This window comes from Polypterus senegalus, chromosome 13 (genome assembly GCF_016835505.1).
Source record: "Polypterus senegalus isolate Bchr_013 chromosome 13, ASM1683550v1, whole genome shotgun sequence".
Taxonomy (NCBI): Eukaryota; Metazoa; Chordata; class Cladistia; order Polypteriformes; family Polypteridae; genus Polypterus; species Polypterus senegalus.
The window spans coordinates 66,814,628-66,886,716 of NC_053166.1; positions in this window are offsets into that span (position 1 = coordinate 66,814,628).

Consider the following 72,089-nt stretch of genomic DNA (forward strand, 5'->3'; position numbering starts at 1 on the left):
ATTTAAGTGTGAGATGAAAAATGGTAAGATTCATTCACAGTCTGATTATGTTAATCTAGGCAGAATTTGGCAGTGAATTGTGCCACTGTGTCGATTGTTTGTATAGGAAGGGGAACAACATTTTTTAACATTTCAATCGGGTTTTTCTGCCTTTTAGATAGTGCAGGTGGGATCAGCATTTCTGACAGGACATTTACCCCTTTTGATCTTATGATTGGATGCTCTGCTCCTTAATTGTTGTGACCGCAAAGCATTTATCCTTCTCATTAAACTCGCTTTTTTTCAGGTTAGTTTCAGAGCAATGGTTGCTCCCATAACTAAGCTGGATTTCGTCAAATCTTTCTTCTGGAACAGACAATGCTTGAGTCCTTTCCAGAAAGCTGGCTTAGCGAAGTATTCGCATCTTTGGCCTTATAGATCATGTAATTCTGCCTTAATCTGTTCCAGAAACACAGGTTTGCTTCAATCTGGGTTTTCTGGAACGGAAGTATCCCAATTTCTGTGAATCCTGATTTACTTTAACCAGATTTCAGACTAATCTTGTTTTCTGGAAGAGACCACTGCTCATCTGTTGGTTCACATTGCATCTTATTATTGCTTAGCTGCATATAAAGGGAACAAATAAATAATTAAATTGTCTGATTATTAAAAAGCAAGTCAATTAAAATAAATGCTAACAAAGTATTGGCCTTAATTGGTAACCAACAAACAAACTGGCTGGAGGGATTCCTTACAGCAGTGTAGCTCTCATGATCAGAGTTTGACACCCATTTTATAAGAATTCCATATCACAGCAAAAAAAAGTGCATGTGTTCTGACTTTAATATTTTCAGTAACAGCCAAATGCAACATGGCTAACTTTATTTAGGCTTTGGCATACTAATATAATTTAGGTTTTCTAAGACATATAATTAATCTGTCATTACATAAATATCAGCTTGTCAAAAATGAATTCTGAAATTTCAATGCCTGTTGTGTTACTAAATTTGGAATAATAATTTTATATTAGAATACAGTATTTGACAATTTTCTTACTCAAGTCTCTAAAGCTACATAGTGTATCAGTTATGGTGGCACAGTGGCTAGTGGTGCATATGTGGGTTCAAATCCTGTTTTTAGTTTTGTACAAACAAAATGTGCTTGTACTCCCAGTGTCAGTTTTGGTTTTTATGGAGGTACTCCAGTTTTTTTGCCACACCTTCAAACATATGGAGATTTGTGGGGAAAACCCTATATGTACAGTATGTAGTGACATGAGTGATTTACCATTGCTGGGCCTACTCCTGCAATCACCTGCACTAGAACCAGTTCCTGTCCAAAGTTATAGTCAATGCCCAATGTTTTTATGAAGGATCAAACTTCCTGGGTTCAAACCTCATGTTAGTCATTATTAAGGTGTACCTTGCATGTTCTCCACCATGTCTGCTTAGGTTTTCCTCTGCAAGCTGCAGTTTTCCTTGCTAATCCCTAAACATAGGGATGTTAGTGTGACTGGTGTTCTCACATTTTCCCCAAGTTAGTTCAAGTGTGGATGTATGCTTGAGTGGGCACTGTGATGGCCTATTACACTGTCTAGGGCTGTTTTTTGCTTTTCATGCAGTGGAGCCAGGATAGGATCTAGCCCCTTAAAACCCTGAATTGCACTAAATTGGTTTGAAAATGTAATGTAATGTTATGTTTTCAACAGGGTGAAATCAACATTCCGGAAACCACCTTTGAGCTTACAAAGCTAAAACTTCCTGATTTCCTTTCCGATGGAACTTACAAGATCACCATCAAGTCAACGAGTGGAGACCAGCATATTGCCTGCTTCACAACGACAGTTACTTTGCAAACAGAGAGCAGTTCCTCAGGCTGGCTTCTGGGAAAGCAATAATAAGTAAAGCTAGTAATGTATTGTTCTAAATAAAATATTTCAATGTACAGATGGCATTTTCTGCTAAATAAAAGATTTTACGCATTCATCAAAATGTCCATCTGTAAGTATTTTTCAATCATATCTGTACTATTTTTATAATTGGAGGAGATCATACCAACATCTTGCCTCCACTCGTGCTTAAATAAGGTATATAACCTTTGCTTGCTTTTCATTCCATCCATCAATCTGTCCATTTCCAAATTCAGATATCCTTGTTCAGGTTCTCAGGGAGCTAGAACTCATCTCAAAAGCCACAGGCAAAAACCAAGAATCATCTTAAATTCATCCCTAAATAAGGCCCCAGTCTATCACAAGGCACAATTGTTCATACCCACACAGCTATTAAAAAATCAACCTAGAAATATTTCTTTATGTTCTGAATCACCACAGCAAATAAATGAGAATATACATATAATATGACACAAAGAAAGCACATAGAGGCCAGCCAGGAACCAAAGCACTTTGATGTGTAAAGCTGTGCTAACACTGAACACCTATTGCAGTTCAATCAAATGTGTCAAATAACAAGCCAAAAAGAGACTGACAGGAGCAGAAATACCACTTAGGACAAACTTCAAGTCCCACAGTAAACCAGTAGACCATACTTGCAGCAAGAGAGCAAGTTAGGGCCGTGCTGGGTTGCTAGTACACATTATGACTGTCAGAAGTAGGACCTCTCTGTTTTTTTGAAGAGTGAACTGGCATAAGACTAGTTATGAACTTTCAACCCACAGTTTCAGAATGGAAGGAAAACAACTCTCTGGTTTCTATAAGCTGCCTGAAAGATCCTGTCCTTCAAAGACAACTGTAGGCTCATGTATTTATTGATGTCAAAAGGGGCTAATCTGATTATCAGCTCGGTGTCCTTACAGCAAAAGTAGAGCAGCTCATGATCTAGGAATGGCTAGATGCTGTTGCAGCAGGATCAGAGCTGGTAATGTTGAGTCTATAGACAGGAGGTAAGTTTGTGCAAAGGCTCAAATGGAAGAAGAAAAAGGCCGGAGTGAGAGACAATACAAGAGTAAGAGAGTCCTATGATGTACTTATGTATTGTGCAATAGTGCAAATCACTCAAGCATTTAGACTGAGGGTCAAGAAGCATTGTAGTTGGCAAATTTTATTTATTTTTCTCATTACATTGTTTGTTTCAGTTATCTATTTGTTTTTCCCTCCCTTGTGTGGTTTATCAGTACACTAAACAATTTTTGTGTACAAATGACACTCTTGGTGTTTTTCTGGATGCTTGAGGTTAACATATGGGACCCACCTATTAAACAGAAATATGTATAAATATATAGTAATTTAAATATCAAACTTTATCCCAATGCACTTTACACAGAATAAAATATATTACATCATCAATGTAAGAAATTCACACAGTTTAGTACTACTACTTAAAAAATGCAATGAGAAAGAGAAGGACAGTGAAAAATAGCATAAAACACAAACATTTGATAAACAAAGATATTTAAATTAAATTAGGATCATGCAAACATGTTTGATCTGAGTTTTTGCAGTATAAGATAAAGATCATTAAGATTACTAATATCAATCCATTTATCTGTTCTTTGAATCTGTATTTTTAATCACATGTTGTGTAGATCCAGAGTATTTGCCATGTGAGATACCCCTGCCTTACATTCAAGTGGAATGGCAGAATCAGAGTATGATATAAACTTTATGAAATCAAGAAAGGTACACACAAATAAACTTTGACTTTATCTCTTTGTGTTTCAAAGTGGGCAATAAACTATTCAACAAATAACACACTCCCTGTAATAAAAAATATACAGTTTGGTCATAACATAAGAACGATATAAGATGGTCAAAACTATGCAGGCTGCCATGTTTTATGTATACAGTGCTTTACATCCGGTGCAACCAACTGAGACCACCAGACTGGCAAACCTGTGTGACAGAGGTAAAGAATAAAAGCTCAAAGAGGTGGTGCAGTGACATCATCAGCATAAGGATAAAAATATTTAACAAGCCTAAAAAATAATACTGACATTTTACAATTTAAAAAAAAAATCTTAGCAAAATAAAACAAGTAATCATGATAATTACATTCAATTCAGGCAACACAAATAACCAGAAATACACAAACTAATATGTTTTGATCTGCTTGATTTACCTGACTATGAAGTTTCAGGCTATATTAACCAAACAAGCAAAAATATAAAGCAGTGATACTCAAGTGTATATGGTACTTATTCTCTACAGGGATGGAGATGTTGCTTTCTTCTCCTTGCTCTACTCTTCAGGCACCATGAAGAAACACTCACTGGCACAAGTGGAAGGACAAATTGCTGAGTGTGCTTTGTATTTTTCTTGGTCCTTCTCCCTTTGCTTTTCACACATTGAGGTTTCACACAGTGCTCCTCTTCTGGTAGCATAAGATATGTATGCTAAAAGTGTGTGATCAGTCAAAGTTTTGTATTTATGTACAGCCTCATCTGTTTCTGCACCACACTTTGCTTTAGTGAGGCTAGACTTAAAAGTGCCATTCATCTAACTTCACTGTGAACTTGCATCTGATATTATGATCCAGCACTAGATTACACCTTGGAGTTGAAAGGCCATTCAAGCCACATATTGTAGGCCCTACCCAGTGGCGTAGCTCGAGTTCGTGCCGCTCAGGGGCGGGGCAAGGCTTCTATTTGCCACCCTCGAACATATCTGAATATGTTAAACTATTTAAATAGAAAATTAAAATGATGTATAGAGAAAAATTAAGATACATTTTGCATAGATTTATTCATATATAAAGAAACAGAAATAATTTTTTATATACATTTATAAGCATCAAATGGACAAGAATATAGTATAGACGCACTGATAAGCTGTGTTCTAATTATTAGTTTAACTAGCAAAATACCCGCGCTTCGCAGCGGAGAAGTAGTGTGTTAAAGAAGTAATAAAAAAGAAAAGGAAACATTTTGAAAATAATGTAACATGATTGTCAATGTAATTGTTTTGTCACTGTTGTGAGTGAAGAGTGTTGCTGTCCTATATATATATATATATATATATATATATACACACACATATAAACATATATACAGTATATACATATCCATACATATATACTGTACATATACACATACACACACATATATACATATATATATATATATACACATACATACATATATATATATATATATACACACACACACACATATATATCTATACTAATAAAAGGCAAAGCCCTCACTGACTGACTGATTCACTCACTGGCTCACTGACTCATCACTAATTCTCCAAGTTCCCGTGTAGGTAGAAGACTGAAATTTGGCAGGCTTATTCCTTACAGATTACTTACAAAAGTTGGGCAGGTTTCATTTTGAAATTCTACGCGTAATGGTCATAACTGGAAGCTATTTTTCTCCATATACTGTAATGGAGTTGAGCTGGATGGCCGTGGGGGCAGAGTTTCGTGTGACGTCATCACGCCTCCCACGTAATCACGTGAACTGACTATCAATGCAGTACGTAGAAAACCAGGAAGAGCTCAAAAAAGCGCTGAAGAAAACATGCATTATATAATTGAGAAATCAGCGAAACAATAAGAAGCGAGGGACTGACATATACAACCATATTCATGAGTGCTGCTACTTCGGAAACAAAGCACGGTGTAAACCTAACGTTTAAATTAAGTTCATAGACAGGCTGCCGCTGGTGTTTGTAATTTAGTGCCTGCCCATATAAGGCCGTCTGTCAGCGGCAATCCAATAGAAACACTGCCTCTAAATATTCACGGGTGAAGGACTGTGCTTATGCAGAGGAAGATGAGATGGTCAAGGTGGTGTTTGGCACAAACTCAGCGAAACTGCGAGAGAAACTTTTAAATGCTGGGTCTTAGCTGACATTACATACAGCCGTAGACATCACACAAGATGGCACCAGCACAGCTGGGAACCTTCAATGCATGAACACCAAGCGGCTCACGTGAACTGACGCAGTGCACAGACAAAAAGCAACAGTTCCAAAGAGTGCTGAACAAAAAACGAGTTACACAATTGAGAAGGCAGCAAAAAATATGAAACTTATGATACATACAAGCATATTCATAAGTGCAGCTTCTGCGGAAACAAAGCACATGGTGGAAAAAGTGAATGCCCCACTAAAGGAAGACAGTGTAAAAAAAAAAACCTGTGCATGCAGTGTGTCACATCTCAGATAAAGAGGAAGACGAGCTGTTTATTGATGCAGTAAGAAACAAATTGATGAATTAAACCTCTTATCTTTACAACGATTGACAAACACGGAATGTAACTTGAGCACAACACATCATACAAATACGACCCTGATTGAAAGAAATAATGATAAACAAATCCTTGATGACAGCAACACTCAGTAACACTCACAAAACAAATACTGTATATTGACAATCATGTTACGTTATTTTTAAAATGTTCCCTTTTCTTTTTCATAACTTCTTTAACACACTACTTCTCAGCTGCGAATATATATATATACCCCAATCTACATACTCTCAAATAGACAAGCCACACGCCATGGAGCAATTGTAGAGGCCTTGCCTCTAGCGCCGAGGTTCGACTCCCGAGAGGGGATGTACTGAGTATGTACGCTTCCTGATTCATTTCAACCTCGCGTCTCCTTGGTTTGGGACGTATGAAAAAATATGCGTTTAACGCAGAATCGTGTTACGTTATTTTTAAAATCTTTCCTTTTCTTACCACAAGCACAGCTGAGAAGCTTCGATGCATGTACTCCATAACAAAAAATAACGCATTTAATCACACTTTCAATTCCAAGCAAAGGGAAACTTTTGTCAATGCATGATTTCCTGGTACATCGATTACACTGATGCACGCATCACAGCTACAAAAATGTTAGAGTCGGAATGTAGCGCGTTCCTACGACTGATCGGAGAAAAATTTCATTTCAAAAAACTTCCCGAGCGAAGCCTTGATAAAAGCATGGTTTTGTGCACACTGAAAAGCAAGCAAAATTAGATGCATTACAGAAAGCGGACTTTGTGGCTCTTACTGGGGATCATTGGACTTCCGTGACCGTTAGTAATTCTAATTACATCGAATTACAAAATGTTCAATGATCACACTGTTTTAGCCTGATGTACAAAATAATTTTGGCTAAGGTTACTCAGAGTTTAAACATTAAGTTGGTTAAATTACCTTTTATGTTTCTGACTTATTTTTTTAAGAAAAACTGCACTTTATGTTGAAATTTTGGTTATTATTATTTAAAGACAATACCATTCTGAAAATGTACTTAAACTACTTAAACTACCACTTTATTTTTAAGTCTGCCCAATTTTAACCAGGGATGATATTTTTGTTTCTGTTTTGAATTCAAATGCAGTTTAAAAGCATTTTTTTCAGAAATTAAAAGAGCTTGAGTTTACAATATTCATGTCCATGTCTATTATTTGATTCTGTCGCCCACTAAAACCCTTTTAAATTTAAAAAAAACATTTGCGATTTGGGGCAAATTTACGTGTGCGATTACATACGATTAATCAAGATTAATTATTACACAGCCTCTAATTAACTGGATTAATTTTTTTTATCGAGTCCCACCCCTAATATATATATATAGATATATATGTAGATTTGTATATATATGTGTATATACAGTATATATGTAGATATGTATATGTGTATATATATGTATATATATTTATATGTATACTAGGCATTAAGCCCGTTACAATAACGGGCGCTAGAACAGTAGTGCATAAACATTTGTATGAACAGTCTATAATAAATGGCAAGGGACCTTGTATGTGGCTGTAATATGTGTCACTGTATTGTGTGCCTTTAATTTTGGTTTTAACCCGATTTGGTCATGAACCGAAGTAATTTTCCCCATAGGATTGTATGTAAATACAATTAATCCGTTCCAGACTGTATGAACTGTATGTAAATATATTTTTTTTTAAGTTTTTAAGCACAAATATAGTTAACTATACCATAGAAAGCACAGCGTAATAGTAAACTAAATGTAAAAACATTGAATAACACTAAGAAAACCTTGAACAACAAAGAAAACTACCACTGCAAGAATTTGCGCTATAGCCTTATGACCCGCTTGCTAAAAACTCTTTTTTTAATGAGTTTTAAGCACAGGGGAAAAAATGAACATTTGAAAAATCTGTAATTTAATAAACAACCAAGAAAAGTAACATTGCAACAATGCAAGCACGCATGCGTGTGTGTGCGTGTCTCTCTCTCGCGGTCCTGCGTGTGTGTGTCTCTCGCGTCTCTGAAGCGCGCGCCTCTGTGACTATGTGTGTGTCTGTCTGTCTCTCGCCTGTGTGTCTGTGTCTGTCGCACGTGCCTATGTGTGTGTGTGTCTGTCTGTCTGTCGCGCATGCGTGCCTGTCTGTCTGCCTGTCGCGCGTGCCTGTGTGTGTGTGTCTCGCGTGCCTGTGTGTGTGTACATGTCTTGCGTGTGTGTGTGTGTGACTCGCGCGCGCCTGTATGTGTGTCTGTCTCTCTCTCTGCACAGGGAATGCACAGGAAGAGACTGAACGCGTGCTGTGTGGCCCCACGCATGCGCACTTCACCAGAAGACACACACACGAACACCACGCGCCTGTGTGTGTGTGCATGACTCGTGCACACCTGAGTATGTGTGTGCGACTCGCGCGCGCCTGTGTTTGTGTGTGTGTGTGACTTGCGCGCACCTGTGTGTGTGTGTGTGCGCGACTCACGCGCGCCTGTGTGTGTGTGTGACTCGCGCGCGCCTGTGTGTGTACCTGTCTCTCTCTCTGCACAGGGAATGCACAGGAAGAGACTGAACACCCGCTGTGTGGCCCTGCGCATGCGCACTTCACCAGAAGACACACACACGGACACCTGGACGCACACAAGGGTTTTATTAAAGAGGATGATGTATATATATATGTATGTGTATATATATATATATATGATGTGTATATATATATATGTTTATATATGTGTGTGTGTTTGTCTGTGTGTATATACTGTATATATATATATATGCCAGCAACACTCATGACAATGACAAAACAATTACATTGTCAATCATGTTACGTTATTATTAAAATGTTTCCTTGTCTTTTTACTTCTCCGCTGCCAAACGCGGGTATTTTGCTATATATATAGATAGATAGCTAGATAGATAGATAGATCGATAGGTGGATAGATAGATAGATAGATAGATAGATAGATAGATAGATATGACAACAACACTCATATCAATGACAAAACAATTAAATTAACAATCATCTTACGTTATTTTAAAAATATTTCCTTTTCTTTTTCATAACTTCTTTAACACACTACTTGCTGGTATTCTGCTAGTATATATATATATATATATATATATATATATATATATATATATATATATATATATATATATATATATATATATAATCTTACAATCTTTGTGCGAGCAACTGTTGCTGGGGGTGCCAGAATCCATCAAGGAAGAAAAATGAAAAACATTATTTGTACAAAATCTTAATTTATTTATCCATTCCTAAATAATTAAAATGGCAGGCTATTTCATATCAGTGTAATATGCTATTTGTTAAAACGGATGACTCCCGCTCTCACGTGCAAGTTTGCGTGGATATAATGAACTATCGTATCTGTTCAAGTTCTATTTAAATTTTAAATAGAAGGAATTTTTATTTAGTCAACAGAAATATCTTTGGTAGGAATGTAAGTTAAATGTAGGCATCATTGCATAAATTTTTCTTCACCATACAAATGTAAAGAGTAAATTTGCCTTACATTCCAACCAAAGATATTTGTGTCGATTAAATAGAACTTGAAAAGATATATTTTTTCGAATGTGATCTCGCAATTCAGATTGAGTTGACGCGCACTGACACATCGAGCCCGCGTGCTATTGTGGTTTCGCCTGCGTGCCTCAATAAGTCATCCTCCCCTCGCTCTTACTTTTTTACCGTTCATCTAATTAATACACTGAGTATGGCTTTACCAAAACAATCATTGATGGCGAATAAAGTATCCATTATTCATAAAGCTTCAATTGGTGATCTGTCTTTCTGCGTTAACCTCATATTTTTTCATACGTCTCAAACCAAGGAGATGCGAGGGAACCACGTGTACATAGTTAGTGCACCCCCTCTCGGGAATCGAACCTCGGCGCTCGAGGCGAAGCCTCTACCATTGTGCCACGGCGTGTGGTTTGTCTATTTCAGAGTATGTAGATTGGGGTATATATATTTAAATATATATATATATACCCGCGCTTCGCAGGGGAGAAGTAGTGTGTTAAAGAAGTTATGAAAAAGAAAAGGGAACATTTTAAAAATAATGTAACATGATTGTCAATATACAGTATAAATTACATTCCGTGTTTGTCAATCGTTGTAAAGATAACAGGTTTCATTCATCGATTCGTTTCTTACTGCATCAATAAACAGCTCGTCTTCCTCTTTATCTGAGACGTGACACACTGCATGCACAGGTATTTTTTTACACTGTCTTCCTTTAGCGGGACATTGACTTTTTCCACCGTGTGCTTTGTTTCCGCAACATTTGCACTTATGAATATGCTTGTATGTATCAGACGCTTCATATTTTTTTGCTGCCTTCTCAATTGTGTAATTCATTTTTTGTTCAGCACTCTTTGGACCTGTTGCTTTTTTGTCTGTGCACTGCGTCATTTCACGTGAGCCGCTCGGTGTACATGCATCGAAGGTTCTCAGCTGTGCTGGTGCCATCTCGTGCGATGTCCATGGCTGTATTTAATGTTAGCTAAGACCCGGCACTTAAAAGTTTCTCTCGCAGTTTCGCCGAGTTTGTGCCAAACACCACCCTGACCATCTCATCTTCCTCTGCATAAGCACAGTCCTTCACCCGTAAATATTTAGCGGCAGTGTTTCTATTGGATTGCCGCTGATAAACGGCCTTATATGGGCAGGCACTAAATTACATGGGAGGCGTAACTCCACCTCCCACGGGCATCGAGCAGAAGTCTATAATAGTATATGGACGAAAAAATAGGTTCCAGTTATGACCATTACGCGTAGAATTTCGAAATGAAACCTGCTGTAAGGAATGGGCCTGCCAAATTTTAACCTTCTACCTACACGGGAAGTTGGAGAATTAGTGATGAGTCAGTGAGTCAGTGAGTGAGTGAGTGAGTCAGTGAGTGAGTGAGTCAGTGAGGGCTTTGCCTTTTATTAGTATAGATATAATTACGCTACGTAAACCAGAACCAAAGTAATAGGTGGGGATGTTTTCTGCGCAGAGCAAGAACGCATTCGGATTAATAACGAAACGAAATTATATATTGTAAATTATTATCAGTGTAACGTTTATGTTTATTTTGTAATTGCCTCATACATTTCAACTGCTGTGTCTGATGCAGAAGGACAGTCTGAACATTATTTTTCAAGCATTTGTGGTTAAAAATCAGAGAATTTGACTTTGTTCATACATGAGTGATATTTTTCCTAACCCTGCTGCTTAGACACGAATTGTACTGAGCCTTGTGGCCAATAATGCCGCCCCCAAAAATGTGCCGCCCGGCGCGGACTGCCCCCTCTGCCCCCCCCAGCTATGCCACTGGCCCTACCTTAGACAATAGAGTGCCTACTGTGGTACAACTCAAGGCTTCACCATTCCAGAAAGAGTGAAGAGCCTTGAGTTATAAAGGTAGGGCTGGACATGTTGCTGTTGTCTTCTTGTGTGCACAAAGTCCTAACATCATACAGTATGCATGCAGTGCACTCAAGCCAGTATCATAAACCAAGAACACACAAAAATAAACCAATGACAGACACATACAGACTAATACAATTTCATGTGTATGAAACCAATATTGCATATGAGCAAAAAAGAAGTGTAAACGCTCATAAACCAACAGAATGAACATGTAAGTCAGTGTACACTATATGATTAATGTTCTGTTTTCCCCTAATTGCAGGTGTTCTAACATATCTGACTGTAACAAAGTGGTCCTCAGTCAAAACCTTTGACCTTAATTATGACCAAATAAGTAAAGAAAATGAGTGAACTGCAGAAATTTATAATAACAAATACGTAATTCTATAGCTGTGCTTTAATTTCCTTGATTCTTAAATTTGTAATATCTGTGTTGTTTTTACTTTATAAATTAGGGAACATACTTTATGAACAATATGTCTATTTTAAATGCTTATCAACGCATTTTTGGTCAGGTACCGTATGTGTCATTGCATCCTATACTGTAAAATTTCATTTTTGCCTTTTCTGCACATTGGTGCCCATACTTCTGTTATTTCTGAAGATGATTCAATTTAGTAAACATTCTTTGGAACTGCGGTGAATTCCAGATAACTTTAAATATTTGTAAACCTTTGATGTAATTCATGTGGAGATGTTTTATTAGCACAAAACTTTTCAAGTAAATCATTTGTCATTCTAATTTATGTAGAACAAGTGCAGATGAATGCTATAAAAAGATTTGCCTTTATTCTGCAATGATATCTCCTTGTTTGAGGTCACAATGGTCATGTTGCACTTCTGGGCTTTTGTCTGTGGGTTCTGCTGCCTTCTTGAACTGGGCAACAGCAGACCAGATGTTGTCAACAAAGTTAATGTAAGTAGACACTGTGAGATTTTAATTTTAAGACAATTTAGGAGATTTGGGGTAACTATAAAAAATGAAGAGACACTCTCGCACAGTTAATCACCTGTCTAATTCTTGCTATATAGTCTTACAGCAAAAGTATTGTTATTATTATTATTATTATATACTCAATACTGGCAGCATGGTGGAGCAGTGGTTAGCTCTGCCACCTCATAGCAGCAGAGCCCTTCGGTTTATCTCTTGGTATGGATAATGTCTTTATGAACTTTGAATATTCTCCCTTTCAATGGGTGGTCTTACCCAGATAATCTGATTTTCATCTGACATTTCAAACATATGTTTACTAGTTTATTGTGAAATTAAATTGGACCAATGTGTGTTTGGGTATGCATGGTGATAAACTGGAAATCCCATCCTGGTTCCTGACTTGCACCAGATGCTGCCAGGATAGCCTCTGCTCTCCTTCATCCATGAACTGAATTAAATGAGTTCACTAAAAGATGGATGGATGGTTATTCTCTATATATTGAAAATGTCAGAATATGGTAACAGTATATATATTTCATTAAATATTAAATCTTCTTTGTGGAAGCATTTAATGAATAACTAATCTGAACCCAGACTTATGACATGTATCACTACTTTAGTCTTTACTTTACTGGATTTGGTCTCTCTTTATCAACTTATATTCTAAGTATAACTTTAATTATTTTGTTTTATATTGTATGATAAAAAATAAGAAACACTGTTCCATGTCAACATTTAAACAGTGACTAATAAAATGACTGTATATTTTACCATTTGAAATTTAGAGCTCACCCTTTATAAATATACTTATGCAGCTGTTAAATTTAAATAATTTATTTTTGGTGACTTTGATCTTGGGAGCTTTGATTTATTTTAATTATAATTAAACATAATTTTAAGAATAAATGTCATTACTTACATGATTTTTTTAAGCTTAATGAAGAACCTCCACACTGGTCAGATTGTGGCGATGATAATCTCTTTGTGGTCAACCACCTCTCCTTTCCAAGGGTGATAACCATCCCCGGACCTTTCACGTTTTCTCTCAAGGGATATATTAAAGAAGAAATAAATTCCCCAATTCCGGTAAGATCACACAGTAATGACTTCTCAGAAATCACATAGTATGTGCATCTTTCAACTATGAATGAGTGCCAGTGTGCAATGTCAGTCTGTCTGGAAGGCCAGCAGATGATGACGTGGCAATGGTGAGGTGCACAATTAGAGAGCAAATTTGAAAAGTTTACTGACTCCATTTTGGTTATTTTTAATATGATGCTAGATATCGACTGTTGAAATAAGCATACAGAGTGCAAAAAGAGAATCAAAAGTCAATAGATTAAAAATGTATAGCTGTAATAGGCACCAGCTCCATGTGGCAATGAAGTTGGGTTAACTGGGTTCATTAAAGGAATGGATGAATAGATAAATACTTTGTAAAATTCCAAAGCATGGCCCTTAATCTCCATTTAAATTGCTACAGGAAATATCTGTGACCCTGAACTAGATAAAAGGTGCAGAGAGAACAGATTGATTATGTGGGTAAATAGGTTATATACAGAAACAAACATAAAAATATAAAAATGTGCTTTTGATAATATAATTATATTTAGTTTACATGGTAATGTCACAGTGAAACCTTCCATTCATCCATTTCTTGAATCTGCTTATTCCACTGTATGGTGTTGATGCACTAGAACATCTATGTGAGTTTAATGAACAAAGCAGGAGCCAAAGGACTCTAGTCTATCAGGTCACACTTACTTCTATTGCAGACAAAACCAAACAGACACGCCACTTGTTTTTGGGAGGAACAGGGAAGCTCAGCTGTAGTGACAGATATACTCATGATAAAATATTTTGTAGGAATATACTTTACTATATATTTAATGCCAATGCCGATACAGTTCATACAAAATATATTGCACTATTATTTGAGTTAACATTGTTGAAAATATTGAATATTGCATTTTGAAATAATATTTCATTAATAAAGTAGTCTGAGATCATCAAGATATATTTTTCTAAGCAGCAACTGCATTGATTTTTTTGCACCTACAGTTGTTGTGAGATCCCCCGTAACACAAAGTAGGCATCTCTTGAAGCTTGTTACTTAAATTAGATGTACAGTATTCTTAATGTAACTTTTTAAAGACAAAAGCAAATCACTATAAGGAGGCACTGTTCAGTCTTTTTCTTAATTTAATCTTTCAGTAACTTTAGAAGAATAATCAGTGGAAAGAATATAGTTAAGATAATACAAATTCATAAATGAAATAGTCATATGTAGAACTATTTTTACAAATTTTCTACTTTTAGGGTCAACTGGAGGTGAAGAAAAAACATAATGGAAGCTGGATTACAATACCCTGCATCAAAAAAATTGGGAGCTGCTACTATGACGACATATGTGCTGTGATTACTCATTTTCCTGGCAAGAAATGTCATTTTAAAAAGGTAACATTCATGCTGGTTTTCAGCATACATGATGACACAGTGTACTGTGCTTATTTTGTGGTTTTAGATATTTGTTATAATGAAAAGACAGTATGCTTTCATTTCCCTAGTCTCACATCCCTACAGTTCACCCATGGTGACAATAAGAAGAAAAAGGATAATATGTTTTTAATGTACAAATGTGCTTTAGATTTTACCAAACTAATAGGCTTTATATTTAAAATGGGAAAATTTAAACTAAAACTAAAAACAGTAAACGTTTTTGCTAAGAAATATAAATAAATGAAAACAATTTCTCATTCATGGAAGTCATACCCTGTATGAGTGAGAGACAATGTGTGAAACATCTCTATAGGTGCTTAACAATTGTAGATAGAAAATATCTGGTAAAATTAATAATGTCTACCTTGTTACTGTTATTTTATTTTAAGATTTCTCAGCTAGAGATTGCAAATCTGGGATAACAAAAATGCAAAGAAAGATTTTATTTATTTTTTGTAAAAAAAAACAACAACATGTTTTACTTATTCATCAATCTATGCTATCCTTGCACAAGGCAGAAAACAACCCTGGATAGAGTTATAGTCTATTGCAGGACATTTTTCATAAAGTTGTGATTTCTAAAATTAATTTTACTTCTGACTTTTTAACAAAAATTTACTGCTCACCTAACTCACTGATGGCCACAGTGTTTTCTTGCAGGTGCACATGCTCTACCACAGTGGTTCTCAACCTTTATTCTTCCAAGGTCTAACATGCTTTTTCTACTTTATATTTACTAACAAAATTAAATTTGTTACTATACTTTTACATTTTTTTTAAAGCCAAAAGAAATGTAAGAAGCCATTGCAAAAACAGCCTATGTGTTTTAATTACATTTTTTTTTTTAATAGTTACTGAATTTCTTACTCATAACATGAAATGTGTTGCCGATTTTTTAGGGATAAATAATAACCAGTAATTGCCAAATTCCAAAACTTTGCCACTGTAGCTATTTTTGATAACAAGTTGCTCTCTTGGCTTTAGTATTAAACTAGCTGTCCCCAGCGGCTCCGCCCTCGTAGTAGTGAAACAGGACAAACTTTAAAATTCAATAAACAAATGGGTATCACAAGCTAAGTGCAGGCAAGATACACAGCAGTAAACTGACCTGAACAGAAGCTGGTGCGTGAGTGAGGAGGGCCCTGCCCAGCTGCCCACTCCTGACGCCATGCCTCACTCCCCTTGGCCTGCTACATCTCTCTCGGATTCCCTCAAATAAATCATTGCCACAAGCGAACTATGATATATAGCACAATGAGAGAAGTCGCAAAATCAACTGGAATGTTGAAGCAAATTATAGAAAAATAACCAATCTAAATCCATTAAGTATTTCTTTCATGAAAAGTGGACAGACATACAGAGAGACTGACAGACAGATGTTGGATATTATATATAGAGAGAGATTATTCATGAAATGATTACGTATTTCTGAAAATAAAAAAAAAAACAAGATTCATTTTTAAAATACTGAACAATTTAGGGGCGGTATGGTGGCATAGTGGTATTGCTGCTGCCTCACTGTAAGGAGACTCGGGTTCGCTTCCCGGATCCTCCCTGCGTGGAGTTTGCATGTACTCCCCATGTCTGTGTGGGGTCTCCTCCCACTGTCCAAAGACATGCAGGTTAGGTGCATAAGCGATTCTAAATTGTGTCCAGTGTGCGCTCTGCGTTGGGCTGGCACCCTCCCCGGGGTTTGTTTCCTGCCTTGCGCCCTGTGTTGGCTGGGTTTGGCTCCAGCCGACCCCCGTGACCCTGTAGTTAGGATATAGCGGGTTGGATAATGCATGGATGGATAATTTAGTGCAGATGTTTTATACAACATAATTGCAGAAACTACTTTGTTATCCTCCAGATTCAGCACTGGAATGTTTCCATTAGTGCTATTCACATTTAACAAATGCATTTTCCCTTCACATACAACAATCAAATCAGTGGAAAAGACAAATGATTCATGTAAGGCTATGGCACCAGTCATAGGTAAGCCACAGGAGTACCAGTGGTCAGCCCTGACACTTGTGCAGCTTTAAAAAGTGGCAGCAGCTCGTGTAAAGTTGACCTACAATATCCATTGTGAGACTGTCATGATAAAACACTAAATTTCTTAATGTTTTCTTATCACTTAAGACTAGTAGCTGTGGTGTGCTGTACTGCATAGATTAATGGGGGCTGGCACATTTTAATATTAGCTGTAATATATTGCAACTCAATTAAATATAGATACAATCTATGAAAATGAATGCTAAAAAAGGTCTTTGTGAAAACTGACAGTTATTTAATGCCATGTGTAAAATATTTTGGATAACATTGAAGTGGTCTGCTTTGAAAAGATAAGTTTGACACCCTTGTTGTAGCTTGATTTTTGCTTTCGCTCCATTGCCACGTGGAATTTGCATGCTCTCCTTTTGTTTGTGTGAATGTTCCAGCAGGTATTCCATTTAATTTCCCATAACTCTACATCTTTGGGAAGCCTTGTGTAATTGTCAGTGTTAATGTGTGCATGTACAGTATGGGCTCTGTGATGCACTGGTGACTTGATCAGAGCTCTTTCATGCCTTGCACCCAGTGCTGTCCCACTTAATAATGAAATTACACATCATAATATAACAAAATCTTAAGCCCATTTTATCAGATTCTGGTTCTTAGAGAAACTACCACAGAGTATTAGATAAAATTAACCCAAATGAGGTCTCGTACACTTGTTTTTACCAAGTTTCTTTTGAAACTTTATATTTCTGTGTTTTCAACAAGTACCAAACTTTCTTGGCTTAAGTCCCATTCTTCATCTTTGTCCATATGGATTTCTTCAAATATCTGAATGGATATTCCTCTGTGTGCTCCAGTTTTGCCTCCCTCATACGTATAGACATGCATGTTGGTGATTTAAAATTCAAGATTCCATGTGAGTCCGTGTGTATGGGCCTTGGTGCATGCATAAGTGGACAATGTGGTGGGCTGGTACGCTCTCCAGGGCTGTTTTCTGTGATGCAGTGATGACAGGATTGTGTCTAGCCACTCACAACCCTCAACTGAATTAATTGTGTGATAAGTAATCTAATTAAAAGCAATGTATTGCTTTCAACAGGGTGAAGTCAACATTCTAGATGCCACCATTAAGATACCAAAACCAAAGATTCCTGAAGTCAAATATGCTGGAGATTATAGCATTACTATCAAGTTAATGAGTGGTAAGAAGCAGGTTATTTGCTTGACCATGGAATTTACTTTACAGTAACAGGGCAATTCCTCTGGCTGGATTTTGGAAAAGTGATAATCAGTAAAGCTAGTAGTTTCATCTTCTACTTCTTTTGGCTGCTCCCGTTAGGGGTCGCCACAGCAGATCATCTTCTTCCATATCTTTCTGTCCTCTGCATCTTGCTCTGTTATACCCATCACCTGAATGTTCCTGCTAAATAAAGTCTTTTATGCATTAACCAAAATGTCTATCCATGGAAGTGTTTTTTAATGTATCTATACATTTTTCATACTTCAGGGAGATCATACCAACAACTGAACTGAAGTCATGATTTTATGACATATATTGTTTTTGTACAGTACATTTTCTTTTTTTTTTGTTAAACCGATTAAGTTAACTATTCCCTAACTCAGATATTATTGTTTGGGATCACAGGGAGCTGGAACTCATCTCAATAGCCAGAGTCAAATTAATCTCAAAACAGGATTCTAGTCTATCGCAAGGCACTCTTGTTTATACTTAAATACATACTGACAAATTAAACAAATGATTTTGATGACATAACTCCCACAACTATGGGTGCCACTCCAGTCAGGACTTCTAGAGGTTTGTAACCAAGGATGGACTAGGGCAAATGAGAAGATGACATAAATGCATATTTATTTAAAAACAAGTGTCACGGTGCAAATGAGGCACTTCAATTGATCAGTTGTAAACAAAGAGTCATCAGGAGTGCAATAAGTAAATAAATAAAACACAATTAAAACAATCGGAAAAGCAGATATCTCGCGTCTTTTTCAACACAGCAGCAATCTTTGTTAGCAACACACCGAAGCCCTTCAGTCTGTGATCTGTGCCCCGTCCCCTCTATCGCTGCTTGACTGCTGATGACGTTAGAAACTCTTTGTTGACTCCGTTCACTCCATCCTCTCACCCTATTGCCTAGAGATACTCATGCACTCAGTTCCTCTCTGACAATCTCATGTCTCTTCTGCTCACCATCAGCAGGCTTGAATTTGCCGTCATACTTGGACTCCTGGGCTTTCACTCTCTTTATCTCCAACAGCCAGTTTGTAACATTGCACAGCTAATGTAACTGACCAGGAGCAAAGATACACACACAGGGCAACATTTAATCCCACAGGAGCCTTCTAGAGAATACTAGCAGTGGGGGAGCTCTCCAGCATGCCAATGTGGGAACTGCGGCAGGCTTAAGGTGGAAGGGACCCCTGGGCATGATTCATTGTTTGGGCTGCACCTAATTGTTGTACTGAAGGAACCACAGAAAATTGGTATATAATGTCAAAGCTTAAGAGTCGCCAAAGCATGAAGAGCCTCTGCACAAAAACAGTAAGTAGTAGGTGAATCTTTCTGTGTATTTTATTTTCAAAATAGATCCTCACTTCTGTTTCTCACTACTGCAAAGTGACAGATAAACTAACAAAATATAAACACCTGAGAAGTAGCATCAAAAACCACAGAAACTGTATTTGAGATTAGGAGCAATTTAAAAGAGAGCGAGACAGGATGCAAAGTCAAAGTTGAAAAACACATACTTGGCAGGCATCATAGCGCAATACAAGAAAGCAAGTGATTCTTCATCAATATGACAAGTAAATTGTTAAAAACAAAGACAGTGTGAGCCCTTAACTATCTATTTTGTGACAACGTGAAAGAAAGGACAGGGGAGAGGAAGGGGAAAATATTAAAAAATATTCTAGCACCAAATAATTCTCACAATATTATTGTATTTTTAGCTGTGAAGGTAAAACTAATAAATACATTTAAACAAAAACAAAAATACATTTTAAAAATGTAATATAACAAATATACAAATATAGTGGGTCCTCAGGTTACGACACAGTTCCGTTCCTACAACAATGATTTTGGTGTAAGTCGAAACACACCCTAGCCTAAGTCACTTACCTATCCTAACACATTTGCTAAATCATAATCTAGGACAAAAAAACACAACTAAGCCACAGAAAAGGAAAAGGACATAAATATACTGTACTGTACACTGTACTATAGTAACAGAAAAAATGACAAAAAAATAAGTGTAAAAAAAAATCTTTACCTTTATTCCTTCTGATCTCTTTACAATGTCTAATTTCACTTCAATCGTGATGGCCTTCCTCTTCTTTGAAGCACTACCATCTGAAGACTCTGACTTTTATTTAGGAACCAAAATAAGGGCAAAAAGTCACCAAACAAAGCAACACAAATGGAACACTTCCTCCATGTGCAACCAAACTAGTTTGCCCATGTAGTCTGTAAGTATGACGCTAACGGCGTAAGCCGAAACACTCATGTCTCAATTTTTTTAAGTTTTTATGGAGTGAGCATTGTAAAAGTCGTATGTCAAGACGTTGCGACCCGAGGAACCCCTGTACATTATTTTTCACCACTTTGAAGACTACAGACACTTTTTGTCAAGCTATCAATAAACTGAGATCAACTCCATTGTACAAGGTATTCATTGCTTGATTGACAAATAACCTTTCCAAGCATAAATAATTAACAACTACTTTTTTGCTCAGGCATGTAATCTCTATAACAGTGTATTTTATTTTTAAATATGTTTTCTCACTTCACTACTACTACAAAGTGACAGCTGTGTCACCTGTTGACAGCAAAACTGCAAATTCTTGTGAAGTTACATGAAATGTTTACTCATGATCTGCTGTCCAAAGGGCATTTCAAGTAAACACCTCTCCATTTTATGCATTGAACTGATGACTTCATATACAATAAATGCAAAGAAAGCCAGCAACACATCATACATGGCAATAGACCACATTGCATTGTAGATGTATAAGAAAACACAGGACAAGTCACAAAGAGTTTGTATTCCAATACTGGGACTGACTGGAAGGGAAAACAACAGGCTTTTATAGCAGGGAGACAGGAAGGGCGGGTTTGCAGAAAAAGCAAGCGGCATGAGGTCATCTCTGGGTGCCGGTAGTGATGTCACCGGTGAAGGCCAGAAGAGGGTCAGGAATAGGCAGAAATGACAGATTTAGTTGGACTGTTCCTCGTAAATTCTGTAGAAAGAGAAGTGGCATTGATACTCAGTGCCAACCCCGGGTCTTGTGTGTCAATACCCCGATTTGAACCCTTTGGCTGCCTCCCAAGCACATGTGCGTGACAGAGGAAAGAGAGTGGTTTAACTTGTCCACCCGAGGTACAGTATATTTACATACAGTAGGTAATGGGGTGAAGGATCAGTCAGTTGCTTTTTCAGCAAAAACAAATGCATAGTTTGCATACGGTCTCTCTCTCTAGCTTGTGCACTTGCTACTCCTCAGCAAGGTTGGACTAATGGCAACCTTATTCAAACTCCAATACAGATAAGTATTCCATTGTTACAGTTCAGCAGAGTTTCTCTGGTGTATAGGGATTGCTGCAACCTCTGTTGCTGTCACACTCAATCGGCTATGGGTTCTGGATATGGACAGCCAAAGTTAACAGCCAGAAGAGAAAGGAACAATTAGTTAGGATGTTACAATGACTTTTATAGGGAAGAATAAAGGTCTCTTCATTTGGCTTCTTGGGTGCACATACGCCTATCCTCTTTGTTTACCACTGGCACAAACTTCTGTCCATCAATGTTACTCATCCTTGATTTATGGTCCTTTGTTCAGAATTTGAATGTCCCTGTCAGAACAAGAAATGACCCTGGGTTTTACATGGTCTGGTGTCGATCATCTCATAAGATAGGATTGCAGGTGCTGCATTCAAAAGGATGACCCAGTCAGTCAAACTGAGACTTTTTAACTGGGAATAAGAGTGTTTGATAGCAATTCGCTAAGCAAGGACTTAGGTTCCATCTTGACATAAATGGATAGGGCGAGTCTGTCTTGTAATGTCTTTTTAGATCAAACACGATTACATTTAACATGCCATCATTCATGAACATCTGTATCTAATACATCTTTCTCGCACAGATGAACCCATCTCTTGGTTCGTATTGCATCTCATTATTGCTTGGCTGCAAGTAAAGGGAACAAAGAAATGATTAAGTGGTTAGAATATTAACAAGCAAGTCAATTAAAATGAATGCAAAAATAGTATATTCCATTATCAGCAGTAATTGGTAAGCAACTAACAAAATGGCTGGAGGGATTTGTTTACAGGAAGTGCAGCTCTTCTGACCAGAGTTTGGAACCGATTTTACAAGAATTCTATATTACAGCAAGTTCAAAAAATGCTCATGTTCTGACTTTAATATCTTCAGTAACAGTCAAATGTTCTGAAAGTATATTTTCTTTATAGATTTTTATGCTCTTTCATGACACTAAAAGAAACTGCACCGAACATTAACATAGCTAATTTTTAGGCTTTGACTTAATAATATAATCTAGATTTCCTAAGCCACATACAAAATAATTATCAGCTTGTGAAAAATGTATCCAGAAATTTCAATGCCGATTGTGTAGAATATTTGACAATTTTCTTACTCACATCTCCAAAGCTATACTAGTGCATTAGTTTTGATGGCACTGTGGCTAGTGGTGCTCCCACATACAGTATATGGTTCCAAATCCTGCTTTTAGTTGTTGTAGAAGCAAACTTTGTTTGTTTTCCCAGTGCCAGCTTTGGTTTTCATGCAGACACTCCAGTCTTCTTCCCACACTCCCAAACATATGGAGATCTGTGAGGAAAACCATGCATGTATGCAGTGACATGAGTGGCTTACCATAGCTAGCCTTACTCTTGCAAACTCACTAGAACCAGTTCCTGTCCAAAGTTATAGTCAATGCCCAATGTTTTTATGAAGGATCAAACTTCCTGGGTTCAAATCTCATCCTAGTCATTATTAAGGTGGGCCTTGCATGTTCTCCCCCATTTCTACTTGGGTTTTTCTCTACATGATCCAGTTTTCCTGCCTAATTTCCTAAAGAGAGGCATGATAGTGTAAATGGTGTGCTTACATTTGGTCCAGGTTAGTGTAAATGTGGATGTATGCGTGGGTGGGCACTGTGATGGCCTATCACCTGGTACAGGGCTGTTTTCTGCTTTTCATGCAGTGAAGCCAGGATCGGATCTATCCCCTCACAGCCCTGAACTGCACTAAGTGGGTTTGAAAATGTAATGTAATATTATGTTTTCAACAAGGTAAAATCAAAATTCCAGAAACCACCTTTGCACTTCCACAGCTAAAACTTCCTGATTTCCTTTCTGATGGAACTAACAAGATCACCATTGACTCACGTCATTGAGTGGAGACCAACATATTGCCTGCTTCACTATGACAGTTATTTTGCAAACAGGGGGTGGTTCCTCAGGCTGGTTTCTGGGAAAGCAATAATAAGTAAAGGTAGTAATCTAGTGCTCTAAATAAAATATTTCAATTTACATTTGGCAGTTCCTACTAAATAAAAGATTTTACACATTAATCAAAATAGCCATTTGCTAAAGTATTTTCAAATATACCTATACTGTTTTTATAATTGGAGGCGATCATGTCAACATCTTGCCTGCACTCATGCTTACATTAGGTATATATCACGTTTTTTTGTTTTTCATTCCATCCATCAATTCATCCATTTCCAAATCCAGATATCATTGTTCATGTTCTCATGGAGCTAGAGCTCATCTCAAAAGTCACAGGCAAAAACCAAGAATCATCTCAAATTCATCCCTAAATAAGGCACCAGTCTATCACAAGGCGCAGTTGTTCATACCCACACAGCTACTAATAAATCAACCTAGAAATATTTCTTTATGTTCTGAATCACCACAGCAAATAAATGAGAATATACATATAATACGACACAAAGAAAGCACACAGAGGCCAGCCAAGGACCAAAGCACTTTGAAGTGTAAAGCTGAGCTAACACTGAACATTTGGTGCAGTTCAATCAATTTTGTCAAATAACAGGCTGGAAAGAGACTGACAGGAACAAAATACCACTTAAGGCAAACCTTAAGTCCCATAGAAGATCTCTAGCCCATACTGGCAGCAGGAGAGCTCTTACCTTAGAGCAGGGCAATTCGAATGGTGGCCTGCAGGCCACATGCGGCCCAGAAGCAACCTCCAAGTTGCCTAGTCCGTGGTTCTGCCATGGCTCCAGACTACAACTAAAATACAACCAAAAATAAGCTTTGGTGGTTATCACTTCTACTTTGTTCGTCAGTTGTGAATGAAATCATAGAAACTTTAAACTAATTATATCGTTAAGCGGATGTGCTGTTAACAATGTGTCAGTACAGGCTCCACCTTGCATATATCTGAACAGTATAAAGGCTAAAAACTCTCCAAAATGTTTCCAGGGCATGATCCAACCTGCGAACGTTGCAACCAAGCCCCAGCCTCACTGGGTCACATGTTCTGGGCCTGCACCAAATTAACATTATTCTGGACAAAAAATTTTAATTACCTCTCAGACAGCCTTGGACTCACAATCCCTCCTAACCCATTAACAGCTGTGTTTGGGGTTCTTCCATAGGGGCTTAAAGTGGAGAAAGACAAACAAATTGTGATTGCATTCACTACACTCTTGGCACGCAGACTCATTCTGATAAACTGGAGGAACCCAAACTCTCCTCTTTTAAGTCAGTGGGAAACCAATGTGTTATATTATTTGAAGTTGGAAAAAATCAAATACTCAGAGGATCTGTACAGACTTTTTTCAAAAAAGGGCAGGATCTAATCAGTAATATTTTAAAATAAGTTTATAAAGCACAGAGAATTTATTAATTTAGGTATGTTTACAAGCCTTAAATTTTACACTGTTTGGCTTGCTCTCTCTCTCAGGGGTAGGGATCGATCTGTTCTTAACATAATTCTTTTTTTTGTAAAAACTTGATTGCTATGTATGGATTGTAATAAAATTAATAAAAAAAAAAAAAAAAAAAAAAAGGCTAGTTTATATCCCGCACTGGGTGCAAGGAAGTCCCGGCGAAAATGACGTCAGACTTGGAGACGTGCATGGGAAAATATTTCTAAGTACATGGTGCTGCTGAGGGGAGGGCTGTGAATTTCAGCGACAGGCTGGTTACGCTTGTGCCGGAATAATAAATAAACGGATGGATATGATGCAACCGGTCATCAGAACAAAAGGTAGCCATGCAGAACATTTGAAATTCATCTGCCCATCACATAGGGTGCCTGTTATGAATATATCTGTGCTCTGTGGAATTCAGTTGTCGTTCTGATTTGGTGCAGCACAATAAGGTATGATTGTCCCAATCACCTTGTGTTTGCACATCTTTGAATGTTGTTTCTCTTTTGATTAAACCTTACTCCATGCAAAATGCTGGCCTGTCTGTTAGTAAACATGTACGAGCAGTCGTTTTATCAGGATGCTCTGTGATTGATGGCGGACAGTAGACTTTGTTAAAATTCCACCTTTTTAGTTGTTACTTCAGTCATTTTGGCAATAAATTCTTCAACGGGAGCTCTTCAACAAAGAAACAGGGAAAATAAGATTTATTAAAAAAACAATACTACCAATAATTATAATTAACCTGTAACGGCGCACTGCATGATAACATGCAGTGAATACACTTGACTTGACTTGCCCGCTGCCAAGAGTTGATTCTACAATAAAATAAAATAAAAATAAAGAGTAATAATTCCAAAACCCTTTGTTTTCAAAATAAAGCTATAGTGCAGAGTTTCAGAGTAGTATATGTGTGCCAGGTTTCAGTCTACAGGTTATTTAATTTTGACCTTGACCTTCCTGGGTTGATCTTTGACGTTGGAGGTCAGTCATCACCCCGAAAGTGGACAGCAGACATCACGTAGTATATGTGTACCAAATTTCACGTCAATAGGTCAAACAGTTTGCGAACTACAGACGATTTAAAATCCTGGACAGAAAAACGGACAGCCACGGTACCATATTATATAAGAAGAAGAACTCTGCACAATGACATTTTAAAGACAAATTATTAAAATAAATGTACTAATCTACATTCATGTCATACGTGGTGCCTTGCATTTACTGAGGTAGTTTTCTTCTGGGGGGGCGTGGAAACAATTTTAACAGGAAAGGCTTTGTCATGGAACTTAAATTTAACCTCTGTCATATGACTGATTAAAACTGTGTGAATGAAATAGTTCTATGAAAAAAAGAAAAAACCCTTGCCTGTCATGACCACCCATTTAACACTAGAATTCCTGAAGCCAACGAAAAAACTCGTAATCCCGGCCCACCTTAAATCCATTTGCAAATATCCATCAGTATCTTGTATTTTGTAAATGTGTCTATCAGCACAAGCAGCAAGCTATCCTATCCCCCCACCGCCGGAGATCATCTCAGGCAAAAAGTTCTCCCAGCTCAAGTCAAGGCTCCTTATATGCGCGTGTGGTGCCTGGAGTTGTATAGGGTAAATAAGATATCGTCATTTGGAATGCATACATTTCATGTGTGTTCCATGTCTACAGTGATCTGTGTAAATTGTAGGATGAACTGCAAGGCAGGTATAATTGAACACATGACTAAAAGAGAAACGTTTTTCATATTTTAGTAATAATTGACAAAATGTACACATGAAGTGTATAATGTATGAAGACTGAAGTCCAAATATCAAATAAACAATTTCACAACAGGTACAAATATAGCAAAACAAGTGCACTTTTACTCAAGAATATTACCGTAGAAAAAGAAATTGGTTTAGGGTACAACACTGGCATAATAGCTTTGTTGACACAGTGGTAAGAACTGTTTTGAGTAGTGAGCTGCTCTTATTCTAACTGCTATACAATAGAAACATACATTTGATTTGTGACCAAATGTAAAAGGGAAACAATGAATAAACAATACTAGTTTTTAAATACATTCATTTCTGTTGATTTAAAATTTGTCATTAACTGCTGCTAAAAATGTCTGGCCCAGCTAAATTTCTTGGTTTGAAAATCTGGCCCAACTTAATTGAATAGCCCTGCCTTAGAGAGTATGTGAGGCAGGGCTGTATTGCTAGTAGACTTTATGACAGACGGAAGAAGAATCGTTCTCTTTTTTTAAAGTGTGAACCTTCATAAGACCAGTTTTTGACCTTCAGCCCACAGTTCCAAAATGTAAGGAAGAACAACTCTATAACTTTGATAAAGTGCTTGAAAAACCCCATTGTTCAAGGACTACTGAAGGCTCATGTATTTATTGATGTCAGAAGGTGTTAATATGATCACTGTCTTGGTGTCCTTATAGCAGGAGTAGAGCAGCTCCTGATGTAGGAAGTCATTCCTAGGGTTGACTACAAGTAGCCCCAGCAGGATCACAGCTATTAATGTTGAGTCTAGAATCAGCAGGATAGTTTGTGCAATGGCCCAAATGGAACAAGAAAAAGGCCAGAGAGAGACAACACAAGAGTAAGAGAGTCCTTTGATGTACTTGTGTATTGTGCAATAGTGTAAAATGCTCCAGCATTTAGACTGAGGGTCAAGACATATTGTGGTCAGCAAGTTTTGTTTATTTTTTACTTTACTTTGTTTGTTTCAGTTCTCTGTGTGTTTTTCCCTCCCTTGAGTAGTTTATCAGAAAACTAAGCAATTTTTGTTTACATATCTTGATGTTTCTCTGGATGCTTGAGGTTAACACGTGGGACCCCTCCTATTACATAGAAATACTGTATATATAGCAATTTAAAAGCAAACTTTATCCCTAGGCTCTTTACACAGAATAAAGTTCATTACATCATCAAGTTAAGAAATGTATACACTACTTAAGAAATAACGCTTTGAGAAACAGAAGTAAGACAATGGACAAATCAGATATCAACAGGGCCGTACTGGCAAGCTTATTCAGACTGGGAATCCCAAATCTAACCCAGGCCACACAATATACATCTGTTTTCTTGTACAGTGTCGTGGCGAAAAATTCATCATCAGAAGGCTTTTTACCTAAAAATAAAGGCTATTAGGACTTGGGATAGACAGACAGAGTTTTAAAGTTTTATTGCAATAAACAACACAAAAAATAACAAGGACTCAACCGAATACGGCCAAACTGAGCTGAGCCCTGAACATTGCAGCAATCGAAGTTTTTATAACAATTTCTTATCTTTTTGACCTTGTACAATTAGCTAATTCTGCACCTGGCTATACTGTCTATTGTTCACTCCAGTTTCTGTTTTGCTTATTCTTGATTGGTTCTACAACTGGACAGATGTTCTTTATTCCATATTTAGTCTTTCATGGTGTCACTTCCTCCTCTAGCCTTTAATGCAATGCTATAATGGTGGCCTAAAGCTAAGCTTTAATTAAAAAGAAATATAGTATATGCTTTCATTTAATCATTGCTTGGCATGCTTGATTTCTCTTAATTTCTACACTAAAGTTCATTTCTACAATACTCTTTTAATATTTATTGCTAATGCCTAAATATACTAGTGTTTCTCTTCATGCATTACATCAGTGTGACCTTGCTTAAAGCAAAAGCCTTTTGTTTCCTTTCTGCTGATTCCCCAATCCAGTTGGTTTTGTTATGTGCCTTCCAGAGCCATCTTCTCTGTGTGGTATCGTTCTTTTAGCTTCTCAGCCTTGAACACAGGTGTTCTCAGTCTCTTATCCTGTTCTAAACTGGTTTCTGTACGTCAATTCTATTCTTTTCTCACACTAGAAATTCTGTCAAGCATTTTTTAAAGAATACATTATATAAACAAAAAACTATGAAACATGTTGTGTAGCCTATTCAGTCACTCTCTCATCATAGCGCTAAGGCTTAACTGTCAGAGCGCGAGAATAAAAAATATTAAAATAAATTAAAAACAAGACACGTTTATTAACAAACATATCATGAAATAAAGAACAACAGGTTCATTTAAAAACACAAATCATTCCACTCACATACAGTACGAGTTTCATTAATAAAAAAAATATTAAACATTTCGTGTAGCCTATTCAGTCACTCTGAGGGAAAAAGGAAAAAACATTTAAAATGTGATCATGTGCTACACTTCATTAACATTTTAATCAAAAATAAAGTACATTAAAATAAAAACACATTAACAAATACCAAAATCTATACAACATCCAAATTTAATTCAAAGTATATGATAAACTTTTAAACAACCTTCATATATGTTTAATCACAAAAGCACCAGACATTCGCACCTCTCATCATAGCGCTCCTGTTTAACTGTCAGAGTGCGAGACTCACACAAAGTCAAAACCTGACTTGAACAAAAACAAGAAACCATCCAAATATAAACCAGAAAAGAACCCCTCCAACATTAAACTGAAAAGATTTGTGCCCACTACAGAGCAATAATGCCTTTTCCAGTATAATAAGATTATATAATTTCACCTTTAGTTTATTTCATTGGTTGCTCTGAATGCCAGGGCAGGTAAGGCAGCAGGCCACTGGGAAAGCTCCTGCTAATTGTAAATGTCAGTCCGGCTGTAACATCACTGATATCATAGCTTGATATCATATCAAGCAAAAAACACAACCACACAATAAATAAAGAAATCAAATAAAATCTGGATTTTGTGAGCATATTTAATCTGAGTTTTTGCAGTTTAAGATAATGTAAATCATTAATATCTAAACATTTCTCTTGTTTGAATTTACATTATTCATCAAATGTTCTGTAGATCCAAAATATTTGCCATGTATCTCTGCCTCACATTCAAGTGGATTGGCAGAACTATGATAAGATATAATTTTTATGAAATCATACAAAAGTACACATAAAGTTTCTTTTTCCTGTTTGTGTTTAAACCTTAGCAATACACTATTCAACAAAGAACACTCTCACTGTAATAAAAAAATTGTACAGTTTGTCCATAACATGATAATATGAGATGGTCAAAACTATCATTAATATCTAACCATTTATCTGTTCTTTGAATCTGTATTTTTCATCACGTTATGTAGATTGAGTATTTGACATGTGAGATATCCCTGCCTCACATTTAAGTGGAAAGGCAGAATCAGAGTATGATATAAACTTTATGAAATGAACAAATGTACACACAAATAAACTTTGACTTGTTCACTTTGTATTTCAAACTCGGCAATGAACTATTCAACAAATAAGACACTCCCTGTAATAAAAAAATATACAGTTTGTTTGTAATGTAAGGACAATATAAGATGGTGAAAACTATGCAAGCTGCCGTGCCACCAACTGAGACCACCAGATTGGCAAAAGTGTGTGACATAGGTAAACAATAAAACCTCAAGGTGGTTATTGATAACATCAAGATCCTAACAATGCAAATATTTAACAAGTCTAAAATATAAAACTGGAGTTTTCAAATTTTAGAAAAAAGCATCCTAGGAAAGGAAAACAAGAAATCTAGACAGTTACTTTCAGTTCAGGTAACACAAGTAACAAGAACATACACAAACAAATGTGTTCACTTGATTTACCTGACTATGAAGTTTCAGGCTATATTAATCAGAGAAGCAAAAATATAAAGCAGCGATACTCAAGTGTATATGGTACTAACTGTCTCCAGGGATGAAGATGTTGCTTTCTTTTCAGGGTTCTACTCTTCAGGCACCATGAAGAAACCATTCATTGGCACAAGTGAAAGGACAAATTGCTGAGTGTGCTTTGTGTCTTGGTCTTTCTCACTTTGCTTTTCACATATTGAGGTTTCACATAGTGCTCCTCTTTTGGTAGCACAAGATAAGTCTGCTGTGAGGTGGTGATCAGTCAGGTTTTTGTATTCATTTACAGTCTCTCTTGCTTGTGCACCACTCTTTCCTTTAGTGAGGATTGACTTAAATGTCAACTGTTGTTATGATCCAGCACTAGATTACACCTTGGAATAGAAAGGCCACTCAAGCCTCATATTGTAGGCCACACCTTAGACCACAGAGTTCCTACTGTGGTACAACTTAAGGCTTCACCCTTCCAGAAAGAGTGAAGAGCCTTGAGTTATTAAGGTAGGGCTGGACATGTTGCTGTTGTCTTCTTGTGTGCACAAAGTCCTAACATTTAAGTCAACATCATACAGTATGCATGCAGTGCACTCAAGCCAGTATCACAAACCAAGAACACACAAAAATAAACCAATGACAGACACATACAGACTAATATGATTTCATATGTATGAAACCAATATTGCATATGTGCAAAAAAGAAGTGTAAACGCTCATAAACCAACAGAATGAACATGTAAGACAGTGTACACTATGTGATTAATATCCTGTTTTTTTCCCTGATTGCAGGTGTTCTAACATATCTGACTGTAACAAAGTGGTCCTCAGTCAAAACCTTTGATCTTAATTATGACCAAATAAGTAAAGAGAATGAATGAACTGCAGAAATTTATAATAACAAATAATAAGCAATTATATAGCCGTGTTTTCATTTCCTTGATTCTTAAAATTGTAATATCTGGGTTGTTTTTACTTTATAATTTAGGGAACATGCTTTATGAACAATATGTCCACTGTAAATGCTTATCAGCGCATTTTTGGTCAGGTACCGTATGTGTCATTGCATCCTATACTGTAAATTTTCATTTTTGCCTTTTCTGCACATTGGTGCCCATACTTCTGTTATTTCTGAAGATGATTAATTTTAGTAAACATTCTTTGGAACTGCGGTGAATTCCAGATAACTTTAAATATTTGTAAACCTTTGATGTAATTCACGTGGAGATGTTTTATTTGCACAAAACTTTTCAAGTGAATCATTTGTCATTCCAGTTTATGTAGAACAAGTGCAGGTGAATGCTATAAAAAGATTTGCCTTTATTCTGCAATGATATCTCCTTGTTTGAGGTCACAATGGTCATGTTGTGCTTCTGGGTTTTTGTCTGTGGGTTCTGCTGCCTTCTTGAACTGGGCAACACCAGACCAGATGGTGTCAACAAAGTTAAGGTAAGTAGACACTGTGAGATTTGAATTTTAAGACAAGTTAGGAGATTTGGGGTAACTATAAAAAATGAAGAGACACTCTTGCATAGTTAATTACCTGTCTAATTCTTGATATATAGTCTTACAGCAAAAGTATTATTATTATTATATGGGCGGCACGGTGGCTCAGTGGTAGCGCTGCTGCCTTGCAGTTAGGAGACCCGGGTTTGCTTCCCGGGTCCTCCCTGCGTGGTGTTTGCATGTTCTCCCCGTGTCTGCGTGGGTTTCCTCCAGGCACTCCGGTTTCCTCCCACAGTCCAAAGACATGCCGGTTAGGTGGATTGGCGTTTCTAAATTGGCCCTAGTGTGTGCTTGTTGTGTGGGTATGTTTGTGTGTGTCCTGCGATGGGTTGGCACCCTGCCCAGGATTGGTCCCTGCCTTGTGCCCTGTGTTGGCTGGGATTGGCTCCAGCAGACCCCCGTGACCCTGTGTTCAGATTCAGTGGGTTGGAAAATGGATGGATGGATGGATTATCATATACTAAATACTGCCAGCATAGTGGAGCAGTGGTTAGCTCTGCCACCTCATAGCAGCAGAGCCCTGGGGTTTATCTCTTGGTATGGATAATGTCTTTATGAACTTTGAATATTCTCCCTTTCAATGGGTGGTCTTACACAGATAATCTGATTTTCATCTAACAATTCAAACATATGTTTACTAGTTTATCGTGAAATTAAATTGGACCAATGTGTGTTTGAGTATGCACGGTGATAAACTGGAAACCCCATCCTGGTTCCTGACTTGCACCAGATGCTGCCAGGATAGCCTCTGCTCTCCTTCATCCATGAACTGAATTAAACAAGTTCACTAAAGGATGGATGGATGGTTATTCTCTATATATTGACAATGTTAGAATATGGTAACAGTATATATATTTCATTAAATATTTAAATATTAAATTTTCTTTGTGGAAGCATTTAATTAATAACCAATCTAAACCCAGACTTATGACATGTATCACTACTTGAGTCTTTACTTTACCAGATTTGGTCTCTCTTTATCAACTGATATTCTAAGTATAACTTTAATTATTTTGTTTTATATTGTATGCTAAAAAATAAGAAACACTGTTCCATGTCAACATTTAAACAGTGACTAATAAAATTACTGTATATTTTACCATTTGTAATTTAGACTTCAACCTTTATAAATATACTTATGGAGCTAATAAACTGAGATACTTTATTTTTGGTGACTTTGATCTTGGGAACTTTGATTTATTTTAATTGTAATTAAACATAATTTTAAAAATAAATGCCATTAATTATATGATTTATTTAAGCTTAATGAAGTACCTGCAAGCTGGTCAAATTGTGGCAAGAATGATCTCTTTGTGGTTACCCAACTCTCCTTTCCAAGTGTGATAACCATCCCTGGATCTGTCACGTTTTCTCTCAAAGGAAATCTTAAAAAAGATATAAATTCCACAATTCAGGTAAGATCACACACTAATGACTTCTCAGAAATCACATAGTATGTGCATCTTTGAACTATGAATGAGTGCCAGTGTGCAATGTCAGTCTGTCAGGAAGGCCAGCAGATGATGACGAGGCAAAGGTGAGGTGCACAATTAGAGAGCAAATTTGAAAAGTTTACTGATTCCATTTTGGTTATTTTTAATATGATGCTAGATATCGACTGTTGAATTAAGCATACAGAGTGCAAAAAGAGAATCAAAAATCAATAGATTAAAAATGTATAGCTGTAATAGGCACCAGCTCCATGTGGCAATGAAGTTGGGTTAACTGGGTTCATTAAAGGAATGGATGAATAGATAAATACTTTGTAAAATTCCAAAGCATGGCCCTTAATCTCCTTTTGAATTCCTACAGGAAATATCTGTGACCCTGAACTAGATAAAAGGTACAGAGAGAACAGATTGATTGAATGCCAATGCCGATACAGTTCATACAATACATATTGCACTATCATTTGAGTTAACATTGTTGAACCTATCTGATTGTTGCATTTTGAAATAATATTTCATTAGTAAAGTAGTCTGAGATTGTCAAGATATATTTTTCTAAGCAGCAACTGCATTGATTTCGTTGCACCTACAGTTGTTGTGAGATCCCCAGTAATACAAAGTAGGCATCTCTTGAAGCTTGTTACTTAAACTGGATGTAATCTTAATGTAACTTTTTAAAGACAAAGCAAATCACTATAAGGAGGCACTGTTCAGTCTTATGCTTAATTTAATCTTTTCAGTAACTTTAAAAGAACAATCAGTTGAAAGAATATAGTTAAGATAAAAACAAATTCATAAATTAAATAGTCATATGTAGAACTTTTTTTTAATAAATTCTCTGCTTTTAGAGTCAACTGGAAGTGAAGAAAAAAGTTTTTGGACGCTGGATTACAATACCATGCAAGAATAAAATTGGGAGCTGCTTCTATAATGACATATGTGCTGTGATTCATCATATTACTGCCAAGACATGTCGTTTTAAACAGGTAACTATCATGCTGGTTTTCGTAATACATGTTGACACAGTGTACTGTGCTTATTTTGTGGTTTTAGATATTTGTTATAATGAAAAGACAGTATGCTTTCTTTTCTCCAGTCTCACATCCCTCTAGTTAATGTTCACCCATGGTGACAATAAGAAGAAAAAGGATAATAGTTTTTTAATGTACAAATGTGCTTTTGATTTTACCAAACTAATAGACTTTATATTTAACATGGGAAAACTTAAACTAAGACTAAAAACAGTAAATGTTTTGGTTAAGAAATACAAATGAATACAATTTCTCATTAATAGAAGTCATATCCTGTATGAGCAAGAGACAATGTGTGAAACATCTCTATAGGTGCTTAACAATTGTAGATAGAACATATCTGGTAAACTTAACAATGTCTATCTTGTTACAGTTATTTTATTACAACAGTTTTTTCAGCTAGTAATTGCAAATCTGGGATAATAAAAATCCAAAGAAAGAAAACATGTTTTACTTATTCATCAAACTATGCTATCCTGGCACAAGGCACAAATCCACCCTGGATAGAGCTACAGTCTATTGCTGGACATTTTTCATAAAGTTGTGATTTCTAAAATTAATTTTACTTCTGACTTCACTTTTCTCTTATTTTAATTAGGATGTATTGCCCTTTTAACAAAAATTTACTGCTCACCTAACTCACTGATGGCTGCAGTGTTTTCTGGCAGGTACATGTGCTCTACCACAGTAGTTCTCAACCTTTATTCTTCTAAGGTCCAACCAGAGAATCATAAGAATATGTTAGGGACCTCTTACACAGACCATGACTTGTGCTGTTTTACTTTTGCTGCAGTCTGGACAGGTGCTTTTTCTAACTTACATTTACTAACAAAATTATATTTGCTGCTATACTTTTACACTTTTTTTAAAGCCAAAAGAAATGTAAAAAGCCATTTCAAAAACAGCCTATGTGTTTTAATTAAATACCACAGTTTTTTTTTTAGTTGTGCCTGAATTTCTTACTCATAACATAAAATGTGTTGCCACTGCAGATATTTTTGATAACAAAAGTTGCTCACTTGGCTTTAGTATTAAACTATCTGTCCCCTGCGGCTCTGCCTGCATAGTAGTGAAACAGGACAAATTTTAAAATTCAATAAACAAACGGGTATCACAAGCTAAGTACAGGCAAGGTACACTCCAAATCCCTGCAGTAAACTGATCCGAACGGAAGTTAGTGCGTGAGTGAGGAGAGCCCTGTCCGGCTGCCCACTCCGGATATCATGCTTCACCCTCCCCTTGGCCTGCTACATCTTTCTCAGATTCATGCAAATAAATCGGTACCACAAGTGAACTATGATATATAGCACAATGAGGGAAGCCGCAAAATCAACCGGAATGTTGAGGCAAATTATAGAAAAAAACCCAATCTAAATCCATTAAGTGGTACTCTCGTGAAAAGCAGACGGACATACAGAGAGACTGACAGACAGACATTGGATATTATATATACAGAGAGAGAGATTATTCATGAAATGATTACGGATTTCTGAAAATAAAAAAACTAAATTAATTTTTAAAATACTAAATAATTTAGGGGCGGCATGATGGCGCAGTGGTAGCGCTGCTGCCTCGCTGTAAGGAGACTTGGGTTCGCTTCCCGGGTCCTCCCTGCGTGGAGTTTGCATGTTCTCCCCATGTCTGTGTGGGGTTTCCTCCAACTGTCCAAAGACATGCAGGTTAGGTGCATAAGCGATTCTAAATTGTCCCTAGTGTGTGTGTGTGCGCTCTGTGTTGGGCTGGCGCCCTGCCCGGGTTTTGTTTCCTGCCTTGCGCCCTGTGTTGGCTGGGTTTGGCTCCAGCAGACCCCCGTGACCCTGTAGTTAGGATATAGTGGAATGGATAGATGGATAATTTAGTGCAGACTTTTTATATAACATAATTGCAGAAACTACTTTGTTATCCTCCAGATTCAGCACTGGAATGTTTCCATTAGTGCTATTCATATTTAACAAATGCATTTTCCCTTCACATACAACAATCAAATCAGTGGAAAAGACAAACGATTCATGTAAGACTTTGGCACTAGTCATAGGTAAGCCACAGGAGTACCAGTGGTCAGCCCTGACACTTGTGCAGCTTTAAAAAGTGGCAGCAGCTCGTGTAAAGTTGACCTACAATATCCATTGTGAGACTGTCATGATAAAACACTAAATTTCTTAATATTTTCTTATTACTTTTTCTTGTTGAATAATTGCAAGCAGCCCATTCTGATTTTAATTCCAGACTAGTAGCTGCGGTGTGCTGTACTGCAGAGATTAATGAGGGCGGACACATTTTAATATTAGCTGTAATATATTGCAGATTAATTAAATATAGATAAAATATGAAAATGAATGCTAAAGAAGGTCTTTGTGAAAACTGACAGTTATTGAATGTCATGTGTAAAATATTTTGGATAACATTGAAGTGGTCTGCTTTGAAAAGATAAGTTTGACACCCTTGTTGTAGCTTGATTTTTGCTTTCGCTCCATTGCCACGTGGAATTTGCATGCTCTCCTTTTGTTTGTGTGAATGTTCCAGCAGGTATTCCATTTAATTTCTCATAACTCTACATCTTTGGGATGCCTTGTGTAATTGTCAGTGTTAATGTGTGCATGTACAGTATGGACTCTGTGATGCACTGGTGACTTGATCAGAGCTCTTTCATGCCTTGCACCCAGTGCTGTCCCACATAATAATGTAATTACACATCATAATATAATATAACACAATCTTAAGCCCATTTTATTCTGTTCTGGTTCTTAGAGAAACTACCACAGAGTATTAGATAAAATAAACCCAAATGAGGTCTTCCACACTTAAAAGTTTTTACCAAGATTCTGTTGAAACTTTAAGTCCCATGCTTCATCTTTGTCCATACGGATTTCTTCAAATATCTGAATGGATATTCCTCTGTGTGCTCCAGTTTTGCCTCCCTCATCCCTAAAGACATGCATGTTGGTGAATCTTAAGATTCAAGGTTCCATGTGAGTATGGGCCTTGGTGCATGCATGAGTGGACACTGTGGTGGGCTGGTGTGCTCTCCAGGGCTGTTTTCTGTGATTCATGCAGTGATGACAGGATTGTGTCTAGCCACTCACAACCCTCAACTGAATTAATGGTGTGATAAGCAATGTAATTAAAAGTAATGTATTGTTTTCAACAGGGTGAAGTCAGCATTCCAAAAACCACCATTAAGATACCAAAACCAAGCATTCCTCGTTTCATATATGCTGGAGATTATAGCATTACTGTCAAGTTAACGAGTAGAAAGCAGAGTGTTGCTTGCTTGACCATCAAATTTTCTTTAAAGTAACAAGGAGATTCCTCTGACTGGATTTTGGGAAAGTGATAATCAGTAAAGCTAGTAGTTTAATGTTCCTGCTAAATAAAGGCTTTTGTGCATTTACCAAAATGTCTATCTATGGAAGTGTTTTTAATGTATCTATACATTTTTCATATTTCATGGAGATCACACCAACAACTGACCTGAAGTCATGATTTTGTGACATATATTGTTTTTGTACAGTACATTTTCTTGTTTTTTTGTTAAACCCATCAAGTCAACTATTTCCTAATTCAGGTATTATTGTTTGAGATCACAGGAAGCTAGAACCCATCTCAATAGCCAGAGTCAAATGAATCTTAAAACAGGATTCTAGTCTATCACAAGGCAGTCTTGTTTACACTTATATACATACTGACAAATTAAGCAAATGATTTTGATAACCTAACTCCCACAACTATGGGTGCCACTTCAGTCGGCACTTCTAGTAGTTTGTAACCATGGATGGACTAGGGCAAGTGAGAAGATAACAGCAGAGTTGAAGGCGCCAAAAATGCATTTTTTTTTAAAAACAAGTGTCACAGTGCAAATGAGGCACTTCAATTGATCATTTGTAAACAAAGAGTCATCAGAAGTGCAATAAGTAAATTAATAAAACATAATTAAAACAATCGGAAAAGCAGATATCTCACGTCCTTTTCACCACAGCAGCAATCTTTGTTAGCAACACAACGAAGCCCTTCAGTCTGTGATCTGTCCCCCGTCCCCTCTATCGCTGCTTGACTGCCGATGACATTAGCAACTCTTTGTTGACTCCGTTCACTGCATCCTCTCACCCTATTGCCTAGAGATGCTCATGCACTCAGTTCCTCACTGACAACCTCATGTCTCTTCTGCTCACCACCATATATCCATTTTCCAACCCGCTGAATCCGAACACAGGGTCACGGGGGTCTGCTGGAGCCAATCCCAGCCAACACAGGGCACAAGGCAGGAACCAATCCCGGGCAGGGTGCCAACCCACCACAGGACACACACAAACCCACCCACACACCAAGCACACACTAAGAGCAATTTAGAATTGCCAATCCACCTAACCTGCGTGTCTTTGGACCGTGGGAGGAAACCGGAGCGCCCTGGAGGAAACTCACGCAGACACGGGGAGAACATGCAAGCACCACGCAGGGAGGACCCGGGAAGTGAACTGCTCACCACTAGCAGACTTGAATTTGCCATCATACTTGGACTCCTGGGCTCTCACTCTCACAGCTAATGTAACTGGCCAGGAGCAAAGATACACCCATAGGGCAACCTTTAATCGCGCAGGAGCCATCTAGAGAATTCTACAGTGGGGGAGCTCTTCAGCATGTCAGTGTGGGAACTGCGGCAGGCTTAAGGTGGAAGGGACCCCTGGGCATGATTCATTGTTTGGGCTGCACCTAACTGTTGTGCTGTAGGAACCACAGAAAATTGGTATATAATGTCAAAGCTTAAGAGTCACCAAAGCATGAAGAGCCTCTACACAAAAACAGTAAGTAGTAGGTGAATCTTTCTGTGTATTTTATTTTCTAAAGAGTTTCTCACTACTGCAAAGTGACAGATAAACGAACAAAATAAAAACACCTGAGAAGTAGCCCCAAAAACCACAGAAACTGTATTTGAGATTAGGAGCAATTTAAAAGGATGGATGCAAAGTCAAAGTTGAAAAACACATACTTGGCAGGCATCATAGCGCAACACAAGAAAGCGAGTGATTCTTCATCAATATGACAAGTGAATTGTTAAAAACAAAAAGAGTGCGTGTCTTTAACGATCTTTTTTGTGACAACGTAAAAGAGAGGAAAGGAGAGAGGAAGGGGAAAATATTTAAAAATATTCTAGCACCAAATAATTCTCACAATATTATTGTGTTTTTAGCTGTGAAGGTAAAACTAATAAATACATTTAAACAAAAACAAAAATAAATTAAAAAAATGTAGTATAACAAATATACAAATACATTATTTTTCACCACTTTAAAGACTACAGACACTTTTGTCAAGCTTGCAATAAACTGAGATCAACTCCATTGTACAAGGTATTCATTGCTTTATTGACAACCTTTCGAAGCATAAATAATTAATTAACAATTACTTTTTGCTCAGGCATGTAATCTCTATATCAGTATATTTTATTTTCAAATATGTTTTCTCACTTCACTACTACTACAAAGTGACAGCTGTTGACAGCAAAACTGCAAATTCTTGTGAAGTTACATGAAATGTTTACTTGGGCATTTCAAGTAAACACATCTCCATTTTATGTATTTAACTTATGACTTCATATACAATAAATGCAAAGAAATCCAGCAACACATCATACCTGGCAATAGACCATATTGCAATTTGGTCTCACTGTGTATGCTGCTGGGTCAATTGCTGTACATTTTGTAGATGTATAAGAAAACACAGGACAAGTCACAAAGAGTTTGTATTCCATTATTAGAAGGGAAAACAACAGGCTTTTATAGCAGGGAGACAGGAAGGGCGTGTTTGCAGAAAAAGCAAGTGGCATGAGATCATCTCTGGGTGCCGGTAGTGATGTCACCAGTGAAGGCCAGAAGAGGGTCAGGAATAGGCAGAAATGACAGATTTGGTTGGACTGTTCCTCATAAATTCTGTAGAAAGAGAAGTGGCATTGATACTCAGTGCCAACCCCGTGTCTTGTGTGTCAATACCTCGATTTGAACCCTTTGGCTGCCTCTCAGGCACATGTGCGTGACAGAGGAAAGAGAGTGGTTTAACTTGTCCACCCAAGGTACAGTATATTTACATACAGTAGGTAATGGGGTGAAGGATCAGTCAGTTGCTTTTTCAGCAAAAACAAATGCATAGTTTGCCTACAGTCTCTCTGTCTCTCTCTCTCTAGCTTGTGCACTTGCTACTCCTCAGCAAGGCTGGACTAATGGAAACCTTATTCAAACTCTAATACAGATAAGTATTCCATTGTTACAGTTCAGCAGAGTTTCTCTGGTGTATAGGGATTGCTTCAACCTCTGTTGCCGTCACACCCAATCGGCTATAGGTTCTGGATATGGACAGACAAAGTTATCAGCCAGAAGAGAAAGGAACAATGTTACAATGGCTTTTATAGGGAAGAATAAAGGTCTCTTAATTGGCTTCTTGGGTGCACATACGCCTATCCTCTTTGTTGACCACTGGTACAAAGTTCTGTCCATCAATGTTACTCATCCTTGATTTATGGTCCTTTATTCAGAATTTGAATGTCCTTGTCAGAACAAGAAATGACCCTGGGTTTTACATGGTCTGGTGTTGATCATCTCATAAGATAAGATTGCAGATGCTGCATTCAAAAAGGCAAACTGAGACTTTTTAACTGGGAATAAGAGTGTTTGACAGCAACATCAGACTGAAACCCACACAGGTATGTGGAGAAAATGCAGGCTTTACACAGGGAGGACACAAGATATGAACTGCCAGCCCTCTTGTTGTGAGGGAGTAACGATCCCTCTAAGCCACTGCTGTCTCCCTATATAGCATACATCCATCCATTCATTTTCCAACCCATTGAATCCAAACACAGGGTCACGGGGGTCTGCTGGAGCCAATCCCAGCCAACACAGGGCACAAGGCAGGAACCAATCCCTGGCAGGGCACCAACCCACCACGGGACACACACACACCCCAAGAACAATTTAGAATCTCCAATCCACCTAACCTGCATGTCTTTGGACTGTGGGAGGAAACCCACGCAGACACAAGGAGAACATGCAAACTCCACGCAGGGAGGACCCGGGAAGCGAACCCAGGCCTCCTAACTGCGAGGCAGCAGCGCTACCACTACGACACCCTCGCATACACATATTATGCAATATATGAATAGGTTATCCTGTGCATTACACCCTGAATGGAGAATTGATGACAAGAAAGGCAACAGACAGGGACAACACAGATTAAAAGAGCGGACAGCACAAAACTTGCACCTGCTTCTTATGTTAGAAAGCAGTAAATAGCTACAAAAAGTGGAACCATGGCTTATTTATTTAACACAAAAAATGTAAATACTGTTGAAAACAACCAATTGCTGCATTTCAACAATATTTAATTAAGAAAGTAGTTTGAGATTCTGGAAATATCTTTTACTAGGTTCAGAGGTTGCATTGATTTCTTTGAGTAAACAACCGCAAAAATAGAAATTAGGCACATTCTAAAGCGTGTCATTTAAATTTAATGCAACGATTAATGTAACTTTCTTTTTTAATGCAAAAGGAAATCACCACAGGGATGCATTGTTCACTCTATTTTAATATTTTGTTCAGTTGTCATACTAAATGTAACTAAAATAGCTTTATCCAGAAATTTTTTAAATGAACGTTTTGTTTTTAGATTCTAGTGGAGGTGAAGAAAAATATGTTTGGGGATTCTGGATCGAAGTTCCATGTGTGGTCCATATAGTAAGCTGTAGCTATAACAAGGCATGTGAACAGCTGAATCATATTTTTGACAAGAAGTGCCCCTTTGGCTTGACTTTGTGTCAGTGTCCTGACAGACAGGTGAGCAGCATGCACAGTTTTAGATTTCTTGCTAACACTCTATAAAGTACTTCATTTGTTGTTCTATATATTTGTTATGCTAAATGGAACAAGATGACATCTTCCCTCAGGCCCCTTATGTCTCTAGTTAACCTTGATGGTGACACTAAAATGATGCAATTCGTTGGTGAAAATGTAGTTTAGATTTGCAGTATTGTTCAAGTTTATATTAAAGGTTGGTAGATGTTAAATTAAGATTAAAAGTATAACTGGTTTGTCTAAGAGTAGCGATTCACAGATTAAGACAATTTCATGTCAATTACAGATACACCTATTGTTTGCAGCAATCATATCCTTTACTTTTTCTTCTTGTTACAGCTGCACCTGTTTTCCCATATCTTTCTGTCTTCTGCATGTTGCTCTGTCACATCCATCACCTACATGTCCTCTCTCACCAAATCCATAAACCATCTCTTAGGCCTTCCTCTTTTCCTCGTGCCTGGCAGCTCTATCCTTAATATGCTTCTCTCAATATACCCAGGAACTCTCCTCTGCAAATGTCCAAACCAACGCAATCTTGTCTCTCTGACGTTTTTTTTTTTTTTGTTCTTTATTTCACCTTATACAATTTCACGTATCAGGAATTTGTTAGTTTTCGCATACCCCTTGGGGTCAGAGCGCAGGGTCAGCCATTGTACAGCACCCCTGGAGCAATTGAAGGTTAAGGGCCTTTGCTCAAGGGTCCAGCACAGTAGGATCTCTTTTGGCAGTGACGGGGATTCGAACCGGCAACCTTTGGGATACCAGCACAGATCCTTGGCCTCAGAGTTTGTTTAATCGGAAATACAATTTTAAAAGCGTTTCTTTCTTCTTCTCTGGAATCGTTGCTTTAACTGTTGCGGGACCACAGAATCTCATAGCGTATGGTTCATAATTGTGTAAATCTATGTTTTGTGCATTGAATGATGCGAAGGCGAAAACACTTTGTTTTGTGCTCTTTGCCTTTTATTTCTGATGTCGCTTTGTCCTGCTATTTTTTCAATTACACCTGGTTCTGATGATTAATTTACCTTTTGTTTGCGCTAATGCGATCTTTACTATCTTTTGTTTTGATACTGTAGCGACTGACGTAATAAAGTGTCACTTGAACAATCGCCGACTTCGTAACCCCAAACAAAACTTTCTAGCACCCACTCCAACCCCTCCTCCCCCGGGTCTCGCACCCCCTTCAATCAATACCCCGTTATCAGTCTTCCGTTCCGTACTCCGCCCTCCCTCAATCGGACGTAACAGTCACTTAAAACAAAAAAGGCTTGAACTTGGCTGGGACGCTACAATACTTTCGAATTTTACTGCTTTTACTTTAAAGCTTCCTTAAAAACAATACTTTGGAATTACCTTTTCTTCCATATCGCATTGAATTTTGTTTCCATATTTGGAGACACATTGTAACAAAGTCATATGTCATATCATGATCTCCCTTGGTGTCTATTGTTATTCGTGGAATATATACATTACCTTCTTGTTGCCTTTTAAAATTTACATCGCTTCTCCGTGATCATAAATATACACCTGACCGAATTGTGTATTCTTTGAAATGAAACATGTCGTTGCTTTGACTGGTGCAGGAGCACAGATTCTCATAGAGTATGGTCCATTATTGTGTAAATCTACGTTTTATGCATTGAATGATGCAAAGGCGAAAATACTTTGTTTTCCACTCTTTTCCTTTTATTTCTGACCTCGATTTGTCCTGCTATTTTTTCAGTCACACCTGGTTCTGATGATTAATCACCTTTGCGCTAATGCGATCTCTACTATCTTTTTTTGATACTGTAGTGACTGACGTAATAAAGTGTCACAAAAGCTCTTCTTGAACAATCACCATCTTTGTAACCCCAAACACAACTTTCTAGCACCTGCCCCCCACCGCATCAGTCAGTACCCCAATATCAGTCTTCTGCGCTGTATTACGCCCTCCACCAATCGGACCTAACAGTGAAAGGCTTCAACTTGGCCTTAAAATTCGAATACTTTTGAATTTTACTGCTTTCATATTCTGTACCTTTCTCTGCAATGTTTATCTTGCCATCGTTTGTTTGAGCCTTTATAATTCCACTGCTTTCATAATCTTTTATCTGCTTTTTTTTCTCTCCCAAAGGTCTCTTTTTTCCGCGCAGCTCTTTCTTCTTTGCTGAGAGCACAGGATCTGTGTGTGCTACTGCTGGCTGTGCTCTTATTTGATAAGAGGGGCATGTCTTTCAAGAATCTCATGTTCCACGTCCCCGCGAGACGGCCCTGGGACAATTTCTTGGCACCAAGTCTCATGTTTACGGTCCCCGTGAGACGCTCCGTGTCCAGTCTTTTTTGTCTCACGTGTCTTTTAAATATCTTCCGAGAACTTCTGAGAAGATCACGTATCCTCACCCTGGAAATTTCCTTTCCAGGGTTTTTTTTAATATACTGTATAGAGATAGCTAGCTATACAGGCACAAATAGGATAAAGTTAGCTGGGGTCTGTTTCAGAAAGACAGATTAGATTATCCTGGATCTCGAAAAAAATAATTTCTATGGCATGATTTGGCATTATTTAGCTAGTTCCAGAACACTGGATTTGAATCAGCTCATGCAGTCCTGGATATGTTAATCCGGATTAACACACATTCTTGGCAGCATCTAACAGGTTTTATGAATCGAGCATTGAACAGGCAATCAGCCATGGACTACAAGTTTGAAAAAGAGAGGGCATCAACCTTCAGTTTAGCAGAGTAAGAGTTACCATCAGTCAAGTTAACTACAACACAATACACAAGCCTTTTTCCATTACAGAACATAAAATTGAAACTGCATTAATAAGCAGGCCTATAGGTATTCATGGATGAGGGGAGTCTTCAGAGTGTTTCTTCAAAAGGAAAGGGACTCCATAGAAGAGATGAACATGGGTAAATCATTCCACCAGCAAGTCTAATATCAGTTATTATTGCTCAGAAATGCTTCAGATGTTCAAATTTGATTGCCCTTCTTGTGACTCTGTGGAATTCCTTTTTTATGGTGGTTACTTGCTTTTGTCTCAGAAAGACAGCCTGTGTGTGTGTCCCTGTGGATGGTGCTTCAAAGCTGGGCACACTTTTGTGATTGCTATGCCATATGGAATCTGCAGTGTTGTGGAAGGCCATGCCATTAAAAAAAAAAATAGAGGAAATGTCCATGATTGCCTTGATGGTAATTCAAAATCACAGAGTGCTACACTGAAATTGTCATGTTTCAGAAGGTTCCCCAGAAATATTAAAGTCTCAGATGTAAAATGGTAACATTCATTTGTGGTCTGATTATGTTAATCCAGGCAAAATCTGGTGAAGGAGTTGCATTCCTGTGTCGATTGTTTGTTTAGGAGGGGGAACAACATTTTTTGACATTTTGTCAACTTTTTAAAAATTTTAAATAGTGGAGCTGCAATCAGCATTTCTGACAGGACATTTAGAACTTTTAATCTTATGGTTGGATACTCTGCTCCTTAATTATTGTGGCTTCAAAATGTTTATCTTTCTCATCAAACAGGCTCTTTTGTAGGTTAGTTTCAGAACATTGGTTTCCCCATAAATAAGCTAAATTTTGTCAAATCTTTCTTTCTGGAACTGACAAAGTCAGAGCCTTTACCAGAAAGTTGGCTTAGTGAATTATCAATATAGCCTTATACATAAAATAATTCTGGCGTAATCTGTTCCAGAAACACATGTTTAGCTAAATCTGGGTTTTCTGGATCAGAAATAGCCCAATATCTGTGTATCTTGATTTACTTTAACAGGATTTCAGACTAATCTTGCTTTCAGGAACAGACCACAGCTCATCTGTTGGTTCACATTGCATCTCATTATTGCTTGGCTGCAAGTAAAGGGAACAAAGAAATGATTAAGTGGTCAGATTATTAACAAGCAAGTCAATTAAAATGAATGCAAAAGAAGTATGTTCCATTATCGGCAGTAATTGGTAAGCAACTAACAAAATGGCTGGAGGGATTTGTTTACAGCAAGTGCAGCTCTTCTGACCAGAGTTTGGAACCAATTTTACAAGAATTCTATATTACAGCAAGTTCAAAAAATGCTCATGTTCTGACTTTAATATCTTCAGTAACAGCCAAATGTTTTGAAAGTATATTTTCTTTATAGATTTTTATGCTCTTTCATGACACTAAAAGAAACTGCACTGAACATTAACATAGCTACTTTTTAGGCTTTGACTTAGTAATATAATTTAGATTTCCTAAGCCATATACTACACGTGTCATTAATTACATAATTATCAGCTTGTCAAAAATGAATCCTGAAATTTCAATGCCTATTGTGTTGCTAAATTTGAAATAATAAATAATTATTTTTATATTAGAATATTTAACAATTTTCTTACTCATATCTCCAAAGCTATACTAGTGCATTAGTTTTGGTGGCACTGTGGCTACTAGTGGTGCTGTCACATATATGGCTCCAAATCCTGCTTTTGGTTGTTGTAGAAGCAAACTTTGCTTGTTTTCCCAGTGCCAGCTTTGGTTTTCATGCAGACACTGTGAGGAAAACCATGCATGTATGCAGGGACATGAATGGCTTACCATTGCTGGGCCTACTCTTGCAAACTCCAGCACTAGAACCAGTTCCTGTCCAAAGTTATAGTCAATACCTAATGTTTTTATGAAAGATCAAACTTCCTAGGTTCAAATCTCATCCTAGTTATTATTAAGGTGGACCTTGCATGTTCTCCCCATTTCTGCTTGGGTTTTCCTCTACATGATCCAGTTTTCCTGCCTAATTCCCTAAAGAGAGGCATGCTAGTGTAAATGGTGTGCTTATATTTGGTCCAGGTTAGTGCAAATGTGGATGTATGTGTGGGTGGGCACTGTGATGGCCTATCACAGAATTGAAGATTTATCAGAAGAAATTACATTCCAGCTGATTCTATAGAACACCTTCTGTTATGTTTAAAAGTACAACAGATTGTAGATCTATATGGTTGTATCGGAGAAGACGATCACAAGGCGAATGAGCCAGTTTGATATACGGTAAGATGCAATGGCTGTATTAGTTTAGGTACTTTGACATGGAATGCCCAAAGCAACTCCAACTAATATTTTGAACTGAGTATTTGACCCTTGTTTTACGAGTATAAAGTCAGGTGCATATTCGTAGCTACTTTTTCAAGCAACTTTACCACTGATCAGAGCTGTAGAGTATTCTATTGACTCTGCTGGAATGTCAAAGGATGGACGTCCAGAGCAGGGAACTGTGTCACCTGAACTGGAGTGTAGTAGAGTCCGTTCCACCTGTTTTTCGATAATTTCAAAAATAGTTTCATCTATATCGGAGTCTAAAAGGGCCGCCATTATAATTTCTTCTGATAAATCTTCAATTCTCTCTCTGAAATACGTAATATTTTCGGCAGAATCCATTTCATCGGCAGTAGTAAGCATTTTTCTAATCAATTCTTGTGCTTCGATTCACCAATCAGTAACTAAAGGGCGTGTTAGAGCCCACCCTCTCAACTTTGACGAGTGAAAGTGACAGTTTTATTTCAAGCCGTATTTCATGACGGTTTGCAGGAATGTTACGGACAATATGAAATAAATAAATAAGCAACAAAAAACATATTTCGTGACACATTTATTTATTTATGCTCTAATTTCATGACATATTTATTTATTTAGGCTCTCATTTCATGACACATTTATTTATTTATGCTCACATGTCACAGTACTTTTATTTATTTACACATTTATTTATTTATTTATTTATTTTTGTCCGAAATATTCCTCCATAGAAGCCGGGCTGTATTGCTAGTAGACTTTATGACAGACAGAAGTAGAACCTTTCTCTTTTTTTAAAGTGTGAACCGGCATAAGACCAGTCATGAACCTTCAGCCCACAGTTCCAAAATGTAAGGAAGAACAACTCTATAACTTTAATAAGCTGCTTGAAAAACCCCATTGTTCAAGGACTACTGAAGGCTCATGTATTTATTGATGTCAGAAGGTGCTAATCCAATCACTGCCTTGGTGTCCTTATAGCAGGAGTAGAGCAGCTCCTGATCTAGGAAGTAATTTCTAGGGTTGACTACAAGTAGTAGGATCATAACTATTAATGTTGAGTCTAGAATCAGCAGGATAGTTTGTGCAATGGCCCAAATGGAACAAGAAAAAGGCCAGAGAGAGAGACAACACAAGAGTAAGAGAGTCCTTTGATGTACTTGTGTATTGTGCAATAGTGTAAAATGCTCCAGCACTTAGACTGAGGGTCAAGACATATTGTGGTCAGCAAGTTTTGTTTATTTTTTACTTTACTTTGTTTGTTTCAGTTCTCTGTGTGTTTTTCCCTCCCTTGAGTGGTTTATCAGAAAACTAAGCAATTTTTGTTTACATATCTTGGTGTTTTTCTGGATGCTTGGGGTTAACACGTTGGACCCCTCCTATTACATAGAAATACTGTATATATAGCAATTTAAAAAGCAAACTTTATCCCTAGGCACTTTACACAGAATAAAATCCATTACATCATCAAGTTAAGAAATTTATACACTACTTAAGAAATAACGCTTTGAGAAACAAAAATAAGACAATGGACAAATCAGATATCAACAGAGCCGGACTGGCAGGCTTATTCAGACCGGGAATCCCAAGTCTAACCCAAGCCACACAATATACATCAGTTTTCTTGTACAGGCACAGACTTAAAAAACCAACAAACACCATTTTGCTTTAGAATTTTAATTTATGTAGATTCAGCATTTACACATACATTTCACTCTTAAATATTAGTCTCAAGACAACCTCTGATAAAGTGTGGAACAACATTTCATAAATAAATAAACCATGTATTTCGATACTATCCATATAAAAATAAATGTGCAAAAAGCATTGAACCACAAAAAGTAGTTGTCAGTGGAATCCACAGTGCATGTCTGCAATTTCAGGTGTGAGTCTGGAATCTACAGTACACAGCCACTGTCAGTGTCTGGATGGTAATGCTGAATACTCTTCCACAAAGTTTGAAGTGTTGGTAAAAAAGGACCACTCTGAATTTCTTCAATAGACAAAATACTCAAAAAAATGTCTCAGTGCCACATAATTCTATCAAGCATTTTTTAAAGAATACATTACATAAACAAAAAACAATGAAAAATTTTGTGTAGCCTATTCAGTCACTCTCTTATCATAATGCTAAGGATTAACTGTCAGAGCGTGAGAGATGCACTAAAAATATTAAAATTAAGTAAAAACAAGACACATTCATTAACAAACATACAGTATCATGAAATAAAGAACAACAGGTTCATTTAAAAACACAAATTATTCCACTCACATACATGTTTCATAAATAAATAAAATAATATTAAACATTTCATGTAGCCTATTCAGTCACTCTGAGGGAAAAAGGAAAAAACATTTAAAATGTGATCATGTGCTACATTTCATTAAAATTTCAATCAAAAATAAAATAAATTAAAATAAAAACTCATTAACAAATACCAAAATCCATACAATATCCAAATATAATTCAAAGTATATTATAAACTTTTAAACAACCTTCATATATGTTTAATCACAAAAGCACCAGACATTCGCACCTCTCATCATAGCACTCCTGTTTAACTGTCAGAGCGTGAGACTCACGCAAAATCAAAACCTGACTTGAACAAAAACAAGAAAGCATCCAAATAGAAACCAGGAAAGAAACCCTGCAACATTAAACTGAAAAGATTTGTGCCCACTGAAGAGCAATAACGCATTTTCCAGTATAATAACATTATATAATTTCACCTTTAGTTTATTTCACTGGTTCCTCTGAATGCTCCCGCTGATTGTAAATGCCAGTCTGGCTATAGCATCATTGATATCATAGCTTGATATCATAACAAGCATAAAACACAAACACTCAATAAACAAAGAAATCAAATTAAATCAGGATTGCGTGAGCATGTTTAATCTGAGTTTTGCAGTTTAAGATAATGTAAACCATTAATATCTAAACATTTCTCTTGTTTGAATTTACATTATTCATCAAATGTTCTGTAGATCCAGATTATTTTCCATGTATCTCTGCCTCACATTCAAGTGGATTGGCAGAACTATCCATCCATCCATCCATCGCTTTTCGCTTATCCGAGGTCAGGTCGCGGGGGCAGCAGCTTGAGCAGAGATGCCCAGATTTCCCTCTCCCCGGCCACTTCTTCTAGCTCTTCCGGGGGGGTCCTGGGGCGATCCCAGGCCAGCTGGGAGACATAGTCCCTCCAGTGTGTCCTGGGTCTTCCTTGGGGCCTCCTCCAGGTTGGACGTGCCCGGAACACCTCACCAGGGAGGCGTCTAGGAGGCATCCTGGTCAGATGCCCAAGCCACCTCATCTGACTCCTCTCGATGCGGAGGAGCAGCGGCTCTACTCTGAGCCCCTCCCAGATGGCTGAGCTTCTCACCCTATCTTTAAGGAAAAGCCTAGACACCCTGCGGAGGAGACTCATTTCAGCCGCTTGTATTCGTGACCTCGTTCTTTCGGTCACTACCCATAGCTCATGACCATAGGTAAGGGTAGGAACGTAGATCGACTGGTAAATTGAGAGCTTTGCCTTACGGCTCAGCTCCTTTTTCACCACGACAGATCGATGTACAGTCCACATCACTGCGGATGCCACACTGATCCGCCGGTCGATCTCACGTTCCATTCTTCCCTCACTCATGAACAAGACCCCGAGATACTTGAACTCCTCCACTAGTTGTAGGATCTCGCTCCCAACCCTTAGAGGGCACGCCATCCTTTTCCAGCTGAGGACCATGGTCTCAAATTTGGAGGTGCTGATTCCCATCCCAGCCGCTTCACACTCAGCTGTGAACCGATTCAGAGAGAGCTGAAGATCACAACATGATGAAGCATACAAGACAACATCATCTGAAAAAAGCAGTGACCCAATCCTGAGTCCACCAAACCGGAACCCCTCAACACCCTGGCTGCTCCTAGAATTTTTGTCCATAAAAGTTATGAACAGAATCGGTGAAAAAGGGCAGCCCTGGAGAAGTCCAAATCTCACTCGAAATGGGTTCGACTTAGTGCCGGCAATGTGGACCAAGCTCTGACACCGGTTGTACAGGGACCGAACAGCCCTTATCAGGGGGTCCGGTTCCCCATACTCCTCCTCGAACCGCCACCTTATCGTGGTGGAGGGGTTTGCGTGTCCCATTGATCCTAGGAGCTCTGTTGTCTGATGCTTTATGCCCCTGGTAGTGTCACCCAAGGCAAACTGGTCCTAGGTGAGGGATGAGACAAAGAGCAGTTCAACCAAACCTCCTATGAAGAAAAAAAACCTTGGATGATGTTTTCCCTTGCCCGGACGTGGGTCACCGGGGCCCCTCTCTGGAGCCAGGCCTGAAGTTGGGGTTTGATGGTGAGCGCCTGGTGGCCGGGCCTGCACCCATGGTGCTCGGCCGGGTACAGATTGAAGAGGCAACGTGGGTCCCCCTTCCCATGGGCTCACCACCTGTAGGAGGGGTCAAGGAGGTCGGGTGCAGTGTGAGTTGGGTGGTGGCTGAAGGCGGGGACCTTGGCGGTCCAATCCTCGGCTACAGAAACTGGAAGAACTAAGAACTATGATAAGATATAATTTTTAAGAAATTATCAAAAGTACATATAAAGTTTTATTTTTCCTGTATGTGTTTAAAACTTAGCAATAAACTATTCAACAAAGAATACTCTCACTGTAATAAAAAATTATACAGTTTGTCCATAACATAAGGATAATATGAGATAGTCAAAACTATCATTAATATCTAACCATTTATCTGTTCTTTGAATCTGTATTTTTCATCACGTTATGTAGATTGAGTATTTGACATGTGAGATATCCCTGCCTTACATTTAAGTGGAAAGGCAGAATCAGAGTATGATATAAACTTTATGAAATGAACAAATGTACACACAAATAAACTTTGACTTGTTCACTTTGTATTTCAAACTCGGCAATGAACTATTCAACAAATAAGACACTCCCTGTAATAAAAAAATATACAGTTTGTTTGTAATGTAAGGACAATATAAGATGGTGAAAACTATGCAGGCTGCCATGCAACCAACTGAGACCACCAGACTGGCAAAAGTGTGTGACATAGGTAAACAATAAAACCTCAAGTTGGTTATTGATAACATCAAGATCCTAACAATGCAATTATTTAACAAGTCTAAAATATAAAACTGGCGTTTTCAAATTTTAGAAAAAAGCATCCTAGGAAAGGAAAAAAAGAAATCTAGACACTTACTTTCAACTCATGTAACACAAGTAACAAGAAATACACAAACACTTGATTTACCTGACTATGAAGTTTCAGGCTATATTAATCAGAGAAGCAAAAATATAAAGCAGCGATACTCAAGTGTATATGGTACTAACTGTCTCCAAGGATGAAGATGTTGCTTTCTTCTCAGGGCTCTACTCTTCAGGCACCATGAAGAAACCATTCATTGGCACAAGTGAAAGGACAAATTGCTGAGTGTGCTTTGTGTTTTCCTTGGTCTTCCTCACTTTGCTTTTCACATATTGAGGTTTCACATAGTGCTCCTCTTTTGGTAGCACAAGATATGTCTGCTGAGAGATTGTGACCAGTCAAGTTTTTGTATTTATGTACGGTCTCTCCTGCTTGTGCACCACTCTTTCCTTTAGTGAGGCTAGACTTAGATGTCATCTGTTATTATGATCCAGCACTAGATTATACCTTGGAATAGAAAGGCCACTCAAGCCTCCTATTTTAGGCCACACCTTAGACATCAGAGTTCCTACTGTGGTACAACTTAAGGCTTCACCATTCCAGAAAGAGTGAGGAGCCTTGAGTTATAAAGGTAGGGCTGGACATTTTGCTATTGTCTACTTGGGTGCACAAAGTCCTAACATTTAAATGAAAGTCAACATCATACAGTATGCATGCAATGCAATTCAACCCAGTTTCACAAACCAAGAACACACAAAAATTAACCAATGATAGACACATACAGACTAAAATAATTTCATATGTATGAAACCAATAAATGCTCATACAACAATGGAATGAACATGTAAGTTAGTGTACAATATGTGATTTATATCCTGTTTTTTCCCCTGATGGTAGGTGTTCTGCTATATATCTGACTGTAACAAAGTGGTCCTCGGTCAACAACCATGGCCTTAACTGTGACCAAATAAGTAAAAAGAATGAGTAAACTGCAGAATTTAATAATAACAAATAATAAGTAATTATATAGCTGTGCTTTAATTTCCCTTAGTCATAAATATGTTATATCACTGTTGTCCTTACTTTATGTTAGGAAACATTCTAAATGCTTATCAGCACCTTGTTAGTAAGGTACCATATATGTCATTGCATCCTATACATTTCCATTTTCACCTTTTCTGCACATTTGTGCTCATATCTCTGAGCACAATTATTTCTTATGATGGTTATACTGTATTTGCTAAACATTCTTTAAATATTCTTTGGAACTGAGGTGAATTCCAAATAACTTTAAACATTTGTAAGACTTTACTGTAATTCATGTGAAGGTGTTTTATTTACATAAAGCTTTTCAAGTAAATAATCTGCTAGTCAGGTTTATGTCAATAAAGTGTAGATGCAGGCTATTAAAGGATTTGCATTTTTCTGCACTGGTATCTCTTTGTTTGAAGTCACAATAGTCGATTTGCACTTCTGGGCTTTTGGCTTTGGATTCTGCTGCTTTCTTGAACTAGGCAACAGCAGAGCATATGGTGTCAACATAGTTTAGGTAAGCAGACACTGTAAGATTTCAATTTTAGCACAATTTAGGAAATTTGGAGTAACTACAAAAAAAGAAGAGGTTTTGCTGACGCTCCTGAAAATGAATTACCTGTCTATCTCTTTCTCTCTCTAACTCTCTCCTCTCAACTACCTCCAGGGGGTCCCGAATTCATCCTATAACTGAGCTTGCCTTTTTAATCATCAGTGGGCCTCTCTTGAAGTGATGCTACTAGCCCAGCAAGCCACAGCAAAGAAAATCTCATTGAATTGAACACAGTCTCCTAAAAAAAGTCTGCTCTGCCCTTTCTTCTAATGTTCCTCTGTTTTATGAGACTAATCCCAAGTACTTGTAGACCCTAAAATAAAACACTTCCATAAACTCAAGTCAAGAACTCTGAAGAAAAGACATTTCTTAGGTTATGAAAACCTAACAGCTGTTGTTAGGCAGATAATTACCAAGGAACTGAGTTTTTAAACACTTCTTAAAAACATTGGGTTAGTCAGAATTTCCAGCTAGGAGTTATGCAGGAAAAGAGTCTGGATTGAGATATGACACCATCACCAGGTAACTTTCATCAACAGACCTAAGTGGTTAAGAAGGAGCATAGGACCGTATAAGTGTCTCCATATATATATATATATATATATAGGTGCTGACCCTCTGACTATTCTATAGGCAAGAATCAAAACGTTTAACTTAATATGTGCCACTACAGGAGCCCCTATATACTAATTGAAAAGAGAAGTGATATGTAACTGCCTTGGCTAGTTGAACACCACTGCATTTTGAACCATCTACAATGGCTTTGTGATAGAATGCCAGTACGCCTTCCAACAAAGAATTGCAATAGTCCAGACATAACAAATGATGCATACTATGTCAGAGTGAATCTGCAAGGCCAAGAGATCTTTGGAACATGGTCAATAAAGGACAGCCAGTCATCAATCACCACCTCAAGTTTGCGAACAGTCTTGGCAAGTGTTAGTGGTAATGAGCCAAGCTGAACAAGGATGGGCTTCTGAATAAGCAAACATGCTGGGATAACAAAGAGGCTCGTCTTACCCAGGATGAGCTGGAGAAGGTGATTCTTTATCCAGGCTACAATATCAGTGTGAAATGCAGAGATTCTAGCTGATACTATGTACTCATCGGTTTTGACAAACTGACTGTTGCTAATATGGTTAGTCTATTATGTGCAGACACTACAGGTAATACAACCCCAATTCTAAAAACAGGTGGGGCACTGTATAAAATGTATATGCAATGAGAATGCAATGATTTGCAAATCTCATAAACCCATATTTCATTCACAATAGAACACAGAAAATATATCAAATGTTTAAAGTAAGAAAACATACCATTTTAAGAAAAGAATAAGGTCATTTTGAATTTGATGGCAGCAACACATCTCCAGAAAGTTGGGACAGGGCCATGTTTACCACTTCTGTAGCATCCCCCCTTCTTTTAACAACACTCTGTAAATGTCTGGGACCTGAGAAGACCAGTTGCTGGACTTTGGGAGAGGAATGTTGTCCTATTTTTATCTTATAGGATTCTAGCTGCTGGGTGTTCTTTGTTGTATTTCTCATTTCATGATGTGCCAAATGTTTTCATTTGGTGAAAGGTGTGGACTGCAGGCAAGCCAAATCAACACATGGACTATTCTACTATAAAGCCATGCTGTTGTAATAGATGCATTATGGGGTTTAGCGTTGTCTTGCTGAAATATGCAAGGCCTTCCCTGAAAAAGAGGTTGTCTGGATGGGAGGTTATGTTGCTCTAAAACCTGTATATACTATTCAGCATTGATGGTGCCTTTCCAGATGTGCAAGATGCCAATTCCATGGGCACTAAGGTATCTCCATACCATCAGAGATGCAGGCATTTGAACTGAGTGTTTACAATAAGCCCTAAGGTCCCTCTCCTTTTTAGCCTGGAGAACATGGCGGCCATGTTTTCCAAAAAGAAATTCAAATTATGATTTGTATGACCACAGAACAATCTTCCTCTTTGCCTCTCATTTAAATGAGATTTGGCCCCCCAGAGAAGATGGCAGCATTTCTGGATCATGCTCACATATGGCTTCTTCTTTGCATGATAGAGTTTTAACCTGCATTTGTGGATGGCACAGCACACTGTGTTCACAGGCAATGACTGCTAGGTGTGTTCCTGAGCCCATGCATTGATTTTCATGACAGAATCAGGCCTGGTTTTAATGCAGTGCCACCTGAGGGCTTGAAGATCACAGGAATCCAATGTTGATTTTCGACTTTGTCCTTTGCGTGGACATTTCTCCAGACTCTTGGAATCTTTTGAGAATATTATGTACTGTAGATGATGTGATATTCAAAGTCTTCACAATTTTAAATTGAGAAACATTTTTCTGAAATTGTCCCAGAATTTATAGACACATTTTTTTGCAGATAAGTGAATCTCTGCCCATATTTACATCTGAGAGACTCTACCTCTCTAAGATGCTCTTTTTATACTGACCTGTTTTATTTGTATATATGATACTGACCTGTTGCCAGTTAACCTGATTAGTTGCAAAATGTTCCTCCAGCTGTTTCTTTTTAGTACCACTTAGCTTTGCAGCCTCTTGTTGCCCCCATCCCACCTTTTCTGAGACGTGTTGCTGCCATCAAATTCAAAATGAGCTAATATTTGTCATGAAATAGTAAAATGTCTCACTTGCAACATTTGCAATGTTTTCTGTGTTCAATTGCGAATATAATTATGGGTTTATGGGATTTTCAAATTATTGCATTCTGTTTTTATTTACATTTTACACTGTGTCCTTCTGAGTGCTTTTTTGGAATTGGGTTTGTAATATCTGGACACATTTCCATTGACAATGTGTGTTAGGCCCTAAAAACCTACATAAAATTAATTCACCCAAATTTTAATACTAGACATTTTAGTTAAGGAAGATAAAAATATATTATGAACAAAGCATACAAAATTCAGTCCAATCAACACTTTGTGAATGTATTTTAAAGTAAGATATGAATACTGTAACTCTATATTAAGGCACACATGAGACTTTAGTTCCTTTATCTTCTGATTTGTTCCAGCAAAAAATAGAGCTGTGGACATACAGTTGCTTAGAATCTTGCATAGGGTGCTAATATGGTCTCAGACTGTATCAGTTACTGCACAGTGTCCTTTGTCAAAAATAGATAGCATGGAGGTTTTACAATTGTAACAAGGTTCATGTGTGTTTGTGACAAACTAACTGTAATGTCACAGTAGCTTAAAGAAAAACTTGAACTATGTATGTTATTAGCTCAGTTGACTAAAAGGCTTGCTGCATTTAGTCTGCAGGATATGTAGAACTTCAGTTTGGATTTTGCTGGTAGAGGAAGTTAATGTGAGATGTCTTAAGTAGCTTTTTGGCCCTCCAGTTTAAAAGCAGAGAGCAGCTGCAGATGATAGAGAGATCAGGTTGAGTTAATACTAGAACAGGGGAATGCAAAGGGTGTTACTTATTACAGAAATATTACATAACAGGCACAGTGAAGAGATGACCTTCTTTTTGACCACACCACTCCCACCCCCCCTTCTTTCATAACCATGTCAACTACAATGTCTAACACGTCTTACTGGAAGTTGTGAAAAGATACGCAATGACACCACAAAAAGGTTTGGGGCAGCCATCCCGTATACTTGAATATTGGCTGGAAAAAAAACAAAAATGGCAAAACAAGTCTTTATAAGTTTAGTTAAGACAGAACTGACTCAGTAGACAAAACATGACAGTTTTAAAGCCTGGCAGTGGAAGTGATGTCACTAGGACAAGAATCAGTAGTGGTGTTTTTGGGCCTGGTACCGGAAGTGATGTCATTAGCTCTGGAACTGGAATTGACGTCATCAGGCCGAGGCAGATTTTCCCATGGTTGGTCTGCCTTCGAAAAAGAGAAAGGATCAGTGCATTCTACCCTCTTTTGGGCCCTTTAGCTGCCTCGCATGAGCACATGTGTGACAAAGGGTTTTGTAAATGAGCATTAAATCGTCCTTGCCATAGAGATGCACCTACTAGAGGATTTTTTTAAAATATCCATTATCAGTCAGGTATTATTTTATACAGCACCTTTTATAGAATACCAAATCTCAAGACATTTTACAAATCAAACAAGAAGTACATCTGTCATTTTTGGGTACGTCTGTACATTTGATCATTCCATGTTCAGATTATCGCTCAGGCTCGCACCCAGGTGTTTTGTCGTGTGTTTTGTGCTGCATTAGCGCAGGCTCCCAACCTCTTTAAAATCATCACCATTTCTGGAGGTGTTAAAAGTATGAGTGGTGATTTTAAATGCAAATTTGAGCAAAAGGCACTGAAGAATACTAAGAAGAGATAAGTATACAGCCAAAAGTAGGGAAAGGCTGTCATGTACAGTGTGTTTCACTCTAACACAAACATCAAATGTCAGAAAAGATCGTAGCCAGAAATATACCCTCCACCAACGTCCCCCCCCCACCCAATAAGCAAGACTCTAAGCAATGGCTCCGCCATGTCTGTGAAAAATGCTGCTGTCAGATTTTATGAGCTGCCCTGCCTCTTTTTAAATTAGCTGAGAGACAAGGAAAGTGCATACCATAAGTCTTCTGGGCGGATAGGCAAAGCATTGTATTATTACAGTTTTAGCAACATTGTAGCATCTATTTTACTGCATTTCTTTATATCTATGTTGAGTGGTTCATTCTTTAAATATATGCTGCTCTCTGAATTCATTAATTTGTGCAGTTCAGAAAAAGACAGGATGGATGACCTTTACACTTAAAAAATGAATAAATGTGTAAAATAAGTCAGTTGTCTATTCAAACTTGGCTTATTAATTCATATAAAAAGAATACCAAAATGTGTTTTATTGATTACTAGCTGTTCCCCATGGCGCCTCCTGTGTAGTAGTGAAACAGTAAAAATTTTAAAATTCATTAAAAAAAAAAAATAATTTGTATTGAGAAAAATTTATATTGATAGCTTTCGTATCTGCGAGCCTCTGAATATACAATAGTTTTGGTTTTGCTATCAGGGGCGAGAATGTAGCTGTGATCTTTTTGCCAAAAATGTAAAAATTTGGCAAGGTATCTCTGGCCAAGCGGAAAGCAGGTACACTCCAACATCAAACGTTGCCTCTGTACCTGAACATCTGAACATATTCAGCTCTGATGGGAAAGCATCCCCAGCATGGGGAGAAGAGCATGTGACTGTGATATCTCTGCCAATGAGCAGCCACCCTCTAAAATGCACGTAGCTGTGATATCTCTCTCAACAACATGAAACATTACTCTTTAACAATCTCTAGATGATAATGTCTGCTGAACAAACAGGTATCGCTAGCTAAGTGGAGGCAAAGTATGCTGCAACATGTGGCGAGTGGTACAGCGACTCGAGCGGAGGCTGGCGCATGAGTGAGGATGGCACCGCCCATCTCCCTGCTCCTGAGGTTCTGCTTTTCCCTCCCCACTGCCCACAGCCTGTCTCTCGGACTCGCTTGCTCAAATAGATCGGTGCCACAGCCGAACTATAATACTTAGAGCAATGAGAGAAGTCACAAAATCAACTGGAATGTTCAAGCAAATTATAGAAAAAACTAAATTTTAATCCTTTAAGTAGTTCTCTCATGAAAAGCAGACAGACAGACAAACATTGGATTTTGTATATAGAGAGATGAGAGGTTTCAATAGGAGAGCATATTGCAATGCAAAGTAGCAAAGACAACCACATAGAATGTGTGAGTCTGGACAAACCAGAAGTACTTTTGCGCTTCACTCACACTTTTTGCCTCCCAATTAGCTGCCACTTGTATCCTCTGGGCATATTGTGAAGGCTGGACTTTTACACCAGTTCCTGAAATCACATGTTATGATTACAAGTTAATGAAACAGTCACTTCATTATCACATGCCTGACCTGCTGGTAACTAATCAAACCTTAATATGGTCTATTTGTACATGCTGTTTTAAAGACAGATATTTTTAATTTTCAAAAGAATATTAAATTCCTTATTTTAGTTCTTTTGTAAACTTATGGAATTAACACATCAGTACCTAGCAAAGCAGAATAGATGACTACACATTATATATCATAAAAATCAATGAGATAGATGAGATATCTGCAAACGCTCAATTAGCTTTGTGGTGCTAACCTGCTCCTTGGAAAACTCTTTCTACGCCTGTTCACATAGGTCACCCTGTCTCAATGTTCACATTCAGGCTGAAGACTCACCTGTTATCTCTGGTGTTGTCTCTGTCCATTTATTTGCTGTCCTTTAATTTGCAGTTGATGTATTTGGAATGAAAATTCTGGTGACACAAGGGCACATATACATGCTATGCAAAAAGAGAGAGAAAATCTATTGGCTATGGTCTGCCTAAATTGAAATAGCAGCACCTCATGTTTAGAACTGTTTGGCTTTGAGGTGAAAAAAGATAAGTAGTAATAACATGGAAAGAATATGCAGACTACACCCACTACATGACACAAACAACACACTGGACATCCAATAGCAGCTCTCTAACTACTGCATGGCCAGGTGTTTGCTGGTCAGCACAAGGCCAGCAAACAATTGAAAAAACAATTTTCCACGTTCATATTTGCTCATTCACACCAGGATTCTAAGGCTTTGTGAAACAGAAGGAGCTTCATACTGCTGACTTCTTTTCCAAAAAGTACAAGGAGCATAAGTAGGTAGTTATTAAAATTTTCAAATTTAGCACAGTCCTTTTCAGCAGTAGGTAAAAATCAAGATGCTGCATAATGTTTTGTGAATGACAGGTTCATAACATTGAGTTTCTTTCTTTTTTAAATATTGTGGCTTCTTTTAATGAAGGAAATGGTACTGGACCTTTCATACATTTTTACTGGCATGTGCTTAATGGCCTGGGACATTTTGAACTGGAGGTGCAAATGCACGATTAAAAAAAAAACAAGAACAGGTGGTCCACCTTTTAATAGGGGCAACGAACTATCATTAACTTATCACCTATAGGGGTAAGCCCCATCACTAAACTGGAAGGTTTAGGTTGCACATGTGTGTACACACAACCAAACGTAAAAAGAACACTGCAGAGCCAACTGGTCCAGGCCCTCAGCTAGAGAGAGGCTTGAAACACCCAACACCACTACAGTTTCAAATACTGCAAGAAGCAATATTCTTCTAGTTAAGCCATTCCTTTGAACACATGAAAGAAAAATGAAAAAGAAAAAAAAAACCTGAAGAGTGTTATAAACATTTCAATATTAAGTAAAATTTTTACTCATTTTGCTGAATATCTGGTGGGGCTGTGCCTATTGGCCCCTAATGCAGATACACCACTGTTTATTCATGTGTATTAAAAGAGTCTGCTATTGCTCTTATCAGCTTTGTTTAAAATTTGTTAGTTTATTCTGATACCAGTAACAGCGCACTGCACGATAAGCAGTGAATACACTTGACTTGAGCATTTGTAGTTTTCATGCTCTTTCTCGGTACGTTTAGCATTCATTTGCTCAGGGGTTAATGCGCTTGCTGCTTCCTGAGCAGCTCTTCTTTTCTCCACCCTAGCGAGCCGCTTCTTCTCTTGTTTCATCGGCATCTTTTTGCGTTAAAACTGATTAAGTCAGTGTTTGTGTTGCAATTACTCAGTACATTTTCTTTAAGCACTTAAGTCTTCAGTCTGACTGAAGAGGTAGGGGAAGTGACGGCAAAGGTGGTATGGATGAGAACGGTGGCTGTATGCATGCGCCACACCACCGCCTTGCTGGCTGTTGCTGGGAGTTGATTCTACAATAAAATAACAGGAGGAACAACCTTGGAGGTCAATCATCATCCTGAAAGCGGATTGCAGACATCATGTAGTATATGTGTACCAGATTTTAGGTCAATAGTTCAAACGGTTTGCGAGCTACAGGTGATTTAAAATCCTTGACAGCCACGGTAGCGTATCATATGCTTTACTTTGCATACTGTAAATATGTGTAGCACTGCCACCTTTTGTCACTCGCAGTTTATAATTACATCTTTCTTGAGCCTGTTAGTGCTTCATTTTTTGTATTTCCTCCATCATACTGCTCAGGTTATTTTATAATCTTGTTTGTTCACATCTTGTGATGGTGTGTGCTATTAACGGTGCTATATAAACATTTAGTGGTTGATTGAACACACGATATAATGAGATGCAACTAACATCAACAGATACAAAGTAAGCTGGGGTTTTGCTTACTTGCTACAAAGTGTGTATATCCAGGCTGTACTACAACATGGAGGAATCAATATGCTAATAACCTTTCATGATCACAATGCCAAGGCTGGGCAGTTTCCAACAGGACAGACTGAAAGCATCTGAATATATATTTAAATAGGTTAAGATTTTTAAGATAGTTAAAATTTGGCTTCTGATTTGGAAATTAGTTGTAATGAAATCTCAAACTGTTCCAAAACTAGGACCTGAGCCACAAAACATAAAGAGTAATATTCGCAATACCAACCATAAAAATCATTGAAAGATTTGTATTGACAAAATGTCAAAAGGTTATGTTCTGCATTGTTATTATTTATAACTATATCAATAAACTTGCTGCCTGAGAAGTGCAACCTGTAGAAGTTTTTAATTAACTCTGCAATTATAAGTGGAGAACAGCAGGCGGAATATAAAGACCAAGTGGAGTTTAGAATCTGTAGCTCATTGTTAGCAAAACCAAGTAGATGGTGGTGGACCTCAAGGGAATTTTTCTTTCTGGAAGCGCATAACTTCTACCACTGGAGGAGTGAGTTAGTTATGAGATACAAACAACTTAATTCTAAGTTAGAGGTGGATAAAACAAATTGCTTTTGGGACTTCAAGTATCTCAAGTTCAGTTCTAATCAAGTAAGGCAGAACTTTTTAATAATATGGAACCAAGGCAGAAAAACATTTGGCCATTATCCATGTCTATATGTGACCTTACAACTCACAATCACACTCTCATGCCCTAACACAATGGCTCAGCTTTCTAAATGTAGAGTGTTTGTGCTCTGAGAAGTCTTAAAGCTATTGTCACATTAGATTACTTTTCCAGCAATTTGAAGTTGTTGCCTTCATTTCCATAATCTTAGCAAGTCGGATGCAGTTTGCAGCGTGCTCCTGTCAAGATGATTTTCTAATGTGACATGTTGAACAACTGAAGCCAATTAGTCTGTGACTGGCTAGGATAAAATTAAGCAGGTTGGATTTGCTCGATAGTCAGAGGGGCTCTTTGCGTGAGAACCAATGAGTGTTCAGATGGAAGTACAATGTATAGAATGTAGTGGCGAGGAACAAGGAACACGCTCGTTTTGAAATGCACAGTTTGTCTCTCTGAAGTTTCATGTTTTCTATGCTAAAACAGAGAGGTAAAAGTGAATAAAGGGCAGAGATTTCTGCTGAACTTGCTGGAGCTGTTACTCTTTGGTACAGCGCCAACTCTGTCAAGCAGCATGTAATTACCTTTTAGAAAAAATGGGTGAGCACGACTGCACTGGAAGATCAACTCTCAGTCAGTAAATGTGACATAGGCTGTGATTTTCAGTTGTTTAATTGGTGCCGCCACATGATTAATGACTGCAATCGACAAATCTGACTTACCCCATGGCAAAATGGTCATTTAAAGTGTCATCGGCTTTGGGGATCTGTTTAAACGTGCCTCCTTTTGTTCTTTTAGATAGATAGATACTTTATTAATCCCAAGGGGAAATTCACATACTCCAGCAGAAGCATACTGATAAAGAACAATATTAAATTAAAGAGTGATAACAATGAAGGTATAACAGACAGACAATAACTTTGTATAATGTTAACGTTTACCCTCCCCCTGGGGTGGAATTGAAGAGTTGCATAGTGTGGGGGAGGAACGATCTAAACAGAATACCTACAAATTAGGCACTTCATCAAACATCCTTTTTCACCATTTCCTTCCTTGCCCCCTCCTTCAAATTGTGGGATCTTCCTTCAACTAAAAGGGGTGTGTGGTAGAAATCAAACTGGAAATTTAATTAAAGAAAGAAATCTTGTCCTCAATTAGGATCTCTTTAAGTCAGGGACCAGGTAGGAGGAAGTCTGTTCCATGTGTCTTTTACTTATTCTACAGCAAGGAATGCAGTGGGACATTCATCACAATTGTCACTTACAGAGTGATCAAAGTAGCAAAGGCAGAGTTCAAATTTGTAGACAACTGAATTTAAATAACTGTGCTGAATTAATCCTGACATTTACTCTGATTGATTAAAAGTTATGAGATGTTTGGGCATAGAGCTACCTTCAATACCCCCAAAATAAAAGTCTTGTTACACTACATTCTTGTTCTTCTTATATCTGTCAGGTTCAGTCCTTACCCTTGAAATTTCTGTATGTGTGACAACTGTCCAGTCTTTGCAAAGTGCAGGATATCTGATGATTTCAGAATCTTACTAGAACATCCTGTGTATGACATCAACCTTCTCCTAGAACATTCTTGTTTCCTTGTTGCTCACACACCCTTCAGGGTTTTTCCTAATATGCTTGCTTAACCCTTTATGCTATTTCTTAAGATGAATGCTACATTTCATTGTGGAAAGCATACCAAAATACTTCATACACAAGCACAATAACTGTATTAACTCTAGGTGACTAGGTGACCCCAAAGTCTCATTTTTCTTCTACAGGAGCTATTTGTAAAAATGATAATTCGTTCCGGTCTCCTACTCTAGACACTGTGAGAAATATATGGCAAAAAGATCTGAACTTAAAAATACCAGAGAATGCCTGGATTTCTGCAGTACACATGTCCAATACATGTCAAGGGCACTCTGTGATTCAGTTTAAAGTGCATATATGAGACTGCATATATGCAAAAATAAAGTAGCTAAAACTGAACAAGATGTTGGCTCGCTTGGACATGTTTTTTTGGTCTTGTGCTAAATTATTGCCCTTTTGGATGGCAGTGTGTGAAACTCTCTTCTGCATCTCTCTATTATATAAAAAAAATCCTGCGACGAGACAAGACTTTTTTGAAGTCCTGCAAGACTTTGACCATTAGATTTTTTCAAGTTACGCTCTTCTCTCAACCATATTCAACCATGCACACGGTACTCTCACCTATTATTTGTGTGAATGCTTTTGACAGACACAGTTCCTGTTCTCTCAGCTCTTATAAATTTTAACGTTTTCCTCACTTTAAGTATCAAATTAAAGAAGACATATTATGTTGAAATCTTATTGAAGAATTTCATAACAAAGGGTTATCAACATAAAAAATGAGTACACGGGCAATTCTAACACCAAGAAACAATGAAGTCAAATGAATTAACGCCAAAAATATCGATTGATTACATGGCAAATTGGTTAAATATGTATCAATACACTATGCTGAAACAGTTGGTGGTGATCGCGTGGAACATGAAAACATCAACTTACAATATCCCGACGAATATCTACATCTGTTAACACTGTCCAGTCTTCCAATGAACGAAATACTGTAGAAAGAAGGATGTATCCAAGAAAGGTAATATAGTAATTCTTCCACGGATAACATTAGACAACAAAAGAGATCTTGATATGCCATTTGTATTAAAAGGTTAATAGTTTCCCATTAGAATAGCTTTTGCAAAGACAATTAACAAATCTCAGAGCCAAAGATTAGAAAAAGTTGTTTTATTTAATTGAGAGAAAGAAATGAAATACAATCACGATCAGTTATATGTTGCGTTGCCAGGATGAAAGTCCAAACACACAATCAAAATTCAATACTATATTGATGAAAATGTAATTAAAAAATTGTTTTTACTGAAGTTTTACAGTAAAAGTATAAGTTTAAAAAGTATTTGCATGTTAATTTCAAAGTCAAACACAACAAAATCGAATTATTCAATGAATAACTAACGCAACATGAAACAAAATTTACTTTCAAATTATTACGCTTTACTATTGTTTAATATGATTAATTACTCGCTGTAATGTAAAATAGTTAGTTCTATTATGCATATGTAACAATTCCCATGAAAATAAAAATATGTTTAAATTGTACAGCCACATCCCCATATGCGAGTGGCAGAAATGAAAAGAGGCTAGCGCGTAGCGCAGGCCCAGGAGTTGGCAAGCTAAGCAAGCAGGGAACAAAGCCCCCTAGTTCCCGTTGAACAAAATTCCATAATTATTCTTTTTGGAGCTCTATTAGATAATGTACAAATATCCAAAGAGGAGATAAATTATATGGCCTTTTATTACATTGCTTAGCATGCCATCCTATCCTTACACATTGGAAACATTCTACACCTGCATTGCATTTCCACTGAATAAAGACACCGTACATTTTGAACTGGAAAATGTTAGCCGTGCCTTCAATGGATCATCAGCCAACTTTTGTCCTTTGTGGGAAGAGTTTGTTTTATATTTGGACACAGTCATGTTGTCTATCAGTCATGATAAAGATGATAAGTGTAATTTATCATTTACATAAAGTATGCACATTTATATTTCTAGGTACAAGTACTTTTCTAACTTCCATGTGAGTTTACCCTTTTTATTGTCTTGAATAGAATGAGGGCCTGGATTAAAAAATAAAATATGAAAAATAGAAAGTTATTTTGTATACCTCAGTTTATGGTATTAATTTCTGTGTGTAATGTAACACGTGAAAAGGTATATTTGATTGTACCCGTCATCTTTTCTCAATAAAAAATATCCTGACAATCAAACATAATCATAAAAGGTTTTTTACTTGCCGAGTCCTATTTGGACTTTCTCATTATTCAGATCCTAGCCTGTCCAAACAGTATTTTTCATATTAAGTTAACTTCATGACACTTGGTCTGTGGGGAACTTTTATAAAATTATAGCACTAGTTCCCTGCCATCCTGCATTCAAATAAGTGGGTTCAAAAATGAACAGGATAAAAATAATTGAATTAGTTTCTGTTCCAAGGTGGACGGGACAAATTATAGACCAAAAAGCACTGCACAAGGGCATATCTAACACCTAAATTCAATAAATAGTACATACTGTAGTAATAAGAGATCCAATACAGCCTGTGAAGAAATGAATGTCAGCTATAATACAGTAACTCAAGCTACAGACAAGTCAAGATTTGATTCCTCGAAACAGCTCACCCTCCAAAGTATGACAAGCAATAGCATGGTACATAAAACTACACTAGGCATGGTACAAATTAACTGAGTATAAAGGCTAAAACTCATAAAGTACAATACCAACATGGTGCAATGCATATTACAATATCAATTTTACAGATGAGAGGAGACCAGTAAGTCTGGCAAGCCCATTGGCATTGCATGGCATTTTCCAATAAAATCATTAATATCAGGGAATGCACTTCCTCCAATTATTTTAGAAAAGGAAAACACTGTAGTATGCTGTCTTAAAGATTTTCAGGTCAAAAAAAGGTTAAGAATGAGCTCAGCACAGAGCTGTGATAACTCTTTGTAAAGAGCGGCCCCTACTTTCTGCCTGATAGGCCCATCCAATTTTAGCAACTGAAGCCCACTGCAGCTGCCACTCTGTCTGACATGGAAACTTTTTCTGTTCGCTCTGAACTCCCTGTAACAACTGTGATTATCTGTTTTTTATCAGGGCTTAATGCTTGCCTATAAATAGGTTTATACTGAAACGTTCCACTTTGAACCATGAGGGTCAGATTCCCATGACTGCCCAGACGAAAGGTTTATTATTGAAGCCCTGAAATGGTTTTGGAAATTATACCATCTTTCCCTGTAGATTTACAATTAAAATCTGTTTGGGTATAACTGTATATTTGATTTAATGTTATTATTATTACACAAATCTAAATCATAAAAACATTTTAGACTTGTTTAGTTAGAGCAGAAAGAAATTATTCCGATCAGTTTTCAAGTGTAAACAATTCAAGGACTCTTAATAGGTTAAGCGGTGAGACGTTTTCTAGTGTTTACATTTCTGGCTCTTTCTCTTAAACACTCTGTCATGTTTGCATTCTGATATTTGCTTAGCATAGTACCATATCCACAATGTTTAGTGGTACTATTGACATTTACAAAAAATTATTTTTAACAACAGTCCAGCAAGGTCTTGATCATCAAAGTGATCTGACTTAGAAGAGTTTTCTTCTAGCTATGGATCATAGCATGACGCTGCCCTATCAACTTCATGTACCTGCTTGCTATTTTTTATTTGCTTGCCTGTGAATGGTGGATGGCACAGTGGCTCATAGTCTCGGCATTCCTGGGTTTAAATCCTGTACACAGATGCTTTCTGTGTGGTGTCTGCATTTTTACTTTGCATACTCCAGCTTTCTTCCCACCTCCCCAAACTTGTGCAGGTTCGGCTAATTGGTGACTCCAAACTGACTCTTCTGTATGTGAATGGTTCCAGTGCTAAATTATTAAGCTATGAATACTAAGAACTGAATATGGCAACAGGTCACATAGGTGTATTTTTTTGGATTTTCCTAGAATAAGCATGAATTATTAAAGATTACAGGGTTAATGAAAATGCACTGTAATATTCACAAATGTACACTGTTCAAAAAAATTAATGAAACAGTTAAATCATTCATTGGATCTCGATGAACAACATATTTCATTGAACAATCTTTACTGAGCAATAATGTGTAATTCGTTGAGAACAAAATGATGTAATAACAGTCAATCGATACCAAAATCACCAACCCATTTAGGGGCTAGATTCAACATCACACCAAAAATCAAAATCAAAAATTGAAATCACAGGCTGATCCAATTTGTGTGAATTTCATCACTGCAATTCATAATGTGACTCAGTAGTGTGTATGGCCCCCCTGTGTTTGCATGCACTCCTGACAATGTCTAGGCATGTACCTGATGAGTTGGTGGATGGTGTCCTGGTGAATCTCCTCCCAGACCTGGATCAGGGCATCAGTGAGTTCTTGGACAGTCTGTGGTGCTACTTGGCATCGTTGAATACACTGACACATAATGTCCCAGAGGTTCTCAATAGGATTCAGGTTTTCGAAACATGTGGGCCAGTCAATGGCATCAATGCCTTTGTCATCCCGGAACTGCCAGCTCTGGTTACTTGAGGCCAGGCATTGTCCTGCACCAGGAAGAAATCAGGTTCCATTTCACCAGTGGAATGTCTGACAATGGCTCTAAGAATTTCATCCCAGTACCTAACAGCAGTCAGGTACTGTAGCCTAGCACGTGGAGGTCTGTGCAACCCTCCAAGATATGCCTCCCCAGACCATCACTGACTCACCGCCAAACTGGTTGTGCTGGATGATGTTGTAGGCTGCATATCATTCTCAATAGTATCTCGTTCATATCTTTAACATATGCTGAGTGTGAACCTGCTTTCATCTGTTAAGAGAAAAGGGCACCAGTGGCAGAACTGCCAACTGTGCAGAGGACACTGGGCACTCATGTCACCGTCATGGAATCTGTTTGTAACAGTTTGGTCAGAAACATGCACACCAGTAGCCAGCTGGAGGTCATTTTGTAGGGTTCTGGAAGTTCTCATCCATGCACAAAGGAACAGATACTGGTCCTGCTACTGGGTCGATGTCCCTCTATGTCCCTGTCCAGCTCTCCTCATGTATCGGCCCATCTCCTGGTATCTTCTCAATGCTCCTGAGACTCAGGAAACATTCTTGCTACAGCACATATAGATGTCTCATTCCGAAGGAGCTGGACTATCTGTGCAACCTGAATCAGCTGCAGGTACCACCTCTTGCTATCAGTAGTGACAAGGACACTAGTAAAATGCAAACCTAGAGAAGAATCAGTCAAGAAGGATAAGGAGAGAGCAATTGTCTGTGGCCACCACCTGCAAAACCATTCCCTTTTTGGTGGATGTCTTGCTGTTGCCTGTCCAGTGCACTTTCATTTGCACCAAAGCAGGTAAAGTTGATTGACAATCGCTTCGCTTCCTCACTAGACTGATTGATATCCCCTCAAGCTTAACTGATTTGGTGTTAGACTGTGATAATTAAGTGTTCCCTTAATTTTTTGAGCACTGTATTTATTTATCTGTACATAGAGATGACTGCACATTTGTCTATTCTCATTAATATTGTTTAAAGTATTTTTAAATTTGAGAGAAGTGAAAAAGTTAAATTATTGATTCAATTTGTGTTATCCAGAATACTAACATTTCACAAGAATATTCTGCTGTGCTTCTATACTGAAGATAATATTGGATTTTAGGTGCAGTATAAAGTAGTAGAGTAATATTCTGTGTGAGTCATTTACGGATGGAATTGGCTTTTATTAGCTAACTGAGTAGGTAACAATAGGCAGCTTTCGAGGCAGCTTAGGCCTCCTCTTCGGGCAAGGAATAATTGTACATCACACAATTTGCAGTCTACCTTTTCTTACCAGATTCCTGAGGGCTTCCTCCAATTGTCCAAATACGTAGGCTTTAGCTTCATTGTTGGTCCTAAATAATAATGGTGCAAGCGAGTGTAGTTTATCACCGCAAATAGACTTGACCTTCCTGTGACAGAGTATTTGACAAAGTGTTTCCACAAAATCAATGTATGAAGGAATGGTAAAGTGATCCTCCCAGTGTGCTTGTGACACTATCTAGGATTACGCTCCATTCCATTTGCATTAAATTGCCAAAGCTGTCTTGATCTCTTGAGGTTCCTCCATTTGAACTGCGCCCTTTCCATGTAAGAGAGTCCGGAGATAATGCAGGACCAATAACTCTAAGCAACACATTCAGAAACACTAAGGCACCCTAATTCAATTAATGCGAACCAAATTAAGGGGGCTAGCACTGATGCCTCACTGATCTAAAGTCCTGGGTCCAAATCTAGTCCAACATTACCTGCATAGAATTTAAATGCTGCTAGAACCTGGGTCCAAATCTAGTCCAACATTACCTGCATAGAATTTAAATGCTGCTAATGGGCTCATCTGAACTTCTTACACCTGAATAAACGCATTGTATAAATATGAATGTGTGAGGAAATGATGATTCTCCTGTCAATCATGAAGAATCCACTGCATCCACTGAACAGTGTCATCTCAAGGCAGAGGAGTAGCTTCAGTGACAGACTTTTGTCACTGTCTTGCTCCACTGACAGACTGAGGAGATCGTTCCCCCACACTCAATTCCATCCGGGGGAGTAAATGCTAACATTACTCAAAGTTATTGTCTGCTTTTACCTGCATTTATTACTATTTAATTTAATATTGTTTTTTTGTATCAGTATACTTCTGCTGGATTATGTGAATTTCCTCTTGGGATTAATAAAGTATCTATCTATCTATCTATCTATCTATCTATCTATCTATCTATCTATCTATCTATCTATCTATCTATCTATCTATCTATCTATCTATCTATCTATCTATCTATCTATCTATCTATCTATCTATCTATCTATCTATCTATCTATCTATCTATCTATCTATCTATCTATCTATCTATCTATCTATCTATCTATCTATCTATCTAGCAACGATACAACAATACACTCCGGCTTGACGGGGTTCGTGATGAAGCTTAATCCTCGGGAATATCGTTTCCTTTTTAAACAGGTAATATTTCTTGACAAACACATGTTGTAATAGACGTTGCTAACCACAACAGATTATACTATTTGAACAGCACAGCTGCTCGTGCTTCGTAGAGCTGCTATAAGCAGAGGGAGGGCCAGCAGGCGAAGAAGAGGTGACATAGTAACGTAATATGTATGAGATAGGCGCACGTCAAATTTCTCATATGAGTAAAACTCACTGAGATCCTTTAATGTGAAAAGTCATTCTCTATCAGAATAAGAAGATAACTTAATTTTATGGTCAGTAGTGTTTCTTCTGGAATGCATTCTTCCTTATTACAGAAAATGGATGCATACATTTTTAAAAATTGAAAAGCCACTTTGATTAATCGACAGCATCTTCCCCCACCCACTCATGAATCCATATGCACATAAGTAAGCAGTATGTGACTGTGTGACACAGTGTCCGACCTCTCGGAAATTCATAACCTGGTTTTAAGCACACAATTAAGAGGACGACACCGTTTCATTTGCGTCGCTCC